The 72,089-nt window shown below is 46.3% G+C and overlaps 1 protein-coding gene across 1 annotated transcript; it reads right to left on the reverse strand.

Moving 5' to 3' along the window:
* Positions 1 to 699: 699 nt before the first annotated feature.
* Positions 700 to 27,593, reverse strand: S100A10 (S100 calcium binding protein A10). The gene is made up of 3 exons (XM_085638679.1): positions 27,410 to 27,593; positions 5,474 to 5,633; positions 700 to 1,055 (listed from the first exon to the last, which is right to left on the reverse strand). The coding sequence occupies exons 2-3, from the start codon at positions 5,609 to 5,611 to the stop codon at positions 894 to 896; spliced, it is 300 nt and encodes a 99-aa protein (XP_085494805.1). The 5' UTR covers positions 5,612 to 5,633; positions 27,410 to 27,593; the 3' UTR covers positions 700 to 893.
* Positions 27,594 to 72,089: the final 44,496 nt, after the last annotated feature.

Genomic DNA, 72,089 nt, shown 5'->3' on the forward strand with positions numbered 1-72,089 from the left:
GTCCAGGTCATTGCCTGGGGAATATTCGTACGGCAGAAATCTTCAGTTAGATTGAGTATCCACCAGAAAGATCGGTATCGAAGGTAAACACCTTGTTCATTATGAATATTGTGTAACAGGTAAATTGGAAATATTAATAATGCTGTGAGTCAATTCAATTGTGACTTTGTTCTGCGTGCATAGATAGCCACCTACAACCTCCCTCATCGTTTTATTGAGGTGCCACAGAAGAGGCTAAAGATAAAAAAAAACACGGCCACCAACACTATGTGCATATGGTGTCTAATAATAGTGGGCGCTCTACTCACTGTACTATCTAAGAGATAATATGAAAGCAGAACGGTGATTTAAACTTCTGTGACATAATATGCATGGTTTGTATTTACTGAAAGCAATCCCTCTTGATGGGAGTATAAAAGGGGACAGAAACAAATCCAGCCAGGGCACAAGACTCCCATGCCCACACCTCTCCTGGTGATTCTACTGCTAGCTGCATTTAGAAATATATATGCATTAGGAGAAATAGCATGTAGTGTTTTTTGTTTTCATGGCTGAAAAAGGCTGCGTGGGTTTAACCATACTCTAAAAAAAAGTTACGCCTCATCTTAAACATATGCGGGCAGAATGGGGTGCAGTGAAGAATAAGAAAGAAAAAACAGGTCAGCCTATATGGAACAAAGAGCAAGAAATACACCACCGTTTTTACCAAAACAGCCAAGGGTCTTTATTTTTTCAGCCAGGGGTATATGGTTTCAGCCAGGGGTGGAGGGTTGCAAGAGTTACATTAAGGAATATCACTCTGCTCTCCCTCTCGCAGGGAGAACATATAAGTTCATTGCTCCCTACTGTGTTCCCTGCATGGCAGCGCGGGGTTCCAGTGTTGGATAGCATTTCTAGCTTCTCGACTTGGGCTTCATGTGCGCGACGTAGTAGTCGTTGCAGGCGATGTTGAGCCCAGCAATGAGGGAGTAGAAACTCTGAAAGTTGATCTGTCCTTCCCGGCATTGGTCTAGGTCCTTCATGATCTTGTCCACTGCCAGAGGATCCCTCTGGTTCTGTTGGAAACAAACATAAAATCAAGGGAGGTTACAGAATGTTACAGTCCAGACAGAAAGGGAGCAGAAAGACAAAAAAGTCACTACATTAAAGAGTTTGGCTTCAAAATCTGCTAACTGCAAAGATGAATACGTTCTTCTCAGTTCCAGTTTTACATACAAATACAACAAATACTAGAATTCAGTAGTACAGGAAATGGGATAAACAGTGATGCAACTGCACAGATACATTTTAAAACGCTCATGTGGATAACTTCACATTATTTAATTACCACCAAAAATGTGAAAAGGCACAAAACCTTCTTGGAGCAAGAATAAGAATATAGATTGAACTATCAGGGCCAGAGCTAAATTGGAAAGGAAGTTGGATAAACGTGCATGAAAGGCTACTCAAGAAAAATGTATATAAACATAGGTTTTTAATGAGCCTGACATCTGATACCGCCTTCTCTATTATTATTATGGAATTTTGTAAAGCGCATGGTTACGCGCCCCGGCGTGTCCCCGCGCTGAGTGAGAAGTATGAAGTGGCCAGAACAGGGAGGTTACATCAGTACTGAGCGAAAGAGGTGAGTTTTTAGAGCTCTGCGGAACTTAGCCTCTGAAGGTTCGAGGCGCAGCTCCATCGGAAGCATATTCCAGCTCTTGGCTGCAAGAAGCCTGAAAGATCTGCCCCCCATTCGAGCTTTATGAATTTTGGGGACAACTACCAGTCCGGTGCCAGAAGATCTGAGCATCTGCTCCGGTCTGTAGGGGGTGATGAGGTTGTATAGGGGAACGGGCGCCCTGCCCCTGATAATGCGGTGACACATGCAAAGTGCTTTGAAGGTAATCCTCTCTCTGATCGGAAGCCAGTGTAGGGACTTCAAAGCAACTTTAGAGGCCGTTCTTCTAGGAAGCCTCAGCACCAGCCGGGCTGTGGCATTTTGAAGTACCTGGAGACGATTGAGGCTTCTAGCTGTTATTCCCAGATAGAGGAGGTTAGAGTAATCGAGTCTAGATGTGACCAAGGCATGCACAAGAGTCTGCCTGGCACTAACTGGAAGTAGGTCCAGGGTCTTCCTTAGACTCTTGAGCATACCGAAGCACATTCCGACAACCCGATTAATCTGGGGCGCAAATGACAGGTTGGAGTCAAACATCACCCCAAGATTTTTGGCCTGTTGACAAGGCACTGGAGTGGAGCCCAGGCATGCTGGCCACCATACCGAGGACCACACATTCGGTCCACCTCCTACCACGAGCACTTCAGTTTTGGACCCATTCAGCTTCAGGCAGTTGTCAGACATCCAGGATGCAAGCTCCTGCATGCAAGCACTGAAGCTGGATGCCGCAACATCAGGTGCCCGTGACAGCGAGATGACTAGCTGTGTGTCATCGGCATATGACACTAATTGGATACCATGACTTTCCACGATGGTGGCTACAGGGGAAGCATAAAGGTTAAACAGGGTGGGGCTCAGGGCGGAGCCCTGGGGCACCCCTTGATCAAGATTGAACACACGAGAGTAGTGTTCTCCCTGTCTGACCTGAAAACCCCTATCAGTCAGGAAAGATTGGATCCACCTCAGCGCTGACCCAGTGACTCCACCTTTGTTGAGACACTGTAGCAAGGTGAAATGTGCTACAGTGTCAAAGGCTGCACTTAGGTCAAGTAAAATGAGGGCCATAGTATGCCCCTCATCTACCCCTTGCCTGATGGTCTCAGTGGCCATGAGCAGCGCAGACTCCGTGGAGTTGACGTGCACGGAAGCCAAACTGAGTTGTATGGAGCAGGTTGGCTTTCTCCACAAATGCCATAAGTTGAAGATTTGCCACCTTTTCTGCTACTTTGGCCAGGTAGGGGAGGAGTGAAATAGTACGGAGATTGTCCAGCCTGTCCCAGATAAGATTCGGGTTTTTTTGAAGCGGGAGTACTACAGCCTGCTTCCAACTTTTGGGTACAGTGCTGGATCTGAAGGAAAGATCCAGAACATCCCTAATATAGGGTTCAAGGATCTCAATACTCTCTCCAAGAAGTTTCGATGATGCAGGATCACGGGGGGATCCTGACTTAATGGAGCGGCACATTTGCTGGAGCCCGTCAGGGGATGGGGTGAAAAAGTTGTCCAGGCTATTAACACCCACATCTACCAATATACTCTCACTGAACTCTGTTCCCTTTTTCTTCCCCCCCGAAAAAGTGGAATAGATGGTGGACACTTTATCAGAAAAGAAGGCAGCAATGCGGTTACAGGATTCCTCTGAGACCGAGGACGGGTCAACAGATGAGCCACAGAGAGAGATTTCCTTAAAAATTTTGAATAGCTCCTTGGTAGAGTTATTAGCTTCTCCTATCCTACCTGAGAAGTAAGTTGTTTTGGCACGCCTGATCAAGCTGTGATATTCTCTACGTTTGTCTATATACCTCTGTTTTGCTTGATCAAGGTAAGCCACCCTCCACTGTCTTTCTAGTTGTTTGCATTCCGCTTTAGCTAGGCGAAGTTCATCGCTGTACCAGGGGGCGGATCTCTGGGATCTACTACTGGGATTTTTATGACAAAGAGGGGCTATGTCATCTAAAGCATTATTAATGCGGCCTTCTAGTCTATCCGATGCAGTATCAGCAGTATCAGCATCCTCACCTCCTGGTCTGCCGCCTTTAGTCAGAGCAGTATCGAACTTTGCTTTGGAAAAAGCAGTCCATTTGCGGCTCATATATTTAGAGTTGGTACGCTTTTGGATATTGCTAGCAGGGATATTTATTATAAAAGGCACTAAGAAGTGGTCGGATCAAGGGACTGGAACGGGGGCCTTAACTTCAATGTCTTCCCAGTTGACAAAGATAGGGTCCAATAGATGGCCCTTTTGGTGGGTCGGGGCCTTAGATCTAATGTGTAATTGGAGGGAATGTAGTTGCTGACAGAAGTCAGTGGCTCCTTTGTCCTGTTGGTCATCCAAATGGATGTTAAGGTCACCTAAAAGCATAAGCTTGTCCCTACGCAAAGCGGCTTCCGTTATGCCTTCGATTAGGCTGGTAGTAAAGTGGGTAAAAGGACCAGGAGCGCGATAGACCAAGAAGCCCTTCACCGTGTTACCAGCGTTAACCTTAATGGAAAAAGCTCCTGTCTCACTGTCAGCGATAGCTAGAGGTTCAAGTTGACAACATAGTTGCTGCTTAGATATTATAGCTATCCCACCGCCTCTACCCACAGTTCTGTCCAGTCGTACTATGGTATAGCCAGCTGGAAGCTGGTACAAAGCACTATGGGGCAGATGTACAACCGTTTTTTGCGGTCGCAAATGGGAATTCGGACCGTAGGCGACCGCCAAAAAGGTCAGCCCCATGTACAAACCCTATTTTGCAAGTCGCTATCCTATTAGCGACTCGCAAAATATGGTTTATGACTCGCTATTAGGAAGGGGCGTGCCAAGGGCATCCCTTCCTAATAGCAAGTTCAAATGGCATGTACCATTGTTTTGAAACCGCATTTGCTGTCGCAAAACACTTGCAGTTTACCACCCTTTTCAAAAGGGTGGTAAACCATTCACAAACAGAAAGGGGTCCACAGGGGACCCCTTCCCCTTTGTGAATGGGTGTGAAAATATTTTGTAAGAGCAGGCAGTGGTCCAGGGACCACTGCCTGCCCTTAAAAAATGAAACTGAAAAGTTTCATATTACTTTTTTTAATGCAGCCCGTTTAAAACGTGCTATGTTGAAGATGACGTGCAGGGCCACTAAATCTTGGTAGCTTCGAGGAGTCTTAGGAAAGGGACAGGTAATGCATACACATTTGAACATCAATCAAAGTACAGTGATCTATATATGACTTTACTGTGGGCCGGGTAAACTCAGTTTTTTGCCTAAAATTGACATCCAGTCATCGTTTCTAAATTTGCAGTCAGTTTATCAAAACGTTGCCCAATATACACTGTGTTGCTAGGATTTCTGGGAATGACAGCAGTCCCAATTTTAAAAGTGTAACGATTAGATGACAACCCGCGACAGGAAGCATTGTGGCTTTGCTTTATGAATTAGTGTTCGTAGGTCTTTGAAGAAAACTGGATTGTATTTTATCTTCACTTGTAGCTGTCCAAACTTGTAGAATACCATGTGAAAGTGAGGTGCCTTGATAGGATCATACATATCTCTATCTAAGCAACAGGAGAGTTGTTAGCTCAAGCCCATCCTTATGTACCATGTGATACTTCATTGCCACAAATGAATCCACAGGACATTGGGCACCCATAGGTGAGTGCGCTCTACCCACAATTGCGAGTACTTTCCCATTATTCCTAAATTCTGTTACTTGAATTCCAGGGAAATGGGAAACAAAACCAATATTGAAGAAGTTCAGAAGTCTTACATATGATAGACTCATGTGTATCAGAAAAGGTTATTACTGGCTGGTGTTAACATCTCACTGGTTGCTACTTACCCTGATAAATTCAGTGAACTCCTTTTCCATGAAGTGTTTAAGATCATCTTTGTTCATGTAGCCTTTGTCTCCACCATATTTATGGAAAGTAAACATAATGGTTTCCATGGCTTGCTCCAGTTGAGTTGGTACCACCATCTTTGCAGGCTGTGTTGCTTATCTTTCAAGAAAAAGACAAATAAAGATTTATGAATTAATTCTATACACAAAACTAATGTAGAACATTTAATCTAGAACAAGGTTGGATGGAGAAATATAACTCGCAAGAAATTCTTTTCCGAAAGCATCCCATTTTATTACCAATTTACATCCAACATTCTATATATTAACCAAAGCTTGTGTGTTTGCTGGATAAAGTTAACTGGAATTCACATTCCACACGACACCAGAAATCCAAACCTCTAATTAGGTGGAAATATGTTTTTATGAAGAAAAAAAACCACTGGTATTAGATTGAATCCCCGGTCTGATATGGAGAAAAAAAATTGCCAATGTCTTACAATTCCAAATATTTTTTTGATTATAAGAGGTTTTTTTAAAGCATATGAATTGAGTTTGGAGTTTAGGAGCATGGACAAAATATATAAACAAAGACCCAGTTTGGAAGGAACATCAGATGCTGAACAGATAAAAGACGATGAAAATAAACCTTGAAATTCATAGAGAAAAGGAAAAAATATAAAAAGTTCAGTGGTGATGTGTAGAAACAGCAATATAACTTTTAAAAATAAGTAATGGAAAAAACTGATGGGATGAGGAACACGTAGGTGGAGAGAAAGGACATGAAGTATGGGATGTCGATGGAAATTGGGGGTTCTGATATCACCACCACCATTCAGATGTACCAAAAAAAGAAGAGGACAAGCAGTGGTGTGGAAGAGTGAATGGCCACGAAGAAAGCAGAAGGAGGATGAACGGGAAAATGTAGGGGCAGGGGAGGGGATTTGTAGGCTTCCACAAACGACAAAAAAAAGAAAGCAGCAGGAAGAGGACGTAGAGGTTTTGCAAGGGTAAAGAAGAAACAATATGAAAAATTTTAAACAACAATAGAGGGTAAAGTCATTGCATCATCACATCTAATCAATATGATCCCTGCCAAAAACAAAACGATCAAAGTATATTTTTAACATGAAAATCATGCACCGCAATGGATTCGATTTGACGTCTTGCTGAATGTCTTTTATTTAGAAAAGTACGAGGAACCAGGTTTGATGACGTTTCAGCAGAATGGGCTTCTTCAAATCTGGTATTTGTCTGGAGCACAAGGATCCATCATTCAATGGGATTCCTGGCTTGCGTGCAACACCCTTTTTTGGAATTCAGTGCAAAATGTCCACCATACTGCAACATGGAGCCCACTGTGTGAGCATGAATATCCAGGCACACTGGAAGAATGAAAACTACTGAATCTTCCAATCACACACACCCTGGAGTCTGAGAACAAGGAAAATTGTCAAGTATCCAATGCTTGCAAAGTGCGCTACAGCTGAATTGAAAATCTGATGCAAACCAATATTGCCATCTGGTTTTCCTCAAAATTATAGTGTTTTACACTCAAGAATCTGCAATTAATGTTCTACCACGATTCAGCCTGGCTTGTCCCCAGAAATCTAAATAGCAGCTCCAGCCCAAAGCTTTAATGAACATGTGTCTCTGGAAACTTTTGAAGCTATGCATTTCAAAACACCCGTTACGATTAAAGAAAGGCTAATCAAAAACAAATATAAATTTGTGAAATGTTTCAGCTTTGCTGGTTTATAGATCAACTTCTATATAATGTATAGAATACTGTTTGTCTTTGCCACAGTCATTCTCTGTGAAAGAACCAGTTTGTCATGTCCTGTTCTGCTCCCTTGCCTCAAGAGACACTCCTTTCTGGCCTGGGGGGACAGTCACGATTCCCAGTTCTAGGCGGCTCCCTCATTTTGCATAAATTCACACCATTGTTATGTTTAGATGATTGCAGCGTGATTTGTACACCATAAAGCGCTCCAGACTCCCCGGGAACATTGATGTCACAAGTACAAGGAGGGCCACTAGAATGATTTCCCAATGCTGTGGATTATTGAGGGGCCAGAAGTAGGACGCGGTATGAGGTTCTGAAATTTGCCGTTTCTCGATCGCACCCAGACTCCATCTTGTGTTTTACGCCATTTTAGGTTGCCCTCACTCAGGCAGCTGGTAAACGAGATGTTTTTGTCATTTCTGCCCTAGCGTGCCAGGTAACCTTTCGTCCCATGTTTATTAACTAGTGTCAGGGTCTGGCCGAATACACTAATTCATGTCTGAGCTGGATAACCCCCGCCAGAACTATCTGTTAGCTCACACCATTCTTTCCTCTCGCTTATCTTATCTACTGCCCTTCGCTACACATCTCATGCATTCTCTGGCTTCACGACTGTCCTTCTAGAACATACAACCATGTTTTCTCTCCTTGTAAACTGTATAATGTGGATTCTCTTTGCAATTTGCTTAAAGGGGCCAGCAACAAACATCACCTGGAACCCGAGTCAGTTTTTAGCTTAAACCATTGTTGGTGACATTTGTCGATGTCTCAAATTCTATATGTTTTTGGTTATCCATTGTATTTCACTGTATAAAAGCTTGTGCGCCACGGAGGTCGAGGGGCAGTCTCTTGTGAACCCATCCCTGTGTGACTTCACGGACAACTGTCCTAGCTGCAGCTAATAAATCTCGATCTTTTACGCCAGACGGAGTGTCCAGTGTCTCTGTAGTGCAAGGCAGGAGAACTAGAGGATTTCAGGCGTACTCTGCGCCGCTTGGCCCTTAATGGTCAGGTTCCTCAGGTATGGAGTAAAAGGTTTAAAACCATAAAGGCGAGAGGGAAAGAAAGATAGAGTGATAGAGTGAAGGAAGTGGGACGCGTCAGTGAGTGAGATCACAAAATAATCGTGAAAGTTGTAGAAGCGGGAAACGCGATTAATAAAAATGTGTAATTGGAGAAGGTAGCGAGCTTGACTTTTCACACTCAACTCACAGTAGATGTCTAGATATTTACAAGCCCTCCCAATTGTTCCATTCCTCTGCCTGTGGTAATACCACACACCCTCCTCAGCCTCTAACGTGGTCTTTACTTCCACACAACTTTTACTCCTGTGCGTCTGTCTGGCCCTTTTTGTAATGTTTACTGATTTTGCTCCCACAATTTCTCCTAGGACAGGATTCCATACATTTACCCCACTTTATTTGAAGAAGTTCTCCATGAGTCTCCATGGAATGGTCTGATGCGTACAGCCCGCCATCACTCTGCTCTCTTTCGAGCTGTATTTTCTTGAGACTTTGCACCATCTGCGATAGCCCTCCTCCGGACTGTCTCTCGGTTTATCATCTGAAGATATGGCTGCCGAAACAGGGCTGAGGACCCGTTAATGTGGTAAAAGCACAACTTCTGTCTGCCTACCCTGGCATTCCCCTGGCCATGCTCACCACCGTGTTTTGAAACTATGGGGCAGATTTACAAGCCCCTTGCGCCACTTTTGCGTCACATTTCCCATGTTAAAAGTGACGCAAAAGTGGCGCAAGGGGCTTGTAAATCTGCCCCTATGACTCTTAGCCAGCATAACCGCAACATCCTTCTACTGTGAAATGATCGCCTCTCCCATTTCTACCATTCGTCCTGCTCCAAACAGTTCTTCCTGCAAACTCGCGACTTTGTACTTCATTGCATTAAATCTTGGACCATGGTATTGGTTTCCTGCAACCCTTTTTGTTCTTTCTGTGGCATCTCCTCTATTTCAAATCTTAGTTTTGTCTACAAAGATGTGGACATTCTCTTCTAGTCATATGCCATGTAGGTAATGATTATGAAAGGTTCCTGGTTTTGACAGTACTCGTTATTGCAGGAATCATTGTCTCTCTCACCTTCCCAGCATACCTGCATCTCTCACCATGTCATATCCAAGGCTTATGCAAAGTAAGACCTAGAGCGTGCACACGCTCCTTAATTTGTATGAAATCCCCCCACTGAATCATGTCCATGGCCTGAGATCAAAGATGACCATGTGCGTTATTCTTCCAGTATTTATGTCCACAGGTAAACGGTCAAAGAAATGAGTTGACAAACACATCCATTGGTGCCAAAGCTGCTGTTATCCAGTGGCATGTGGGTTTTCTTTGAGGAGTTTTTCTGTGGATTTCTGTTTCGTTACACTTAATCTTGAAACCCCTACAGTGGACAGGCTCCTCTATGGCTCACATTTGCTCAGTGGGGCCTAGAACTGTCTGTGTGTGGTCCTGCAGTACCACTCCAGTAGTCAGCAGTTGGAAGAATACGATTGATTGTCAATTAATACGATTGATTGTCAGCAAGGACGCATCACATCTGTTCCCAGTACATTGAGAATTTTTGGTTGTGTTAGTTTGATGTGAGTTGATCTTAATTCTTCCATTATTAAATGTCTTATAGTCACTCCTTAATTGTATACTTCTGTCATGCATGGGTTTATATTCATGCTGTTATTCAACCATGAACATTCATCAATAGATTTCTATGTTAATACATTGCAGATGCAGATATTTAGCAATCCAACCTTTTTCACGGTCTTGCCTAGCATTTCCGCTTACTCACATAACTATATTTTACCACCCTTTTGATTGGGTGCCTTGTATCCTTCCACTGCATGCATTCAGCTTACGCTTATTTTTTTAAAACAATCACACTGTTACAACGCATGCGATTACAACGTGGTCATTACAACGACCTCGTTGTTACAACACAAGCCAATACATCGGAAGTGGTTCTACGACTTGCTGTAGGGGGTGCGCTAAACTGAGGAATAGTATAATTTACTATTTCAACACCTTCCCTACTGTGGCACACGCTGGAGTTAGAATAGTTAATTATACTATCACTAAGTCCAGCGCGCCCCCTATAGCAAGTCGTAGAAACGACTTACGATGTAATGGCTTGCGTTGTAACAATGTGGTTGTTGTAATGACCGCGTTGTAATCGCATGCGTTGTAGTGTATGCGATGTAACATCGCATATTCACTGCTGACGCTTGGTGGTGGTTTTTACTTTATGTGCTCCATCACCCTCTGTTGCTTTGCTGTCCCTTCCAGTTCCGTTTTTTTTAATTAAATTTCTTTTTTTACTTTTTAAGAGGGCAAGGCATCTGCATTTTGGTGCTGGTCTACTCTTTTGCCATAACATGCTTTCTTGCACATTCATTTTTCATTTAAAACTGAAAGATGGGCTGCCGTCATTTTAGAAGGATGTAATTTTTAAAAAAAGATGGCGGCCGCCTCATCATGCATGGTGATGCACGCATGCGTATACCTTATCATGCTGGGGGCTGCCATCACACACAGGACGCTTCAATGTGCAATGACGCGTGCAAGCTTATGCATCATCTTTTGTTGCCAATGCTGTTGAGCACCAGCAGGTCCCATTTTCTTTTTGTCAAGGCTGAACATCATCGCTATAAAGCATGAGCAAAGCCACTTGACCTGCTTCGGCAAAGCCAAAACGCTTTACCAGGGCTTGTTTTTAACTGTTGCTTAAGTCTTGTTTTCCTTCCTTTTGCACCTTTGAACTAATTCTGTTGGGATCATTTGGTTAGGCAAATAGACTTTTCTGATGTCCTCCTTCTGAAATCTCCTGTCCTACTAACCAGCTGAGCGGCGGCTGCATTGTCGGAACATTATAACAGCTTTATCGCTCAATGTACTTACTCCTGCAGAAAGGTCTGTCAACTAGTTGGATGATAATCTCAACTGCCGATATGGTTTCTATCAATTTATAGTATTTGTTATGTGGCATGACAAAACACTACATCAACTAAAAACAGTAGCGACTGGCAGGAAACGCGGGCGGCAGGGGGGACAAAATATAAATAATAAAAAAACACTTTCCTTCTCACGACCGCCGTCTCTCCTCAGCTTCGCTTCCTAACGAGTCCCGGAAGCACACAGCCTCCCAAAAACCAATCACAATGCTGCAATGCAGCGTTGTGATTGATCTGAGTGCCGTGGTTTGGCACTCAGGCGGGGACTATGAGCCTGTGCATGTTCCATTACATGTGCGTTACAGCCTGGTGGGGAACATGCAAAGTGTGCATGAACCACTCCTCCCCCTGTGGCACCAGTCCCACTCTGACAATTAAAATGATAATAACGATGTTTTCATTTTATTTTTTCCTGCTCTGAAGGCAGTAGGGCGACGCTCCTCCGCCTTAGTGGAGGGGCCGCCCCTGCACTTTATCGAATTAACCACCACGACTTCATGTGGTAAGTCTTGGTAAGTAGAGGTAAGAGTAATAATGATATGCTTACCTTGGCGATCACCTGCTTCAGGTGGAATGGGTCCATGGAAAAACCTGAGGGTGACTGCTTTGTCAAAAAACCTCTAATCTTGGTCCGGCCAGTAACTCCCTACAGGAGTAGAATCGGGAATCACTCCACACTAGTAATGAGCACCTTAGCCGGTCCTGCACCAGCCATCACTCAATACTGCGCTCAACTGTGCACGTGGCGGGCAGAGCAGAGGGGTACTTTTTGCACACCCATAAAGATGACTCAAGCTTTTTTCACCACACTTACAACATATAAACCACAGCCATCCGATCAGAACCAATTGCAGCCAATCCATCTGGAAACCAACATCCAGATACAAAGTCACGGACTGCGAAGACTCTGGTTGAAGGCGCTGTCACCCAACGCTGGTAAATCTGGTGTTTCCAATAGTTCACGAAGAGATGCGAATCCACATGCATATATTTGTTTCTACCTCCATCTGGCATGTTTTCATTTTACTTTTCATGTTTTGGAGTTCTATTCGCCCAGTTCTTTCCTTCAAGATAAATCACTCCGGAGATGCCATAGCCATCCTGCCCAGCTCCACTGCTGGTCCCCAAGAGTGGAAGAGTTCTTGCATGTCTATTTCCCTGTCCTCCCACGTCTCTCCAGAGTGGCAGGACCCCTCCGTAGGGCTGGCTCCATCACACAGCTCTGATGTTCTTTTGTGATTGGGAACGTAACCCAATTTCCAAATTTTGAGGTTTGGTCCTCCTCATAAACAAGTTGTGCTTTCGGAACCAGATCCAAAAATCACACATCAAGTGAACCTACAGGTGGGTTCACCGCAACAAGGCGATTGTTGTTGGCATCACCAACTTTTTTTATTTCAATCTGCTCTGGGGCATGTTTTTATAGGTTGTGGTGGAGTCTATTGATTCTGTGACCATTGGTAGGGTTTGACTTTCAGGCTGTTGTTTCTCGGTCCTTCTTCAGGGTGCTGGGAAACGCCGGCAATAGCGCTGGGCTCTGGGCACCATCCCCCCCCCCAAAAAAACTAGTGAAAAACCTGGGCGTCTGGATGGACGACTCACTCAACTTCCGGTCCCACACCAAGAAAGTGGCCGGCACCTGCATTGGCCTACTAAGAAGCCTCAGCCACATTCTAGGCTTTTTCAACGCCAAAACCCGACAACTAATTATTCAAGCTACCATCCTCTCGCGACTAGATTACGCCAATGTACTCCTTCTTGGTGCCAACAAATGTGAGATAGCACGTCTCCAACGTGTGCAGAACTCCGCGGCTAGAACTCTGGTCGGCCTCCCCCGCAGATGCTCAGCCAGAGCGACCATCAAAAGATTACACTGGCTACCCGTTGATTCTAGAATCAAATTCAAGACCCTTGTTATGTCCTTCAAAATTCTCAGACTCAACACCCCTCCCTTGCTTCAACCCCTCCTCACTCCCTACGTCCCGGCACGGACCCTCAGATCCTCCAACCGAAATCTTCTTTGCGTTCCTCGAATAAAACTCAGCCGCATGGGCGGCCGCTCCTTTAGGTTCCTCGGAGCCAAGCTGTGGAATGACCTGCCACAACATATCCGTTCTATAGACAGCCTACCAGCTTTCCGGAAAGCTGTGAAAACGTTTCTATTCCCTTGCCTGTAACCCCCCTAGTCCTACTCTCCTCTCAGACTTGGATCTGGGTTTCTAGCGCCGGGACGCCTCATTGCTGGGGCAGCTGTTGCGCTCTACCAAAACAATAGAATAGAATAGAATACGCTGGCAGACGTAACCATGCGCTTTACAAACTCGATTATTATTATCACCAAGGAAGGTGGAAAGACAAAAGCAGCTCCTCGAATCATACTTCCCTCGGACAGGCACCAGGAGAAGGTATGGCTGAGTTTCTGAGACAGCAAAGTGGGTTTACGTCCTATATCCGATACCCCTGGGAAATCAAAACATGCTGGAAAAAAAAATCAACCTAGAGGGTCGTGTGGCAGGCACTGTTGGGCTACTGGAGACTCTGAGACAAAGCCCCTGTTGAACAACCACGCTCTCACGCCCTCTTTGCAATGAGCAATCACTGTCCCAAGAACTGAAACCAAATCCCTAACTGGGTGGCCTGTGTCACGGGTTTCTAGAGAGGCAGCTACTTTCTGCTGACATTAACAGGATATTAGCCTTTGCTTATTATTTGCTTTAGCATTCATTAAGATTTTAGTTCAGAGCTTGTTGGCCTCCAGGTGCTTCCGGGCAGGAAGAAGAGGCGGAATGCTAGAAACAGCAGACAGAGATCATGAGCACACCGATAGCAGATTTCCTTAGTGGTGGTACGGCCTTAGCCAGTGCTCAATTTGTAAAATTATAAGTGCCAGGGCCCTGATCCCGAGGCCACTGCAGTTTGCACCACCCATCGCCCCTGTCATCGCTGCCAAAACAACTACTAACCATCTCTCTCGCATGTAAATGCGACAGTTCAGATTATTCCAGGGCCCAAAAGCTAAAGGAATAGCTGGGGATGCAGGTATTAACAATTTTAATCTATATTGTAGTCTTAAACTACCATTGTTCTGCTCATCTCTAAATTAGATGAACAGCGCCACCATGTGGCAGAGTGTCATAAGTGTGGTGATGACAAGTAAGTGCCGGCACCGAGCACCGGAAACCACTAGCTCAAATTTAGCACTGGCCTTAGCCAGATTTGAAAGGAAGTGTTTTATCTTGCATCTGACTCAAGTGATTTTTGGCCTCAGGTGGATGGAAAAGAGTTTTAAAAATAAACACTTTTGTTTCCAGAAATATCCCACTAATCCTTTTATACTTGACTGTTTAAATGACCAGTAGGTTATGGGATACATATTTGTAAGTAGTATATCTTTAGCGGACCAAGGCAAAATGCAGCAGAGCTGTACCTAGTCAAAACCATGCATGAAGCCAGCAAATGAGGAGACAAAGCTGGTATGTGGACTATTACCACATTATAATGTAGTGTGTCTTAAAGAGGTGCTTCTTTTTAACTTTTTCGCAAGTTGGATCAGTGTTGAGGGGGTGGTGATGCATATGGGGGATGTTGTTACAGATCCTGGGTGCATAGCAGAAAAAGGTTTGCTGATTTGTTTTGACTTTTCTACACACTTCTCAGTTTTTCATCTGATGGTGAGCCAACTGTGTGAGTGCTGAGAACCACCAGAAATGTTGAGCTTGTCTGCAAGATAAGCAGGGATGCTCTTTGTGAGGGCTTTGTAAATGATGCCGCTGATTTTGAAGATGATGTTGGCCAGCAAGGGGAGCCAATTAAGTTCCATCAGGATGTGGATGACATGACCATGATTTCAAGGCCTAAGGTGTGCTAATATGGAGACTGGGAGGCCATGAAGTAGGGCGTTACCACCATCTCGGTGCAAGAGTACGAAGGCTTGAACAGCAATTCTGAAGTCGATTTTTGGAAGGCACAGTCATACTTTCTTTAGAAGAAAGTGCTGGCACTAGGCCATATTTGCATTTTTTGGCAGTGTGTTTCGTGAGGGTAGGGTTTATGTCCACGGTTGGGACACCAAGTGGGAGGGTGATATAAGGTGTCTAGACAGACTCTAGCGTTGCAAAATGTCGTGAACAATAAGGAGAGTCTTAAACGCTTCCTTTCCCGCACCAGATGCCAATGTACGCCCTTCATAACCTCGGTAATGTGATTGTGTATCTATGACTGACTGTGCAGGCCTGTGATTCTGGGCCTACTTCTGCTTGTTCAGTGAGTAGCCCTGTTATGCCTTCATTGGCGTGACACTTTACTCGTTAACACATAGTCCACATGCTTAGAGCCAATATTGTATTTCCACGTTTGGCAGAATTAGACGCAGGCCTGTTGAGGAGGTGGATTCTAATTGGTAATTGATGCAGTCTGGATAAACACCGCAACTTTCAGATTTCGTTTGATTCTATTGATGAACAATTTTATTCTCACTAAAAGCTGAATTTTTGCTGGGGTTTGCGAATAATACGTACTATTAATAGGCTTGTAGGACTTATTTTGGAGATAGGGTTGGTGCCACTAGGATGAAAAGTGTGGCATGGAGCTCTCGAGAGGGGTGTATGTGTAGGGGCAGTGGAGTAGCGGGGGCTTGATAAGACCAGAAACCATTCTACAAACCTTTTTTTTTTTTTAAAGTGATTTTAAATAAAACTGCATGAGGTGTCTGTGGCACTGAATTATCTTACTGTGTTTTTTTGTCCACAGCACAGAGAGAATAACCCCAGTATGTGGTCCATTCCATTCCAGCTCACAGCCTGCACAACTCGGAGCCGAGTCCAATTCTGAGTTGAATCTAGTACACTGCCAGAGTTCAACTCTGCCAGTTTATATACAAGCCCAAGTGAGAATACGAGGTCCCAGACCAGCCCTGCACATAGCCTAACCCACTAACAAGCATAGCCCTGCCCAGCTAAACACAAGAGTAGACAAACTGGGCACTCAGCCCACCCACAGCAAACATAATCCTGCTCAGCAAATCCCAGCCCAACCCAAGAGAATCCCTGCTGGGGCCTCAGTCCACAGCCATGCAAACCCCTGTCCAGGCCCACACAAGAGGAGCACAGCCAGTTACTCAGCAAACATAAAAGAGCGACCCACCCCAGCTAAACACAGGAGTCGCCCTACCTATGGGTGGCACAGGAATTAACAGCCTGTCTGGCCTTGCTCCATGGCATGTAGATATTGTCGAACTTAACGCACCATGGTAAGCGTTGGCTGGCTACGGCCTTCGCAGTGGCAAAGGTGGAAAGTTTGTGCGATTGGAAATCAGCCATGCCACCATCTCACTGTACATGGCTGTCTGATATCCACGACATGACCACCTGCATAACGTTTGAGGAGGTCTGGGGTCCCGCCCTGCACGAGCAGCTATGGACACTGACACCAATCGGCTCAGTTCCATCCTGCGTCTCCTGGCTTTGGCTACGTCAGGGGTGGGAGTTGGCTTTTTGGGGGGCGGCCAGGGGGCAGGCTCCATGCCTTTTCTGCCCTGTTCTGTTGTCCCTTCCCCTATTCTCCTTAACTCTCCTCTGCTCATTTGGGGTTCTTCTTGGCCGCATCACTTCAATCTGGAGGGGTTATACTCTGTGTTGCTTTTCTTGTTATCAATGACTTCTCCGAAGTTCTTGTTTCTACAGTATCTTGGATTACACAGATTGACTAGCTTTTCTATCTGTTACAAGCTGATTGTATATGAAAAGCGATAAAATAATTGAGATACAAAAAAGGAGTAGCGCTACCGGGCGCTCATCCCACACCAAGCATAAGGCTGCCCAGCCAAGCAAATCTCATACGTGTGGCCTAGCCCTGACCTTAGCCCACACCAAGCATGAACCAGGTCACTACAAGTGTCCCGGTCAGGTGCTCAGCCCACACCAAGCATGAAACAGGTCAGTCCAAGTGTCCCGGTCAGGTGCTTAGCCCACACCAAGCATGAACCAGCCCTGCCAAGCCCAGATAAGTCCAAGAGTACTCCAACCAGGCGCTCAGTATACAACCTAACATTGTAGACTGGACTATTGCAATAGTCTATATCTGAGGATACATGAAGGATCCCTAAATAAACTATAGATTTTGCAGAATGCGGCAGCCAGACTGCTCACAGGCACGCCTAGGACTGGCTCCATTTCTGCTCAAATCAAAACTCTACATTGGTTGCCTGTGAGGCAACGCATTCAATTTAAGGCTTTGGCACTGGTCTTTAGACCCCTTCATGGAATGGGGCCTGAATTCCTTATACAACAACTCCACTGGTATTCCCCTACCAGAACCCTACGATCCTCGGACGCCAAATTGGCTATAGTTCGTAGGGTGAAGAAGGCCAATTGGGGTGGCAGAGGCTTTGTGGTCAACGCAGCCAGGGCATGGAATGCTCTTCCTTTTTCTCTGAGAAGTACGACTGATCTTCTTCCATTCCGAAAGACATTAAAAACATTTCTTTTCAACTATTGATCCTTCACATTACCTATTTTTAACTCGATCCCTCTTTAGGCCTTCTCTAAGCGCCAGGACACCTTTTTGGTAACAGTTGCGCTCTATAAATGCCCATAATTTTTTTTTTTTTTAAACATGATCTAGCCCAGAGCATCACACAACTAGCCCAGCACGGAACACTACTAAGCATTATCCAACCCAGCACAACTCAGCACGGCTCAAGGGTAGTCTACCACGGTGCCCACTGCCAAGCATAAACCAGCCCATCCCTGCCCAGCTTAAGAGAGGAGTAGCCTAGCCCTGCGCTCAGCCAACAAATGAGCATAAACCCTCCCAGCCAAGTGCTGCTGAGCCCAAGAGTAGCGCACCCAGGCTCTCAGCCCACAGGCAAGAACAAACCATCTCAGGCACACCCAGCTCAGCATAAGAGCGCTCTGTCAAAAAACAAAGCATAACCCACCCCATTTTGCCAACTTACGAGCAACCTAGCACAGGAACAGATTCAGTGTCCAGAATGACACTGGTGAAATTACTTCATCTGCCTGTGCCTCATTTCCCATATTGGTCAACATTGAGGGCTCTTTGAAAGGAACTAACTGCTGGGATTTAGAACTATAGAAAGAGTGACATGATGGCTTACACTTTTGCATTTGTTTTGTCTGCTGGGTCCTCCAGGTGTCGGCAGGGTGATAGTCATGCAGCACCCATTGTGATCAGGACACATCTTGACCCAAAATTGGTGGCCATGTCTCCAACTGGACATAATGGAGGAAAATACACTACATTTGGTTTAGCAGTGCTCTATTTTTCCCAAACTTTGCCTTGCTTACACGCAGTTTTGCAACGTGAAAGTCTTCCTATTTGTAGACCAGTTACAAGTAAGCTGCCATCCCCGGAATAGGACACGTTACAACGCATGCCTTTACAACACGGTTTTTACATCGCAACCGCCATTACAACGCATGATTTTACAACGCATTTTTAGAAACTACACTTACAACGCATTCCATTACAACGCATAATACTTTTAGGCCAGGGCAACAGTAGTGTAAGTGTTGGATAGTGTAGGAGTAAAAATTACTATTTCCACTCCAGTGAGTGCACCAGTAGGGTAAGTGTTGGATAGTGTAGGGGTAAAAATTACTATTCCTACTCCAGTGAGTGCAACAGTAGGGTAAGTGTTGGATAGTGTAGGGGTAAAAATTACTATTTCCCATTACTTACCATATAATTCGTTGTAATGGCATGCGTTGTAGTAGCATGCGTTGTAGTGACATGCGTTGTAGTGACATGCAATGTAAAGGATGTTGTGTTGTAATGACTGCATTGTAAAGGTAGTGCATTGTAATGACTGCGTTGTAATGGTTGTTTCCCCCATCCCCGACCTCATTAGGGTGGGGACTGCAGAGACGCTCCCCCCTCAAGCAAAGTTCAGAAGATACCGTATAACTTTTATTAATAGTGACAATCGTGCCTACTAAAACAATTTTTGCCTTGGCGGATTATCTGAGGACCGCAAGTCTGAGTCTGCCCAGGGGTGTAACTAGTGTGTAACTCTTCATGTCCTATCCGTAATCATTACCTGGATACACTAACAGAGAAAGTTGCTACACGCATCCACGTAGAACGTTTCAAGTAGAAAAGTCTTATTTTAAACACAATCTGGAAAGGAGGTGCGTGATGTGGGCCTTTTGAGGGATTGTGATCAATTAAGAAACCCACAAACCAGTTACAAAGTTGCTCTGGAATAAAGGATTCTTATAGCTTCAGTCAAAATACTATTTTGCAATTTTTACCTTCCCTTTCCCCCTCAAATACGGCCATTTCTCATTCCATCTCTTGTAATGCGGGACCTGCTGTGTCGATTGATGGACTCGGGTTGTACGTGGTTGTAGGAAGAAACTGACGGAAGAGGCTGAGGACAGGGAGTAAATGCAATTATCATTCCTCCGAGCATCTCTCTTCCAACTAGGCACATACTGATAACGGAAAAGAAAAAACGCAAGTCTGGAAAAGAGATGGTGGCTACAAGCCAGGACTTGCTCAAAGTTTACACTGAGCAGCTACGCTCAAACATACTCCTTTCATCCACATCGAAGTGGCGAGAGGCAGCGTCAGGCCTGGCTGTTTCCACGTCACCTTAGGGTACAAACATGCACCTCTTGCACTGACGCTGAGCCCACCGAGCTCCCTTACAGATCCACACCGGAGACGTCATTTCCGGGAGCTGGGCGGGCCCTATCTTTGTCTTTATCTCTGTACATCCGGCTGTGGGTGTGAGAGTACAGAACAGATAGTGCTCCGTGTCCTGCTGGAACTTGCGCTCGCGCTTCCCGAGCAGGCCGCGCCCGCAGCTCTTCCTCGCGCTGCCGCATGCGGAACCGACCGCACCCGTTGGACCTCGCCCAAGCCTTTCACGAGGCCGGAGTCCACTGCCAGCAGGCTCCCTGCTTCAGGAACTCCATGGAGGATGCACCCGCGAAAGCAGGAGGGCGCGGGCAGCCGCGTGGCTGACTGGAAGCGAAGGGGCGCTCAGTGGCACCTCTTGGAGGGAGGCACGGCTGGCACAGTGATCCTGGCAAGCGACCCAAACCCGGCCTTTTCAGGGCAACAATATCGCAGCTCTTCTATGAGTTCCGTTAGGGCACTCAGCTCCTGGGTCAGGCCTTCTCTACAAATTCAAAGTACAAAATTTAAATCTAGAGGGCCCAGTTCACGAAAAAGCTTAAAACAACGCATGCGAAGATGTTTTCGTCTAAACATTTTTTACTGTTTTTAGCTCCCACATATTTGAAGATATTCCGTTTTTGTTTTTTTGAAGATGTATATAGCGCGAACTCGACCCGGAGGTATTACGTTACACAAGGACACATTGGAAAGGTGCGCTAGAAGCAGGCTTCCAGGCTATGTCACGTGACCTCTCCGCAGGTCCCGGTTCTTCCTGTGCGTTAATCTACACAGCGTAAATTTAAACATGGGCAGGATAGAACCTGCTCTGCAAATGCACAGTTCTTTCTTTGTTTTTTTTAACTACCAGCGGAAAATATTTTTTCCTACACTCTCACCAGATGTGGGCGGAGTAAAATTTCAAGGCTTTTCAAGGTGGTCGATCTGAGTTTGTTGCCCACCAATGTGTAGGTCTGAGGTATCATGAAACTTACATGGCTGACCACGCCTTGAAGCATCCACTTTCCATGCTTCGTGTAATATTTATTCCCACATGCCTTGCAGATAAATCAGCAGCAATAAATCCGTGAACGCCTGGCAGGAATGATGCGAGGGGTAACTTGGATGTACTTTCAGCCTTAAATGTATATTGACAGCCGATAATGCCTTTATGAATTGGGCACATAGTTTCTGTATGCAACAATAGGTTACAAGATGGCTCTTTTTTTTTTTTTTTACCAGAGACATGTTCCAGTCCTGGTTTTCCATTTTACACGGCACTGTACTTTGATGCCACCGCTCTAGTAATATATAACATGCAAAGGTTTATCAGGCCAATGGTATATTATCTGTGCCAGTGTTAAGTTACAATGGAGAAACTTTGAGAAAATGAAAGGCCGCACTGCCCTTAAAGAAAGCAGAAACTATACGAGTTTGAATGGACAACACTGCTTTTTTTCGTATTGAAATATACCTGTTGAAAGAACTTTTTGAAACAAAACGGCCCAGACAGAGATTTGGAGCAACGTTCATTAAGGGCTAATGCTCGGGCAGGCTACACCTGGAAAATATGGAACAAACTCCCCTTTAAGGGTACTATCCGGTGCATGTGTATAAGTCTTAAAAAAAGGTGCGGGGGACTAACCAAGTTAGGCAATATGTAAGTGAGATAATTGCACGTGACATCACGCATGACAATATAGGGAGTGACATAACATGAAGCAACATCAGATCTTAATACCATACACATATGTTTTGCAGGTCTATGAGTACATTTGAGCGCATTTAACAAATTAGAATTTGTGTCAGAGTTGTGCCTAAAAAGTGGCGCACCCCGATGCAAAATCTGGTCCTCAACTTATATATATATATTTTTTTAACTCTGCCACATCGAAATTTGCAACAAGGAGAAACATGGCGGTAAATCTGTTTTGCTTAATTGGTTGCAAAGTCTGCGTTTTAAAATATTTTATGGGGTTAAGGCACCTGCTGCATAGATTTTTGTGCGCCCAGTAAATCTCAAGGAATAAAAATAATGGTAAGATAACTCTGGAGGTTAATGCACTTCCTGGAGAGATCTGTTTTCTCTAGACCCAGTTTGAATCAAAGTAGCATAAAGGGTTAATGTGTCTTCTGCAAAGCACATCATGTGACACGCAGAAGACAGATTTTTATTTTATGTAGATGGTTGAGTGGGTTACTGCTTTTAACACAGATCCTCTTTAGGCCGTTTGCTAAAGACCTCTTCAGGACATTCTGAAAGCTGACCTAAGAATGCATTCTGCTTGTTGCTTCCCATTGGATTTGTGGTTTGTAACTCACATTTTCTGGCTTTCTATTTACTTTATTCTTTTGCTTTAGGCTGTCCAGCTTGAGTTTGTCTGTCCCATTGCTCAAACCTTGATTACTATATTCTTCTGTGACCTCGCTTTCTGTAAATAGGCCTTTAAATCTTGTTCTTATCTTGTCCCATGTGCTGTGCATTTAAAGACAGAGGTCAAATGTCAAACACTTTCTTCAGAGGGAGCCTGGTGTTTACTTTTCTTTCTCTGACTTCAAAGTGAGAGAATTTATGGGATAATCCTGCTGAGTATCAATGTAAGAGAAGAAGGTGTCCATGTTTTTTTCGAGCATACAACAAATGAACTGTGCTGATGTTTCAGAATATATCAGAATTAAAACAAATGAAGCACATTTTTTGTAATTCTGAAATGTGGAAACAAATATTTGAATATTACCAAAATACATCAATACACTAGGTGATGACATTTGTCGTTTGTGTGCTGTAAAACCTTATTTCGGTGCAGATGTAATGGTCATTTCAATTGAAAATGTGCTGTCTGTAATGGCAGTGTGCTACCACATCATGCATATTCCACACTACACCACTACACGCCCTTCCACTCTATGCCACGCCACTCCATTCTACGGCACTTCACTCTACGACATGCCACTCCTCTCTATGCCTCTCTATAACGCACTCTTCAACATGGCACGCCTCTTGACTCCATGCCACTCCAATCTACGCCACTCTATGCCTCTGCACTCCACACCACTTAAACGAATCGAATCTACCCCACTCGTCTCCAGTCTACCCCACCCACCCCACTTTGCTACAATCTACTCCTCTCCAGTCTACCCCATTCCACTTCAACATACCCACCTCAATCTACCCCACCCCACTCTACACCACTTCAATCTACCTCACTAACTCAATCTACCCCACTCCACTCAATCTAACCCAATCAACCCCACCCACTCCAATCTACCCTACTCCACCCTTATCTTCTGCACTCCACTCAAATCTACCCATCTACCCCATTCCAATGTATCCCAATCCAACCCACTCAACTCCAATCAAACCCAATCCACTCTACTCCAATCTACCCCTATCCAATTTAGCCCACTCCATTCCAATTGACCTCACTCCACCGTAATCTAGCCTACCTCAATCTACCCCACTCCACTTTAATCTACCCCACTCCACTATACCCAAATCTACCCCACTCCAAACTACCCTATTCCAATCAACACCACTCCATTCTACTCCAATCTACCCTACCACAATCGACCCAATCTATCCCACTGCAATCTACGCCACTCCACTCTAGCCCACTCCACCCTAATCTACTCCATTCTACTCCTCTTCACACCTGTCTACTCCACTCTAACCCCTTCCACTCTAACCCATTCCAATCTACCCAAATAAACTGCACTCCGGTCTGCCCCAATCTACCCCACTCCACTCTACCCCAATATATCTCACTTCACCTCGATCTACCCCACTCCACCCAAATATATCCCACGCCACTCCACCTCGATGTAGACCACTCCAATCTACCCAATTTCAGTCTACCTCACTCCAATCTACGCCACTCCACCCCAATCTACCCTGATTCAATATACCCCACTCCCATTCCAATCTACTGCACTCCAATCTACCCCATTCTAATCCAATGTACCCCTCAACCTCACTCCAATCTACCTAACCCCATGCCAATCTACCCCACTCCAATCTACTCGCCTCCACTTCAGTCAACCTGTATCCACCCTTATCCACTCTTCCCCAATCTACCCCACTCTAATTTACCCCAATATTTATCCCACTCCACCCCAATCTACCTGTTCTACCCTACTCCTATCTACCCCACTTCAATCTACCACACTATTCTACGGAACGTCCCCACTCCAATCCATCCCACCCCATTCAACTGTACCCCAATCTACCCCACTCCAGTGTACCCCACTCCATTCCACTCACTTTTAGCCATGCTGAGCAGCAGCCAGGCTGTTGTACAAAATGGCTAAAACACATTGTCATGGCCAATAGCTCTTGCATAGAAGAAACCTATTGCCAATGCTTGTGTTTCTTGCAGTTCATAAATTGTAATCCTTCTAATATAGCGCAGTGAGCTATGAAGGACATGTGGCTCCTACACCTTGTTATCCTCACTGTCTTATATAATACATCCTGTACACTGATTTACACACACAACTTTTATTGTCATTGTATAATGTGTACGTGTGATGTAAAGTGCTCGACTCCCTGCATTTGGATAAGTAGCACAACGCACTATGAAAGAAATAAAACAAAATAGTGGGATTTAAAATGTTATTTGTGTAAATACTGGGAGAGACCAACATATCTGACATTCTGACAGTGGAGAAGTGTGGCTCAATGGTTAGAGCGGCAGACCTTGAGGCAGAGCACTGGTCCGGGACCAGGGTTCGATTCCCGTTGCGGCAGGGTCTCGGGCTATAAATTCCGCGGACCGGATATTCTCGCCTCAGAGCCTATTCTAATCATGGGTCCCACACTGCAACTCTGGGCAATAGCTTGCTTAATCTCCACAACGGCCCCACAGCGCTGGGATGCCTGGCTTCACCCTGGGGATGCCCAGGAGTGTACATTTCACAGGGAAAAAGCCAGGAAGGGTTCCCTAGCGGTATGAGTACAGCGCCGGGAGACCCCGGTCCGGGGTAGCTGTGCGCTATATAAGTACAAGCACATTTACATATGTCTTATGCACGGGAATGACCAAGTCCAAAGCATGCCTCTTTTAAGCACCTGTGAAGTGATAAGTGTGTTTGTTTCCCCTCCATTGCATTTAGGTGAGAGGCTCCAATAACTCCAGCCCAGAATACTCAGCCAAAAGGAGGCCCGATGGCCCCTTAACTTTGGTTTTTGTTTGAGGCTCAGCTGGAATTTAAAATAACAAGGCCACGTTGCTGCTCAGTTCCTTTGGGCCCAACTTCTTGGAAGGAGAGACGGCGTCCACCCTGTGAAAAGAGTGGGTAGACGCTGTCCGCGACTTGTGCCCTGGGTACTACTAACTGGCTAAAGAAAGCATCCTCTATCCACTCCGTCCCCCCAAAAATGATCAGACGAAATAATACTAATAAAAATAATGGTGAAAAAAACCTAGGAGTGACCTGGGATCGAATCTTAACCTGAAGATCCAACATTCTTATCGACGTTCCATCAAATAAGGTGTCTCTCATTCACCAAAGCCAGAAATCAGCCATTAGTGACTGGTGCACCAGTCAACTCCCACCCTAAATAACTGAGCACCGCTACCTTGGGCTCCCTCATTAAAATCTTGCACAGGGCCCAAAAAACTCTAGTCGGCCTGATTAAGGCTTCCAGTAAAACTGAAACCACTACTTTAAAACGCAGAAGACCGGTGCTCACCAGTCAACTCCAGAATCACATTCTACACCCAGTGCCCCCCTCTTCAAGTGCCTGGAAGGGCCGGTGTGTATTGCTGGGCAACAGCCACCAATATCCCCCCCCCTCCTTTCAAAGCCAGGCCTGCAGGACTCTGTGATTCATCTGCCCTTTGGTTGCTCTTCTCTCGTTAGCGCCTAGAAGCAGTTAGGTTTTACACTATGCACTCTTTGATTCTGCTCATGGTATCACTGTTCCCTTCAGACAGCTATCTTTACATTCACTTATGGACAAGTGAAGGCCCGGCAGATGCAACATTTCACTGCAGGACTCTCTTCTCCTCCCCTAGCTCATCAATCAGGCACGGCCGCCTCAGGTTCCCTCCCGGCCCCTGGTGTGACAGCGGAATGGATGCTTCAGCCATGATGACCGGTCGGCCCTTATCCCAGAGTTCTTCTGACCAGGGCGGGCGGCACATATTCCACCCAGAGCTTCCCACTGACCGGGCGGCGCCCATCCCAGAGTCCGTCACGAACGGGCGGCGCATATCCCATTGTTCCTGCGACCGGCGCGGCGGCACATATCCCAGGCCATAGTTCCTGACCGGTCGGCGCTTATCCAAGAGTTCCTCACTAACGGGCGGCGCATATCCCGGAGTTCCTGCTCACAGAGCAGAACTCGCCTCCCCCCTCCCCTGGGTGCGGCCTCTGCCTTCATCGCGACACAAGGTCTGCCGAAGGAACCTTTGTGCGGCCTGCGCTCTCCAAACAAACAATGAATAACTGTTCCCATCTGTTTGCCGTCCCTGATTAACAGTAAAGAAACGCAGGCAGAGCAGACACTGGCAGGCGGGCGGCCTCCATCTTCCCGTTCGGAGGCCCCGAAGAATCGAAGTACAGGGCGCAAAGCGCCGAGTTTGGAGTAAGACAACTTACCCACTCCCCCTGTGCAGTGCACAGAACGGTGTAGAGCTCAGGGGCATCCAAACCGCAATGTGCAGAGCTCCAGCTGCCTATGCTTAGTTCCTTGGTGTTATTCGGAGCTCCTCCCTATGCAGCTTCTGAATAACGTTCAGATCTCCCGCTGTCTATGCTTAGTTCCTTGGTGTTATTCTGAGCCCCTCCTCCTTATGCAGCTTCTGCATAATGTGCAGAGCTTTAGCTGTCTATGCTTAGTTCCTTGGTGTTATTCTGAGCCCCTCCTCCTTATGCAGCTTCTGCATAATGTGCAGAGCTCCATCTGCCTATGCTTAGTTTCTTGGTATTATCTTCCTACGTTCAGCCTCTGCATAGTGTGCAGAGTTCCCTCTGCCCAGGGCTGTCCCCTGGATAGAATGCAGAGTCCCGCCATATCCATTAAAAAGTCAATACTAAATGGTTTCACAACCCACCGTCTTCTTCGCTTTGCTGCCCTTCCGTCCCTTCCCGATGAACCCCCCAATAGGACTGTAAGCACTTTCCATTTTTACCTTCCCTATTCAAGCACTGGTCACAACCCCTTCCTTGTACCACCCAGAGGGATGCTCACTGGAGCGGGCACCGGACCCTGCAGGCTGTTTCTGTCCCCGGCAGCTTTGAGATGTCAGATCGCTCTACAATCCCCCCACTGGCCTAGCGCTATCACTGCACCCGACTTGGAACCTAGATTTCGCACGAATTTCAACTTCCGCTTCTTCCCTGCGTATATTCCAGGTCTATTTTTTCCTTTTCGGTTACGGTGTTTGCCTTTCATCACAGTGCCACGCGTTCACCTCGTCGCCGCGGGGGGCGGGGGGGGGGGGGCACGGATACGCGCACAACACAAGCCCATAACACCCTAAATCATATCAGGAGTGGGTAAGAAACACTTCCCCTGTAATGCAAGGGCTTCGGCACTCACCTTCAGGAGAGGAGAGAGAGGAAAGAAGCTGCGCGGCACCGCCCCAGGCCAGAGTGAGGAGGGAGGCTGCGGCCAGCGCCTATAGTGGGAGGAAGGGAACTCCCCGCCGGAGGTGGGCGGGAGGGCGCTCCCTGCCAAGTGCCCAGCCCCGTGAAATCTGAGGCCTGCGCCTCACTGACTCACCAGCGAATAGCTTACTAAAAGCACGTATTTATCGGCCCACTGGGCTAGGTTTCAACATCAACGCCTTCTTTTTTTTCCCCGACTAACCCTCCCTCTCGCTTTTTCCTTTCCTTCCCCTCATGCATAGCTGCCAAAGTTTCAGATTGCTTATGTGTGACATTTTCCATATTACAGTATTTTTTTTTTTTGTTGTTGCATATTTATATAGCGCGAACTCGACCCGAAGGTATTGGAGCGCTTTACATGAGCACCGTATTTACATTACACATCCAGGCACGGGGATGTAGTGTCGCGGTCTAGTTGACGCGCGCACTACGTAAGGACGGCGATGTGCGTAGCGGCCATACTGGACGCTACTGCGCATGCGCGGGAGTAGCGTGTTGCGAGAGACGGCGTTCGGAGCGTGTTGCCCGGCGCTCTCTCGGGAAGTAGATTTAAATGCGAATAAAGGCATCTACCTACCTACCAGAGCCTCCAGCAAGTTATTGGGGAATAGCAGCTAGCAGCCAGAGCACCTAGCATCATTACAGTGGCGACGAGACTGGGCTGGTGAGAACCCTGCGTGGAACAGGAGGAAGGTGCCCCCAACTTGCTTCAGAGAGGAGTGTCCACCAGGAGGGACGTCACCCCACGCGGTAAGAGGACCGAGGGGGTCGAGGACAGACGCCTACGCACCGGGAGAGCGCGGCAGAGGCAGATAGACGCCAGAAAGTGGCACGTGGGCAGTAAAGGAGCCGGCCACGAGGTAGAGGAACATCGCAGGCGGACCGCGGAACGACAGAGGAGACCCTGGCGGAATCGGGTGACGACGGCGCAGCCAGCTCGAACGCAGTCCCAGGTACCCGAAGAAGGGGAGCGGGGACAGACGCGCCAGGTAGCCCAAGGAAACAAGCGGAAGCCAAAATGAGTGCACAGTCATCAACTCTAACCACGCCGATCCCGTTCCTACCACGCCCGGGAGAACCCCTAATGAAGTGGGAAGACTGGAGGGAGTACTTCAAAAACTACCTAGAAGCGCTGGAAGATGAGAACGAGGAGGCGTTCTCCAGTGCCAGGCGGAAGAGGATACTCATACACAACCTGGGACCAGAAGGAATACGGGTGTTTCAAAACCTCACACCGGGCGTCAGACAGGTAGGGGACACAGACGTGTTCTCTCACGCCATAGAAGACTTGGACAACCACTATCGGCCTGCAGTGTGCACCTCTATTGACCGCTATAACTTCCAGCAGAGGAAGCAAGAAGCGGGGGAATCCATAGATGACTACGTGGCGGCGCTGCGTAAACTTGCGATGACGTGCAAGTATGGAGGGTTACAGGATGAATTCATCAAGGACCAGATCGTAATGCATACGACAAGCAAGTCGGTGCAAGATAAACTGTGGGCGAGTGGGGATGCGACGCTGAACGAGGTGATCGCCATAGTGAAACGAGCGGAACTGACCAAACGCTGCGCGGAGGCGGCAAAGAGAGACCCGGCCCCCAGACTCACAGTCAATAAGGTGGATGATGCGGACCAGCACGGACGGGGTAAAACAGCGACGGGGGAGTACAGAGGAGCGCCCAAAGGGAAGGCAAAACCTGGACAGACATGGAAGCAAGAAAAGAGTGAACCGATGAGATGCTACAGATGCGGAAGCTTGAGCCACGCAGCGCACGACAAACGGTGCCCCGCATTCAGAGCCAAGTGTGCATTCTGCGGCCTAGTAGGTCATTACGAGAAAGTATGCCGAAGGAAAGGGAGACAGCATGCGGTGAAATTTGTGGCGCAGGACGCGGGGGAAGAAGCAGAAGGCCGGGAAGAAGACGATGAAGTCCTGTGTGTAGAGGACCAGGTGCTGGGCATCGATGGGAGAAGAACGCGCAAACCCCAGTGCGACATGATCATTGGAGGAGTGAGCATCACCATCGTGGCGGATTCAGGGTCTCCCTACACGATTGTTCAAAGATCGGTGTGGAATGAGAGGTTCAGACCCACGTGGGGCGCACAGCTAGAACCCCCCGACATTCGACCGGTCACCTACACAGGGGATCCGATCCCGATGGTGGGGTTCAAGAAGCTGTTGTTCCGGTTCAAAGAGCGGAGCGCCCTCTGCAAACTGTACGTCGCGGAGAAGGGACCGTCAGTCCTGGGCTGGATGGACCAAGGAGAGTTGGGCGTACAGCTGAACCCAGGAGGGGACACCCAGGTGATGGTGACCCTGGACGGAGAAGAGTCGACGGCGGAGAAATGGCGGAGTGGACACCCGAAGGTTTTCGGCGGGAAGATCGGGAAACTAGAGAAGTTCTCCCACAAAATCGTCCTTAAAGAAAACGCCCGTCCGGTAGCGCACAAAGTAAGGAACATACCAATTGCGGTGAGAGAGGCGGTACAACAGGAACTCCACCGACTGGAAGACGGGGGAATCATCGAGCCCATCGACAGCGCGGAGTGGTTGGCGCCTCTGGTAGTGGCCATGAAACCGTCAGGCAAGGTGCGTCTATGTGTGGACCTCAGAGAGTTAAACAAGTGCATTGTGGTAGAAAAGTTCCCCTTACCACGCATAGAGGAAATGTTGGCCCGCACGAAAGGTGTAAAATGGTTCTCCACCATCGACCTGCAATCGGCATACCACCAGGTAGTGCTGCATTCGACAAGCAAAAAACTGACATCGTTCATCACGCCGTTTGGCTGCTACCAATTCTGCCGCATGCCCTTCGGTCTTGCCTCGGCAGCTGCGGTGTTCCAGAAGCTGATGGCCCGCCTATTCAAGGACATCGAGGGAGTGCAGTACTTCCAGGATGACATCCTAGTGATGGGGACAGAGCTGGAAGACCATGATAAGAAGCTGTCGGCGGTATTGAAGATCCTGGAGGAGAACGGCCTGACGGCAGAGTGGGAGAGATGTAGATGTCACTTCGGGATGACCTCAGTCACTTACCTGGGGCATGAGATAGGAGCGCAGGGGATAACACCGAAGAAAGGGAACGTGAAGGGCATCTGCGAAGCACCTCCGCCCACCTCCAAGGAAGAAGTACGGTCATTTCTAGGGATGGCGGAGTACTATAGCAAGTTCGTCCACCACTTCGCCACAAAAACCCACCACATGAGGCAACTCACGAGGGACAAGACGGCGTTTGTATGGACTGAAGAGACGCAGGAGGAGTTTGACAAAGTGAAACAGGAAATCAGTGGAGCGATCCCGCTGCAGGGGTACGATCCCCAGGGACGGTCCATATTGATGACGGACGCGAGTGAAAAAGGGCTAGGAGCGGTGCTCATGCAAGAAAGACCAGAAGGAGGGACGGAGACGATCAGCTTCGCGTCCAGGACGTTGACGGCGTCAGAACAAAAGTTCAGTGTGATCGAGAAAGAGATGCTGGCGGTGGTATGGGCCATGGCGAAGTACCGTCAGTTCCTGTGGGGCACTAGATTTCAAGTGAAGACGGATCACAAGCCCCTGGTGAAGGTGTTGACATCGGATGGTCATGCCAGCGCCACACCCCGGATTGCGAAAATGACGCTGAAACTCCTGGAGTACCGGTACGACGTGGAGTACATGCCGGGCTCAAGAAACAAGATGGCGGACTAAGAGTTTATACACAACGGAAGGTGCACTCAAATAACCAGGTCCAAATTGATATGTATTCCAAAAGATCTTCTCTCGATCTTCGTATTTATTAAGCAAACAAGGCAGCCAACGCGTTTCGTTCCTAACACACAGGAACTTCTTCAGGGCACAGAGTAGGTAACTTATGTATTTCTATTCCAAATTCATAGAGTCAGGGAAAACCCAGATCACAACGTCGAACCGAACAGTAGGTGTGTAATAGCACATCCACAGGTATAAAAACGAAGGCAAGATCTTATTACAAAAAAGTCACGTGTAGACACAGGATAGTAGGTCAGGTAGGTTATAAATCCATTGTTGGACCAATTAATCTCAGTGTTCGTAAATGAACCAGCGGCATGATAACCAGCAGCGGAACACTGAGATTAATTGGTCCAACAATGGATTTATAACCTACCTGACCTACTATCCTGTGTCTACACGTGACTTTTTTGTAATAAGATCTTGCCTTCGTTTTTATACCTGTGGATGTGCTATTACACACCTACTGTTCGGTTCGACGTTGTGATCTGGGTTTTCCCTGACTCTATGAATTTGGAATAGAAATACATAAGTTACCTACTCTGTGCCCTGAAGAAGTTCCTGTGTGTTAGGAACGAAACGCGTTGGCTGCCTTGTTTGCTTAATAAATACGAAGATCGAGAGAAGATCTTTTGGAATACATATCAATTTGGACCTGGTTATTTGAGTGCACCTTCCGTTGTGTATAAACTCTTGGTCTTGTCCTGCATCTAACAACGACGGGTGCTGGAAGTTGTTGCACCACGTACACAAACATAGTGTACCTTTGTAATAAGAAAAACAGTAGGAATACAAGTGCTTGACCTTGGTCCGTCGTTGTGTTTGCTTTGTTCTTGTACAAGATGGCGGACTACCTCAGCAGGGCGTCCGCGATGGACAGTGCCTCCAATGGCATGGAAGACGACGACGAGATGGTAGCCCTGACAGACGACCCGGAAAAAGCCATCAGCAGGCAGGAGTGGAAAAACGCGTATGAGGCGGATGACGATATGGACGACATCAAGTCGTACATTGTACGAGGGTGGCCAGAAAGGAGAAGACAAAGACCCAAAGTCCGGCAGCTCTACGAGGTCAGAGAAGAGCTGTCGGTGGGAAACGACGGGGTGTTTGTCTACAGAGGCGACAGAGTGGTACCACCGGAGAACATAGTACCGGCCCTGCTAGCCATACTACATGAGGGTCACCTGGGAATCGTGAAGACAAAGGCCAGGACTAAACAAACGTACTGGTGGCCAGGAATGGACATGCACGTAGAGAGGCACGTGAGAGACTGTGTGCAGTGCCAGGGTGCGGACAAGATACTGAAGCCAATGAGACCACCCTTAGGGAAGTTCACGAACCCCAGTAACCCATGGGAAGAGGTAGCAGTGGACATATTAGGGCCTATACTAGACGATCAGGGGATCCCCAAATACCTCTGTGCGTTAGTAGACAAGTACTCGAAATGGCCAGAAGTGCACATCAACAAGATCATGGACACGGATGAGATACTGCGCTTCCTCAAGGCGGTGTTCCTCAGGGAAGGCATACCCAGGATCATAATCAGCGACAATGGCCCCCAGTTCACCTCCGACAAGTGGGTCACGTTTGCAAACAGGAACGGCATACTACTTAGACACACCTCGATATATCACCCGACCAGCAATGGACAAGTAGAAAGGTTCAACAGGGTGCTTATGGGCTCCATACAGGCGGCCATCACGAGGGGCAAAGACTGGGAGAAAGAAGTGCAAAGCACGATATGGGCGTACCGTATCACCCCCACCGGTACGGGGTACAGTCCCTTCCAGATCTTACGAGGAAGACAACCCTTCACCAGAGACAATGTTGCGTGGCAGGAGAAGAACATCACCAGCAAATGGTCTCCGGCGGTGGTGCAACACAACCTGGAGAAGGCACAACGCATCTATACGGAACACTACAACCGCCACAAGAGGGTGAAGGAGACGGCGTTGGAAAAAGGGGAGTGGGTCAGAGTGAAGCTGGCAGTCCTGAAGCGGAAGGGAGAAAGCAAGTACTCCCCACCCCTAAGAGTAGAAGAAGTGTACGACCGGGCAGCGTTGCTCAGTGACGGAAACGTGTGGTCACATGATCGCATGGCCAAGTGCAACAAAATCATACAATGGCCCCGAGAGGACGTGGAGGGGGAAACCCCGACGGAAGGGCCGACAAGGGACACAGATACGTCCGAAAGAGAGCGCGGAGAGAACATGAGCGGAGAGCAGGAGAGAGAGAGAGACACACCAGGCGGATGGTCCCTGGGGGAAACGACCCGGGAAGATGGTGAGAAAAAAGAGAGAGAGGGCCAGGGCACTCCGAAAGGAACCGACGGAGGCCCGGTCGCAGTGGTGAGACCATCCAGGTTTAGAGACTATGAAATGGACTGACCACATGGTCGGGGATATTGTGTTGTGTGGTATGAAAAGGGGGAGATATGTAGTGTCGCGGTCTAGTTGACGCGCACACTACGTAAGGACGGCGATGTGCGTAGTGGCCATACTGGACGCTACTGCGCATGCGCGGGAGTAGCGTGTTGCGAGAGACGGCGTTCGGAGCGTGTTGCCCGGCGCTCTCTCGGGAAGTAGATTTAAATGCGAATAAAGGCATCTACCTACCTACCAGAGCCTCCAGCAAGTTATTGGGGAATAGCAGCTAGCAGCCAGAGCACCTAGCATCATTACAGGGGAGATTAAGTGATTTGCCCAGAAGTGGACGCGACCCCGAGGCTCGAACCCTGGTTTCCAGCACCAAAGTCGGCAGCGTAGCTGACGGACCGCATCCTCTCCCCTGTGCTGATGTGATTGACATTCAGCAACTATGAGTGACACTTTGTCACGAGCAAAATCAAGCCATGAAGACGAGGGAACACATAAGAAAATCCACTCATTGGAGCTGCGAGAAACAAATAAGATCTTACAACTATTGCACGTTTGCTGCCGGCAAAATGCCATTTCCGATGCATCAAACCCAAAACCCATTCGCAATATAAGGAATCGCAAGTTTTGCGATGACTAATTTGCGAATGCATTTAGTTAATCGCAAATTGTGATTCCCTATTTGAGATGCATCAAGCCTTTCCTAAATGCGACTTCGCATTTAGGAAACGCTAATTACCATCAAGTTGATGGTAATTTGCTAAAACTTTGAAAAATGCACAAAAGTGCATTTTTCAAAGTGCCACGTGGCACAAAGGCATATGTGTGCGCCACATAAGCACACCCCATCCCGTAGATCCATCAATGTACGCCTCTCCCATCTCAGTTCCACTGTGGGAGAAATGCATATGTCACCCCGATATTTATTTCACTTTCCCCATTTACTGTCCCACTTTTTGGGGCATCCTCGCCCCTTGAACACCGTCTTTTCAGCCACCATGGCATAGTCAATGTCGGTCGCCCATTCCATCAACCATGGCAGCACGTCAGATGCCCACTTCTGGGCAATATTACGTTTGGCTATGGTCCACCCCATAGTCGCCCATGATTGTTCCGTCTGGGTGAGGTCTGTTGCGTCCCAAATGTTAGAGAGGCACACCTTGGGGGAAGAATGAATGGGTTTGCCGCAGGCCCTGGTTAGTTGCCGAGTGACAGCCGTCCAATAAGTTTGAATGTGGGGGCAGTCCCAGAGTATGTGCGTGAAAGTACCAGTCTGGTTGCAGCGTCGTAGACAGAGTGAGTCCGTTCTCCTACCCAACCGAAACAACAGCGTTGCATCAAAATAAACCCTGTGGAGCACCTTAAGCTGAACCAGTCGGAGTCTCAGTGGAATCGCCACCTCCCTAGGGGAATCGAGCGCCTCCCGCCAGTCATCGTCCTCTACCTCCCCCAAGACGCGCTCCCAGCTCCCCCGTAGTTTCAGCATCGGGTCCGTCCGATTGTTTACTAATTTTTTGTACGTAAGTGATATAGCTTTGCGGTCCATGGTTTCTAACAACAGTCGATCTTCCAAGGTGGAGGAATCTGGAAGGGGAGCATCCCTGGGGAGGGCTGAGTCAATAGCGTGGCTTATTTGTAAGTATCTAAAGGTCTCCGAGGGGGCGAGGTGGTATTTCGCTATTAGGTCTGCAAACGTGGCCTTTTTCTCCTTGACTCAAAGGTCCCCAACCATGGAAATCCCAATCAAGTCCCACTTGTCAAACCCCGGGCAGGCACTAAGGTGACCTAAGATATCTGGTTCCCACAATGGAGTAACCTTAGTAAGACGGTTATGCCACCCCAGCTTATGCTGGACTGTGTGCCATACCTCCACCGTGTGAGCCGTGGGGGCCAGTCAACCGCAGTCTACGATGGTTCGTATAGAGTGCCCTGTTGTATCCCCCCTTCCCCTTCAGCCAGTGGTCCGCACGGAAATTAGGGTCGTCGTGTGGTCCAAATATCCATCTGTTGATGGCTGTCAGCTGCGACGCCTGGTAGTAAAGGCGTAAATCTGGCAATCCTATACCCCCGTCGTACCACCCCATGGTGAGTTTATTTATGGCGATCCTGGGGGGCCGACCGTCCCAGAGCAACCCCCGCACCACCCCTTCAATTTGCGTAAAGTAGGAGTCTGGGATCGGGCTAGGAGCGTTTTCCAGGGCGTAAAGAAAGCGCGGGAGAGCGAGCATTTTAAACAAGGAGGCGCGTCCCAACAGAGTCAGGGGCAATGACCTCCAATGCGTGACATCCGACCTCAGACATTGCAAGGGCTTCTTAAGATTCCGTTCATAAAAAAGATTCATGTCGGAAGTGAGAAAAATGCCCAAGTAAATAAAGCCCTGATCCACAACTGGGATGTCATAACCTCTAGGGTTAGATGCGCATACATTTGAGATTTGGAGCAGTTGAACCGATATCCCGAGTGTGCCCCAAATATGTGGAAAATATGAAGAACCCGACGCAGAGATCGTGCCGGTGAAGCCAAGTACAACAAGATATCGTCTGCATAGACGATATGCGGTCCTCGTGGTCGTGAGTCCATTTGAGGTCCCTGATTTCGGGGTCACCCCTCACCCAGATTGCCAAGGGTTCCAACACCATGGCAAAGAGGAGCGGCGATAGTGGGCAACCCTGTCTTGTGCCCCACTGGAGGGGAAAAGGGACAGAGCAGTGGTTATTAACCAGGACATGCGCCGTGGGTTGCTCGTATAACAACCTGATCCACTCTATCAGCTTGGGACCAAACCCCATACGGGCAAGGACCGCGAAGAGGTAGTCTCATTCTACCGTATCAAACGCCATAGCAGCATCAAGCGACAATAAGACTGCTTACTCCTCAATCGTGCCGATCCTCCCCAACACCCCGTGGACGCGACGGAGATTCCTAGCCGTATTCCTACCAGGCATAAAACCTGACTGATCCGGATGGATCAAATCAGGTAGGTATGAGAGCAACCGATTGGCCACAAGCTTGGCAAGGATTTTCGCTTCCACCGGCAACAGCGAGATAGGGTGGTACGATTTGCACTCCTCCGCCGGTTTGCCGGGTTTATGAATCACCACGATGGCTGCATTACGGATATCGATTGGTAGCAGACCCGATTCATAGCATTCGTTATATAATTTCAACAAGTGGGGCGCCAACTTCACAGCCATGGGTTTAAGAAGTTCGATGGGCATACCATTTGGACCCATCGCTTTACCCGACCTGACATCTGATATTGCTTTTTGGGCCTCCTCCACCGAGAGATCCGCAGCGAGGCTCTCCCTATCTTGAGGCGAGATGCTTGCCACTTCAATAGTGGCCAGAAGGTCTGCTGCCCACGAGGACTGCGAGTGCTATGGGACCTGATAGACATCTACGAAATGAGCAGCAAATGTGTCGGCAATCCCCTGGGGGACCGTGATCAACGTGCCATTTGGGCCCGTTATCGCTCTTACCCATCTGGCTGCCTGTTCCTTGCGTTCCAACCACGCCAGAAGCTTTCCCGTGCGTTCTCCCTGCTCATATATACAGTGCCGCATGGCCAGGGAACGCAAAGTAGTGTCCTACAGCAGAAGTTGTCTATAGTCCTGTCTCTTTATACCGATACGGTGTTGGGTATCAGGATTCGGGTCTTGGGCGAGGGCCCTCTCCAGGTGTAGAATGTCCATTTCCAATTCGACCACTCTCTTGTTGCGCTCGGTTTTGTGGCTCACCATTAACGACAATACCTCCCTTTAATTACCGCGCCATATACCCTCCAGAGTGTGACCGCCGATCCGACCAAACCCACGTTTTCTTCAAAGTAAAAGTCTGTGTCTTGCTGGAGACCTTCCCTGATGTGGGGTATCTTCAATGCCCATGGCTGTATTCTTATTGTACCAGGACGCCTGATTTGTCATACTCGAAAGACCGCCACCACAGAGGAGTGGTCAGATATACCACGTGCCAGAGTCGTAGGCTCCACGAAATCTCGTATGTCTTGTGCATGTGTGAATAAATAGTCAAGCCGGGATTGACTGCCATGAACTCCTGATTGATGTGTATAGTGCGTGTGCTGAGGGTGCGACCATCTCCAGACATCTACAACCCCCAGCGCGTCAGCAAACCCTTGCATCATGATTTGTTGATGGATTGTTTGTTGGCATGTGGGGTCCAGGGTAAAGCGTGGAAGCTTCTGAAATTCTTCCTAACCGACAGATCACAAATCGTGTAATTGGGCGAATTCTACTCCAAACCTTTTTCCCTGCCTTATGGAGTTCCGTAGGGGTCGTCTCTAAGCCCCACACTTTTTAATGTGTATGTATCGTCTTTGGCCTCCCTGATCAGCTCCTTTGGCTTCTGCCTTACCACATATGCAGAGGACACACAGATTGTTGTGTCTCTGCTGCCAGGACAGGAATTAGGAATAGGCAAAAGGTTCCATGACTGTATTCAAGCGGTCGGGAGGTGGATGTCAAAGATTTGCCTGAAGCTCAACTCTGGCAAAACCGAGGTCATCCTATTTGGAAATGATGCCAACTTCTGGACCCCAAATTTTTGGCTTAACAATAACTGTGGTGGGCTCTCATTTACACTTGCACATAACAAAACATCTATTGCATTTCTAGACCTCAATATAGTACACAAAGAAGGTCATCTAATCACCAGTCTTTTCAGAAAGCCTACTGAACGCAACACTCTGCTCACGTATAGTAGCCACCATCCCAGAGCATTGAGAGACTCCTTACCGCAGTCCCAGTTTTTACGCATACGACGTAATTGTACTCTCAAAGAAGACTACTTCATAGAAGCCAAAACGTTAAGCAACAAATTGGCCACTAGGGGTTACCCCAAAAGATTGATACGTACTGCCCTCAAAATAATAATAATAATAATAATACGGCATTTTCTAAAGCGCGAACAGCTACCTCACAAGGAGGTGTCCCGGCGCTAGGAGAGCAGGCATAGCCACAGGGACCCATTTTGAGCACTTAGCGCGGTTGGGTGAAGAGCCAAGTCTTCAACATCTGTTTAAAGCAGGATTCAGAGGGGGCCTGCTGAAGCGCTGGGGGCAGGGTATTCCATAGCGCTGCCACATTGGCCGAGAAGGTTCTTCCTCCCAGCCGAGCTCTTTTTGTTCGTGGAACTGCTAGCTGAACACGGCAGTTGGAGCGGAGGGAGCGGGCCTGGGTGTATCTCGGCAGCCGAGCTCTCAGGTAGTTTGGGCAGGTGCCATACAGAGATCTAAAGGCCAGCGTGAGTGTCTTAAATTTGATCCTGCTGGCTACTGGTAACCAGTGAAGTCAAAGAAGGTGCGGAGAGACTGAATGCTTGAATGGAATACGCATTAACTGTCTCGCAGCCGCATTCTGGACCATTTGCAACCGCTGAGTTAGATACTTTGGCAAGCCCAGATAGAGGCCGTTAGCGTAATCCAGCCTTGATGTCACTGTGGCATGGATTACTGTTTTTCGGCAACCCTCTGGTAGGAGTCGCAGAATCTTCCGTAGATTCCTCAACTTGCACAGACAGCACCCAACTACCTGCTGGATATGCGAGGCAAATGACAGGCTGTCTTCCCATCGCACCCCCAGATTTTTTGCCGTTTGGCTAGGCGAAGGGGCCCATCCCATCGCCGCCGGCCACCAAAGCTCCGAGGGTGGAGGGGAGCCTTTTCCAAAGAAAATCACTTCCGTCTTGTCTGCATTAAGTTTTAATTTGTTGGTGTTCATCCAGCACGCAACGTCTTGGAGACAGCCCTTGAAGCTCAAAAAGGCCGCCTCCGACACCTCCGAGTACGGAAACACCAGTTGGGTGTCATCGGCATATGAGATTGCCTTGACCCCCCAATTGGCAATCAACGTAAAAAGCGGAGGCAGGTAGATATTAAATAATAATGGGCTAAGTGCCGAACCCTGAGGGACGCCACAGCTGAGAACCTTAGGTGTTGAAGAGACGGTCCCCAGTGCCACCTTCTGGGTTCTCTGAGTCAGATACAACTGTATCCATCCCAGCGCCTGGTCCTGGAGGCCTACCTCTGCCAGTCGCTTTAACAGCCTCGCGTGGTCAACCGTATCAAAAGCAGCCGATAGATCCAGGAGCACCCAGCATGGCTGAGTCTCCCGAATCCATCGACCACCTCACTGACTCTACCTCCTCAATTAGTGCTGTCTCGGTACTAAAACCGGGTCTAAAGCCTGACTGCGTCTCGTGCAGTATCCTATTTTCCTCCGTAAATTTACTTAACTGCCGCTGGATTACTTTCTCAAGCATTTTGCCCGGCGCTGCCAGCAGGGAAATCGGACGAAGGTTACTAAGGTCCGTGGGATCCCCATTTGGTTTTTTCTTTAATGGGAGGAGGGTGGCGTGTTTAAATATCTCCGGGAGCACCCCGGAGGAGATGGACATATTCCAGATGTGCTGTAAAGTGGGAGCCACAAAGTCAGCTATTGTGCTCCAGAGCTTAGGTGAACAAGGGTCGTCAGGTGACCCTGACTTACAGCGTCTTAGTTCCTGCATGACCAAGGTCAGAACTAGAGGCTGAAATTGAGCCAGAGTTTCTTTGACAACCAGGTCCGTCTTCACGGTCCTCCTCTCAGGGCCGAAGGACTCATAAACTCTCTTAATTTTGCAGTCAAAGAATTCTGAAATGCTATCGCACAATGTGGTACCTCCCTCTCAATACACCTGGGTTTGAAAAAGGACTGTACCACCTTAAAGATTTCCTTGCTCGAGTGTCCTGCCTGCTGAATCGACGCCGCAAAGAACTGTTTTTTGGCCTTTCTAACAGCCTTCTGCAGTTTTTTGGAGGCTTCCTTGTATCGGGCTTTTTCCAGGGTCCCGTATTTTACCCTCCAGAGCCTCTCTAGCCTCTTACACGCTGCCTTCTCTACTCTAAGGTCCTGTGAAAACCAGGGAGCGGAAGGGGATTCCCTCTTGGACATTGCGCGTTTTGCCGGTGCAATAGACGACACCATGTTCCCAATCCAGTCATTAAACAGCTCTGCATCTGTATTGGCATTCGAGGTTAGAGTTGGTTTATTCTGAGCCAGAACTGGGCCCATATTGGCAGGGACTAGCTTCTTCCATTGTCTCCTCATAAAGGAGCACTTGCTTGTCGCAGGTCTCTCGGCTGCTAAATTTATTTTAAATGGAATAAGCGAATGGTCTGACCAAACTAACGGCAGTGCCGTCCTCCACCGCCATATTTGTAATGTTGGAGAAAATTAAATCAAACGTACGACCCGCTCTATGTGTGGGGCCATCGTTGATTAGTCTCAAGTTGGCTGCATTCAATGTTGCCCTTAGTGTCTCTGCAGGGACGCAGCCCTCCTTATCCACATGGATGTTAAAATCCCCTACTGTGAGGAAATGAGGATGAAGGAGGGAGCTCTGAACGATCACCTCCAACAGAGCTGTCAGGTTGGGGTCATTCCCACCAGGAGGGCGATATATAACTAGTCCCGCTAGGGATAGCTGAGGTCCCACCTGAAGGCAGAAGTGTAGTCCATCCAGTCCCGGAATCAGGGTTGGAGCGGAGGATGTTAGTGTAAACTGCTCCTTAAATATAACAGCCACACCCCCTCCTCTTCTAGCACCTGCCCGGTTAGAAAAACACGTTTTGTAACCTGGAGGTACCGCCAGCGCGATGGCGGTCACATTATCTTCATTGAGCCAGGTCTCTGTTAAGAAAAGAGCATCCCACTCATGACCTTCCAATAGCAGCCAAATGTCGTCTGCATGCTTGGCTAGGGATCTACAATTCAAAAGGCCAGCTCTGAAACCTCTGCTAATGAGCGGCTTGGGCTTGGTATCCCCCTCCGCCCCCACAACGCCCATCGCTCCGAGAGGTTTCCCGCAAGCCCCACATGCCTGAGGGAGGGCGACAGACCTTAGGTCTGTCCTATGAGCGCAACACTCAGCAGCCGTGTCAAGCGCCCACAGATCTTCCCGCGACCACACAATCCTCACCTCTGAAGCCCCCTCACTGACAACATGCCTGGCCGCGGCCGCAGTCTGGTCGCGGACGGGCGCAGACGGGCTTGCCTTAGGCGCGCCCATGCAAAAGAGCATGGTACTGCCCCAGAGATTGTCTTCTAGTGCCCAAACCTAAGAAAACGCAAAATCGCATTGTATGTGTCACTACTTTTTCCCTCTCTTCTAATAAACTACGTAAAAGTATCCTCAAGCATTGGAATGTGTTAAACGCTGGCATACTCAATCTGGAGAGACCTCTTTTTGCATTCAAAAAGAGCAAGAACATCAAAGATCATCTAGTAAGGGCTGAACTCCCTAGTCTGCCGAGTACTGGCACTCTTCATGACCACTGGGGTCTTCCACCCTTCACAGGACACACTAAATGTGGTAATTGCACTGCATGTAGATTCACTTCAGATTGTAAAGAATTTGTATTCGGTACTGTACATTATGTACACAGGGACTTTAGTAACTGTAACACAAGCAATGTCATCTATGCCATCTTTTGTCCATGTGATAAAATCTACATAGGTCAAACTACGCAAAAAATCCGAATCAGAATGTGCCAGCACAGGAGCCGACTTCGATGCAAAACACCAAATGCACCATTGGTCGAACATTTTGAAGCTCTAGGCCACATTGAAGATGACATACGTTGGACAGTGATTACCGTTGTCAAAATGCTACCAAGAGGTGCTGACCTCTCTCAATTGCTGAAAAAAGAAGAATTGAAATGGATTTTGAAGACCGGCAGCATTCACACAGGGCTTAATCGCCTTGAGGTGTTTGCCAGTAGCCCGGTGGCAGTGAGCTTGCTGGTTGACGCTTGGATTGCTGGTCGCGATCATCCTGCTCTCCGCCCCCGCTGATTACTAGCGCAGGCGATGTACATTTGTATTGTATTTTACTGCTTTTAACTCATCTTCAAAGTTTGTGCAGGTCTCTTACCTTTTGCGGTTTCAGAGGTGGGTTGCCAGGGCGGGTTGGTGCACTTGCGGGCTTCTAAGCAGCAACGGGCGCCATCTTAGATCGGGCTGCCTTCCTTCCTAGCCCTGCCCCTCCTCCACCGCTCCGCCCCTATTTAAGAGCCTTGACCTGTCCTTCTACTGTGTTTGCCAGTAGCCCGGTGGCAGTGGGCTTGCTGGTTGACGCTTGGATTGCTGGTCGCGATCATCCTGCTCTCCGCCCCCGCTGATTACTAGCGCAGGCGATGTACATTTGTATTGTATTTTACTGCTTTTAACTCATCTTCAAAGTTTGTGCAGGTCTCTTACCTTTTGCGGTTTCAGAGGTGGGTTGCCAGGGCGGGTTGGTGCACTTGCGGGCTTCTAAGCAGCAACGGGCGCCATCTTAGATCGGGCTGCCTTCCTTCCTAGCCCTGCCCCTCCTCCACCGCTCCGCCCCTATTTAAGAGCCTTGACCTGTCCTTCTACTGTGTTTGCCAGTAGCCCGGTGGCAGTGGGCTTGCTGGTTGACGCTTGGATTGCTGGTCGCGATCATCCTGCTCTCCGCCCCCGCTGATTACTAGCGCAGGCGATGTACATTTGTATTGTATTTTACTGCTTTTAACTCATCTTCAAAGTTTGTGCAGGTCTCTTACCTTTTGCGGTTTCAGAGGTGGGTTGCCAGGGCGGGTTAGTGCACTTGCGGGCTTCTAAGCAGCAACGGGCGCCATCTTAGATCGGGCTGCCTTCCTTCCTAGCCCTGCCCCTCCTCCACCGCTCCGCCCCTATTTAAGAGCCTTGACCTGTCCTTCTACTGTGTTTGCCAGTAGCCCGGTGGCAGTGGGCTTGCTGGCTGACGCTTGGATTGCTGGTCGCAATCATCCTGCTCTCCGCCCCCGCTGATTACTAGCGCAGGCGATGTACATTTGTATTGTATTTTACTGCTTTTAACTCATCTTCAAAGTTTGTGCAGGTCTCTTTCCTTTTGCGGTTTCAGAGGTGGGTTGCCAGGGCGGGTTGGTGCACTTGCGGGCTTCTAAGCAGCAACGGGCGCCATCTTAGATCGGGCTGCCTTCCTTCCTAGCCCTGCCCCTCCTCCACCGCTCCGCCCCTACTTAATCGTGCAGCATGTGTCAGCGCAGCGGACGAGCGCAGCGGGCGCGACGTAGGCACGCCGGAGTTGCGCCAGAGTTAAGCCCGTCTGCGCCCGTCCGCGGCCGACCGGGGCTAGGGGCACGAAAGGCTGCCCGTTTACTTACGTACTCACCTGCACTACTACTCTCATATTGGGTCCCTGGAACGGTTGACCCTTCGATCAGTACCCACCTGAGACAGCTTGATTTATGTTCTTCCCCACCTTACCGTCCTCCTAGTATCAGCCCACCTTTATTTCCTTTATCCAATACACCATCCTGCACCATCTTGCCCCCCCCAGCCCCCCCAGCACCAATTTGTAATACTTCAGCAATACTCTTAAACACCAGGTCTGCGGTTAGTCATCAATACGAGCTATTTGACTACATTGACACCCATAATCCAAACCTCATATTCTTAACGGAGACCTGGTTTAAGGCAGACTCCCTACCCAATGTATTAGCCGCATTGCCTCCATCATACTCTGCCATTCGAGCAGATCGGCCTGAGGGCAAGCGGGGTGGCGGAGTAGCCTTAATAGCCCGGACAGACTTCTGCTTCCAGATTCTCCCCTCCTTACCCATTCCTGAGGTAGATTATCTTGTAGCTCGTTCAACTCTCCACCAGGTACTATTCACCTTTGTCTTAATTTATCGTCCTCCCCAGCTAACCCCATCCTTTCTCCCTAGCATTCAGGCTCTTTTAGCCACCTTGGTGGTTAACAATTCATCGGTACTAGTGCTAGGGGACCTAAACTTTTGGCCCAATGAACCTGCTGAGAGCCCTCAATCCAAAGATTTTACAGACTTCATGATTTCCTTGAACTTCTCTCTGCTCACTCATGGCCCCACACATACCCACGGTCATATGTTGGATCAAATTTGGGCGCTAAATATTCCATCCACACCCCCCATAATTTCCCCGTGCTCCTGGTCCGACCATTCTATTATTTCTTTTTCCCTTGCACTGACCGCACTGGTCAAACCTCCTCTTCCTAAAAACATTTGGGTCAGGAAATGGGGTAAAACGGACATGCCCTCCTTCTGTTCAACTTTGGCCAAAACCGCTCCCGACCTTACAGATCTCACTGCTACGTCGCAACTGGCCGCCATTGATAATTGGCTGACTTTGGCAGGCGACGAATTCGCCCCCATGAGGCGACTCACTGTCAAGCGGGCCCATGCAGCCAATCGATGGTTCACCTTAGAGCTAAAAGAACAGAAACTAGCAGCTAGAAGAGCCGAGCGAGCCTGGAGGAAAGACTACAGCCCAGAGCTAAAGACTATATATCTGTCTGTTTTAAAAACTTATAAAGCGGGCATTCTAGCGGCTAAAACTGCATTCTATACCAGCAGGATTATGGCAGCTGAGTCTCGCTCAAAGGAAATCTTTACCGCGGTCCATGAATTAGCATTATCCAGTCGAACCACGACTACCATTCCCCCTTCTGTAACTCGCTCAATGAGTTTTTTATTGATAAAATACTCAAAATCAAACTTAACATTCCACCACCCTCCCTTGCATTTGTCAATTCTTCCCCTCCCCCCACTGTCCCCAAACTTAACCTTATTCCACCTTTAACTGAGGACACCTTCTTCTCATTACTTCACCGAGTCAAATCCGGTTCTCCCTTAGATTTTGCCCCCGCCCATATCCTCAGGGAAATCTATTTATCTTCCCCCACTCCCCCTTTGACCCTCCTCAATGACTCGCTAAAGAAGGGAAACGTTCCTGATATACACAAATCAGCGGTTGTCATACCTATTATTAAAAAACCTGACGCTGATCCTTCCTCCCCCTCCAACTACCGTCCCATTTCCCTACTGCCTTACCTAGCAAAAATTTTGGAAACTCACGTCACAACCACCTTAAGCACTCATGTTGAAATCAATCACTGTCTTTCCCCCCGTCAAGCCGGCTTTCGCCCATTGCACTCCACCGAGAAAGTGGTGATCTCGGTAATGGACGTGCTACGTAAAGGCATTGACACCAACCTTCCGCAAGCCTTGATTTTATTAGATCTGTCCGCCGCCTTTGACACGGTGGATCATTCCATTCTTCTCAGCCGTGTCAGGGCGGCGGGCATAGAAGGTTCTGCCTTCTCGTGGATTGAGTCCTTCCTCACAGGGAGGGCCCAAGCCGTCCATTTGGCCAATTTCACCGCTGACTTTCGCAAAGTGGAGTGCGGAGTCCCTCAAGGCTCATCACTTTCCCCACTTTTATTTAATTTGTACATCTATCCCCTCATTTTTTCGTTACAGCAGATGGAGGTCACGGTGTTTAACTACGCTGATGATCTCCAGCTAATCTTTAATCTCTCCAACTCCCCCTCATCTGCTTCCAATGTTCAGACCGTAATGACATTCATTCAGGACTGGATGAACTGCAACCACCTCAAACTCAATCCGGACAAGACTGAGTTAGTCCTGACCGGAGGTGGTTGCAGTCCATGGACCTCTGCCCACTGGCCCTTGTCACTTGGTGCTCCCCCTCTTCCTGTCTCTAAGGTCAAAACTCTTGGGATTTTTCTTAACACACGACTCTCTATTCACTCACATGTGGGTTCAGTGGTCTCTGCTTGTTTCTTTTCTTTAAGACTAATTAGGAAAGTATCCCGCTTTTTTTCCCTTCCTGCTTTAAAAATCATTGTGCTGGCCATGGTACTGTCGAGAGTTGACTATGGTAACATCATTTACAATGGAGCTCCAGCATATGCGTTCCATCGTTTGCAGCTCATTCAGAATCAAGCGGCTCGTTTGATCTATGGCTTACCCAAATACCATCGTGCCACTCCCCTGCTTAAAGCTTTGCATTGGCTCCCGGTGAGGGAGCGTGCCCTTTTTAAACTGGGTTGCCTTACCTTTCAGGCTAGATCAGGTACAGCCCCCGAGTTCATTTGCGCCGCCATAAAACCGTACCTCCCAGGTCGTGAACTCCGCTCTGCCCATAGGGCTTTCCTCATCATTCCTCGTTTCAAGAAAAAGAAATCTGGCGGAGCGAAATTTGCTGTTCTCGCCCCACTTTTCTGGAATTCTCTCCCTCCTGCTCTCCGATCTTCTCCGTCATACACACAGTTTCGGAAAGACCTTAAAACCCTGTTATTTGAGCAAGCTTATACTGTCTAGCCCTTCTGCTGACCGCTACTGCATCACTTAAAGCGCCATGAAACCGCATGGTATACGTGCGCTTAACAAATGCTTTTAAATTCAAAAAATTCAAATTCAAATTGAGGACTGGACTTCATTACTATAAATCCTTCATACTTTGACTCTGGTTCATCCTTCTCAGTTTTTCAATTTCACTTTTTCAGAGACTAGTCATGTTATGGGACTTTAACACACCTTTTACAGTCTCCCAATTTGTGAGATCACTACTGGATTGTTCTGGATCACAACTGACTATTTTCTTGCATTCTGGTTCAAAACACTTGTACTCATCATACGCTCCGAGTTAATTGTATTTCCCTACATTATTATTTCCATGCATTGTGGTTTTTAATACTTGTATTAAGCATACGCACTATGCTAACTATTTGCCATATCTTGTTATTTGACATTATTATGTTTACTCCTTCTGTCCTGTGCTTATTCTATTTCCCCATCGTTTGTTATATGTTTTCACCATTCTAAGATGGCGCCTGCGCTTAACCGTCGACTCTAACAGCCACACGCCTTAATTTGACCCTCCTCCTCCCCATTGGCTACACGGCCACTCTAGCCGTTCACGTGACCCTCCGATCACGTCATATGACATCAGTTTCACAACCCGAGCACTCCCCTTTCACTTTGCATTGATGCGGCCATGGACTACCCTCCTCTTCAATTTGCGAGGTAAGTGCTCACGATGCGGTTTTTAAGTCAATCCCTCCCCATGGCCCTCACTACCCATCCCTTGCTTAAGCCTTACTCTCACATGTCCTTACAGATGAATTCCTATCACGGACCGTGACCATCACCCCTGGAATTTCATAACCCGTAGGTAAGCCTCTTCCGCATGACACCATTTGGCGTTCCGCTATCACCTTCCCCTCATAGGCCTTTTACTCTTCACAGGCCCTGACTTCCTTCCCTCGAGTACCTCACTCGTCACCTTCAATCGGAAACCCTCCATGTCCTTGACGATGTTTATCCGTTAAACCTTTTTCACTCGAGGTAATCCTTTATTTCCATCCCTTGCATGGTCACGTACTCCGCCGTTTTACACGAACATCCGTTTATTTTTCTACCATGCGTTTTATTTCTAACATTCTGTTTCCTTCACCGCACCACTGTTTAATTGTATGACAGACTGCCTTCTTTTCATCTAGCAGATTACCTTGCATGGTCACGCACTCCGCCGTTCTATATGGACAACCGCCCAATTTTCTATCATGCGCTATCCTTCTATCATTCGCTTTCCTTCACCGCACCATTTTCTGTGTGACAGACTGTTTTCAATTAGCAAATTGTTTATTATTCAATTGACTAGTTATAACGCCACTCTTCTAGGAATAATTATGGGAACACCGCTCTTTCCACCTAGGCCGCTGTTTTGAAACGCCGCTTCTGTCGAACTGTTCATACAATTAGCAGACTTGCTATCGGACATTGATTTTATTGTTCCATCTCTATGTCACGGTTACCTTTACCTCTCCTAACAAGGCAACCTTCTTAGTGATTTATGTTTACTTGCGATGCTCACTGTCATTTAATTTGTTTGCTAACTTAACATGCAATTTACCACACCTACGCTATGTTATTGATGTGACTTTCTCTGCCATTCCTCATGGTTAGACAGTTCGCTCATCTTTGTTTCTAATTTGACCCCGGTCCCTTAAACAAGGTTAATTAATTGTGGTATCTTTTGTCTCCTTCTTCTTTCCCAATTTTTCGTCAATTTGGTTATTGTTGTTATTCTTCACTTATGTAACACACTTCAGGCTTTTGTGCATGGGCAATTTTTATTTAATTAGTCCTGATGATGATCCGATATCCCCCTGATAAGGATTGAAACGCCGTCGACATAGTTGTCTACCTTACACACTCTATTTATTGTATATAAATTATTGTGAAGGTGACTCTTTGTGTATCAGATGTTTCACTATCTGAAGTATTTACTGATTGAAACATCCATGAAATTGCCTGAACCCTCTTTCGCACTTTGTTTCCTATGTGATATGTGAGTTCTAGGATACAGGCTTGTATCCCACTGTGATTGAACTTACATCCCTTGAATTATTGGAATTAAAAATTTTGGGGCCTATGCATCAACAATGCCATTTGCGATTCCTTATTAGCGAAAAATAAGGAATCGCTAATAAGGAATAGCAAAAGGCTATGCATGTAGGAATCGCTATTCAAATAGCGATTCCTTAATATTCCTTATTACCGAATCGGTAATACCGAATCGGTAATAAGGAATAACTACCCATTCATTCCTATGGGCTTGGAGGCCCATAGGAATGAATGTAAAGCCAGTCTGTATTAGCGATTCGGTATTACTGAATCGCTAATAGCGAGAGCACTTTCAAGGGTGCCAGGGTGTCAAAAGGACACCCTGTTGCACCCCTGAAAATGATATGTGCACATATGTTGCACACACACATGCTCTAAGGGCATGTGTGTGCGCAACATGAAACTTTGAAAAATGCACAAAAGTGCATTTTTCAAAGTTTTTGCAAATTACCATGCAGTTCATCTTCATGGTAATTTGCTCCCCCTATTAGCGAAATCGCTAATTTTATTACTTTGATGCATTGCATTTAAGGAATCTCACTTTGGGATTCCTTAAATGCAATCGCTATTTAAGGAATCGGTATTTAAGGAATCCCTATTTAAAGAATCGCTATTTAAGGATTCCTTAAATAGCGATTTCTGCTTTTGGGTTGATGCATTGGGATTGGGTATTTTTTCCTTAATACCGGGAGCTATTACCGAATCGGTATTTTACCGACTGGATTTTGGGTTGATGCATGAGGCTGTTTATGTATTAAAAGTGCCTCTGTCCGGCTGGACACTGGCTGAAATATAGTACCGATTGTGGCTATATTTATTGTTCCATTGATCTCTCTGTTTTCAGGGACCGCTGTTTCCTGTAACATATAAGTTCCCAAGGTCCCTGACCAATCCCTTTGCCCAAGGTCCCTGACCAATCCCTTTGGGTGCCCTTGTGTTTTTTTCACACAGGAATTAGGAATAGGCAAAAGGTTCCATGACTGTATTCAAGCGGTCGGGAGGTGGATGTCACAGATTTGCCTGAAGCTCAACTCTGGCAAAACCGAGGGCATCCTATTTGGAAATGATGCCAACTTCTGGACCCAAAATTGGTGGCCAGATACACTGGGCACTCTTCCTACACCCACCAGGAAAATAAAAAACTTAGGAGTCATAGTTGATGATAAGCTCAACTTTGGTGACCAAGTTAATGCAGTGGCATCTGCCACCTCTTATGTTCTAAAAACGATCAAGAGAATACTGCCCTTTTTGCCAGCCGACAGTCAGCGGACAGTTGTTACAACACTTATCCTGTCAAGGCTGGAATACTGTAACAGTCTTTACCTGAATATTCCGGAACGTTTCCTGGACAAATTTCAACTGTTTCAAAACGCGGCAGCAAGACTGCTTACCGGCACATCAAAATTTGCATCAATTTCCATGGAAATCAAAAAACTGCACTGGTTACCTGTTAGGAAAGGGGTGCGTTTTAAATCTCTTTGCACCGTTTACAAGGCCCTACAAGGAACAGGACGTGGCCATCTGAAGCGGCAGTTTCAGTGGTATATTCCCAAAAGAACACTTTGCTCTCTAGGAGTCAAATTGGTGACAGTACCACCCACTAAAAAAGCTACGTGGGGAGGGAGAAGCTTTATTGCCTGCGCTGCAAAGGCCTGGAATGACCTTCCTTTCTATTTGAGAAACGCCACTGACATCCTGGCATTTAGGAAAGGATTAAAAACCTGGCGCTTTGATATGTAAACATGTCTACAACGCTCAGTGCTCAGAGGAGAGTAGATAGTGCCAGGACACCTTCGGGTAACCGCTGCGCTTTAGAAATGTCTATAACATAACAGTCAACATAGTGCTACGGTTGACATTCGAGGCAGAAGCTATGCCTATTATACCTGACTTTGCATTTCAGTGCGGTGATGCGGATCACAACACTAAAATGCTTTTAGTCTAATGCCTGATGCGTGGTTCTAGGCACGACTGTTCTATTTCCTTGCCCTTGTGCTTATCACCACCCCTCCATTTGTTTCCTCTCGCTACTCGTCTGCCCTGCCTCTCTTTTCCCTCTCCCGACTTAAGTTAAACTCTATCCTTATCAAGACATTCTTCATTTTTGCATTTCTGATTGGGAGCGCTGCTATCAATGTTACATTTACAGACAGAACATTTTCCAGTAAAATGGCTACTAAGTTAACACAGAATTGAAGTTTTACTGATATAGCACACACACAATTGATAAAGTGTGGCGTGTCAGTGAATATGTATCATTTGTATATCACCAAGTAAAGTGTATCTATTTATTTTTATCATATCAAAACCTTTGTTCCTTTCACACTTCAGAATTACAAAAAACTGTGCTTCATTTGTGATTTCCTAACTGCTGATAAAGTTTGAAATATTTGTAGAGTTTATCAACTGGTATTTAAATTTAGTTTAGTGTTAGGAAAAAATAGACATCCATGCATCCTTTCCTTGCATACTCCATGTACCTCAGCAAGATTGTCACAAAAGGCCTAATTCACAAGGGTAAATTTACACGTTTGTCTAAGTTTACTCCCTTATGGTATTCACACAACTATGATTTAATAGTAACTTTACGACAGTGGATTCACCGCAGTCGGGAAAGAGAACTCGGCACTTTAAAAGATTGGATAGGCCTATCTTTTAATGTGTGGAGTGCTCCGTCCTGACTGTTGATTCTCCACAGTCATAAAATTACTATTAAAAAACAATTTTGTGCATACTGAAAATGATGTGTTAATTTACCTTTGTGAATCGTTCACATAGTTCACTTTACAAAATCCTCTCACTTTGTAGAAAGAGAAAGAAAAACACCCTTCTCAATGGTAAAAGAACTAGCAGAAATTTGCCAGAAGACAGAGCCTGACATTTGACCTCTGTCTTTGAACCAAAGCAAATGTGATGAGATAAAATGTAACTTTAAATGCATCTTTACTGCTCATTTACCTTCTGAACTCCAGCATGGTTATGCTGTGGGGTGCCGCAGCACCCTTAGCACCCCTAATTCCAGTGCTTTTCCGCCCAACAAAGCCAATAGCAATAGCTCTTGCATAGTGCAATCGCACACAAGCAAACAGCGGGAAACATCCTTAACATCGCAGTCAGTACACCGCGATGCTGTTACATCGCGGTCGTTACAATGAACGCGATGTAACCACGCTATGCCATTACAACGCAAGTCTTTACATTGACTTGCGCTAGATGGCGTGCTAACATTACAAATAGTGTAGTTTACTATCCCAACACCTTCCCTACTGTTAAGTGGACTGGAGTTGGAATAGTAAATTACACTTTTCTAATGTTAGCACGCCATCTAGCGCAAGTCGGTGTAAAGACTTGCGTTGTAATGGCATAGCGTGGTAACATCGCAGTCGTTGTAACGACCGCGATGTAACTGCACGCGTTGTAATGACTCGCGTTGTTACGTCATACATCCGCAAACAGCATCAATCCACATTGATTAAAATCATTCACTTATGCATACTGACTCATGCATGCAACAGGCAGAACAACATGTATGCTGGCACAGAGGTAGGGGAGCCAACAAATGAACAGGGTGTGCAGAGCCAAGGGTTTGGCTTGCCTCTAAGAGCCCGCGCACGAGCCAAGCCTTGAAAATAGTTGGCATCTAAATCATGCAACAAGCATCATGTGAAAATATGTTGGTCTCTTTAAAATGTCAAAAAGTAATTTCTTTAGCATGTAGAAGAAGCTTTTCACCTTAACACAGATTATTTTTGCACAGCGCATACCCTGAACTCACATATTGGAAAGTGCTCTCATATGTGATGATGAAGAAAAGGGAGACTGTCAAATAAAATATTTACCTAGGATCACACAATTTATTTGTAGCTAAAAACCAGGTTTGGACTCAGATTTTCTGATTTCACCCACTAGATGGCTACCAATGTATTTCTTTCCTTTTCAAAACCAAAGATTTATGCTTGTTTCTAATTGCTGGTGCATGATGGTAGAGCCCGAGTGACAGGCAGAAGCCACAGTAAAGATCGTGCTGTTTTGGAATTGAGGGTCCAAGAGAACCTCAAGCTGAGCCAGTCAGGCCCCTGGCGCAAGATTGACTTCAGCTTTAAGTAGCTCGCCCACCCATGGCCGGCTTTAGGGCGGTGCGACCGGTGCCACCGCACCGGGTGCTGACTTCACATGGGGGCGCCTGTTTCCTTAAAAACACCTGCTGCTGCATTATTGGTCTCAAGCAATTTTCAGTCAACAATTAAAATGTCAAGAAAACTCCAGTGATTAATGTTCTTCCAGGCAAGATCGAAGTTTTGTCTTAGTAGAATTTTTGACTCGTGGAAGTTTTGAAGGTAGTGCAGAGGGTTAATATGCCTGCTGCAAATAACATGTACCATGCAGATAACAAAGTGAATATAATTTAAACAGGTCAGTAGGTTACTGCTTTTGACAGAGACTTCCTTTTGTTAGTTTCAGTTTACAGTGAGCTATTAACTGTCATCAAAGAACGGTGTGCAGACTTCAAGATAAAAATTAGAGCTATGGAATTTCCCCCCAGACTTTTATTATTGTAATGTTGCGAAAAGGGTTCATTTTGGGTACAGCTCAGTTCTTGCTATTAAAGAGAGCCCCAATCCATTGTGTTACATTTTAAATTGTGAGTTTGTGCTTCTCCAGACCAAGTACTTTTCAACAACATTTACTATACACTGATTTACAGACCTACGATTGATTGTCTCTGTGTAATGCGTGTGTTAATTAAAATGCTTTGACACCCTTCACTTTTATGAGTGACGCTATAAAATTAATTAAATGCATCTGAGAAAGAGGTTATGGAGACTGTTAAAGGGTGGTAGTGAGGGTATCCGTGACTGAGGTGGTCGCTGGGGGCGCCAAAAAACATTGTCGCACTGGGCGTCACCAGTGCTAAAGCCGGCCCTGCGCCCACCTCTATACTAACGTGCATACACACGGAATGATACTCCTACAGACTTACTTGCATACAGTCCAAGACAAGACACTGACTCGCACAGATGTGCAGGTATCCGTGCACACAAACCACCTGGCATACATTAATCCATTCACACACACCTACAAATGTAGAGATACCCAGACAAACCAACCAACAAATAGAGGCTCACACATACCCATGCACACAGTCCCTTAAAATACTCATGCAGCCACAATGCACCCTAGCAGGCATACATAGACTGCCAAAGTTGGGGCAGACACACAGACAGAGGGACAGACTGTTATAGGCTCTGGATACATTTAAACCATGATTACGAGTCTCTCTTTAAATCTGCGAAATTTACCACACCCGACAAATAGCGAATTTGTGGGGTGAAAGACAATCTCTTAAGAGTTTTTACAGCGGCTGTGGAATCAAAATATATCAGTTGTGGGAACTTTCTGGTACCGATAATTTCTGCACCGGAAACATTCACAGATGAGAATATTATTGGTGTAATAAATACTGATTGTAAGAAACTCGGATGTTAGTTCAGGGGTGACTACCCATCTTAAGCAACAACCCCAGTCCTTGTCAGGATGAACCTCTAAAGTGACTAAATTGACCTGAGTTCAAAAAGTGGTAGTTATGGCACAGAGCATATTGAGTTAACTTACAGACACTGAGGTAAGTATTTATGCACTACCAAAACAGTAATAAATCAAAATATAACCGAATAAAAATCCAAAACTTATTAAGAAAAATAGACTACATTCAAATAAATTAAATGTCACCAAAACAACAAATATTCAATATGGGGGACCAGAGATTTGAAGTTCTAAATTTAGAAATAAAAAAGCATTTAGCACCAACCAGAGTCAGATGGACGTGGTAGACTGGTACTTAGGCATGCTTTGAGGATTACTGCGATGGAACACGGGTCGGATACGAGGACCAGGTTTGAACTGGTCAGAAGTTATACACCGGTACATAATCTCAAAAATGGAAGGTCAGAATCTTCAACAGGGCAAGGCAGCAGGGTGTTGCTGAGAAGGCTCCAATAGGCCAAATAGCCATATGACGAAGACTCAAAGGAGTCACTGGTTTTTGGAGGGAAAACTCAGAGCAGGTGACATTTGAATGTTGTGCCCAGGAAATGTCCCTCCAGTGGGGCAAAGTTGCAGGCTGTAGCTGAGCAGACAGCCTGCTGGCATAGCTAGGCTCACAGCTAACTTCAGAAAGCCAGAGACCCCACCGAATTCCAGGGCAACCATTGCCAGAGGGTAATGGCTCCCCTGGTTGTCAGCTAACACTACTTAGTGGATTACATTAGGGATAATGTGCTTTGCAGACACCAGATGACACCTGCCAGCTGTCATGTTGGCTCCTGTGTCTCTTAGAGTTTCCACCCTCTGCCATTTGATGGTAAGCCACTGCCTGTATTTTTTAGTGTGCATGGGGGCTTTGCGTACCATCTCTTTGTCACTCCGGGTCACCAGGGTAACCTCTGCACGGTTCCCAAATATAACTACGGCAATCTCCTCCACTAACCAGCACTACACTAGCAATCCCTGGTGTGGACCCACCAATGGGGGGAGGGTTTATCTTGGGGCAAATGGCATATGCCTTCTTGTGCCCTGACTGTAAGCATTCCTACAGCCTGAACTGGTAAGGCCCCTGAGGCTTCTTCCTACTAAACTCTCCCTTCCAGTGGCCTGTCGAGGAATGGGACTATGTTCCCTGGAAACACTTTTGGGGACCTTTAAAGAACTCCCTTTGGTTATTTTTGCCTTCCCCTTGTTTTTTGCTGGTGAGATTCTGGTCCACCTTCCTTGTGGTAGCCCCAGCCAGATACCTTCTTTGACACTCTTGTGTTGATCATGAGGCGAGCTTCATTCCCAAGCTAACTGGGCACAGTAGCCTGGTGTCTATCAGGTACTGGCGCAACTCTGTAAATCAATTTCTTAAAATATGCTCTCTTATAATTAAATTGTACAACCTACCATAATCCTTTACTTTATTGCCCTTCATCCAACCATCCAGTACCTTAGTAGATGAACCCATGCTTCCGTGGGGTGGACTGCAGCAGGCATAATGCCTCTCAAGTTCTGAGGTCAACGTGGTAGTTCTCCTTCTTGGACTCCCTGCTCAGCTTAAACTCTCTTTCTTTGCACATCTTTGTCAGCTCTGCCATGCTAAGGGTTTCCATGCTGCTCTGGTCTACTCCCATGCTTGCAAAATCACAGGTGCAAAAATTGAGGACAGGAATAAACTTAGGGAATATCAAAAATGACAGCATTAAAGCTGAAATACAATGAACATTTTCAAAATAAAATATCTGGTGTGGATTTAAAGAAGGATTTTCAATTGCAACTTAAATCACTGAGTGTTACTTTAAAACACAAGTCCAGGATCCCACAGCTGAACACCACTGTAAGAAATTGTGTTTTTATTTAAGGTGGGTGACTAGCCACATTAAGCAACAAATCCAAACTGTGTCAGGGTGAACCACCAACGTCAGTATATCAACAAAAGCTCAACCCGTGGTAGCTATGGCACAGAGCAGACACACTTAAGTTAGAGACAATGTGTAAAGTTTTTATGCAGTACCAAAACAGTAATAACATAAAAACACAGCACAATAAAAATCCCAAAGCCATTTAGAAAAACAAAGTAAATTTTAATAAATAAAATGACACCAAAATGACAAAAACCCAATAAGGGTCAACAGAGATATGAATGTTTTGAATTTTAAATAAAAATATTGCCAAAAAGCATTACTTGCAACTTCCACCAACTGGTTATGGTAGACTAGGACCTAGATGTGAATTGAGGCCAACTACGATGGAGCACGGATCAGATATAGGAACGAAATTCGACCTGGTTGGAAGTTTTACCTAGGGACTCTGTCTAAAAAACAAAAGTCTAAAATCTTCAGCGGGACAATGCAGCAGACTGGTGCAGAGGAGGTCTCCACAAAGTTGGATAGCTGTTGGATGAAGTCTTGGTGAAGCCATTGGTTTTTGGTTGAAAAGCAGGAGAAGTCCCTCACCAGTCATATACTTTTGACACCTTTGCCTAGCCAAGATTCCTTCCTTCGTATGTAGTCACTTTTTGGGAGCTTAGATTCCTGTAGTGGGGCAAGGCTGCAGACTGTAGCCAAAGACCAAATACTTTCTCTGTGAGGGCCTGCAGAATTGGATTCACTGATGAAGAAAAGCTCAGAATGGGAGAAACCAGAATTTTCAACCAGCTGCAATGCGCCTGCGATGGATCAACGTAGCAGGTTTGTCTCGGTCCTCCATGTTTCTAAGGTCCAGAATTTTAGGGTTGGTTGGAGAACTTCACCCAGACCAATCCAAGGATTCCAGGACACATGGGGGTCAAAACTCACTCCAGGAGAGGTCAATTGCAGTTTCCAGGGCAGGTCCTGTTGAAACTGGTCATGTGGGCAGTTGCAGGGAAGGTCTCTTATGGCTTGTATCTCTGTAACTTAAACAGGAGGTCAGCCTTCTGACCCTTGGAGTCCACTTGTTTGTCCTGGATAAAGGAGAAAGCAGATCCAGTCCTCCAGGCCTCTTCTCAGGTTATAAACACAGATTCTGTCCACTTCTGCTTTTCCACATGTCCATTCGTGATCTGAGGAGAGTAATGAGGATGCCACATTTATGCCTGCCACCAGCTTGTGGGTGAGGGTGAATCCTGACTCCTCCCAAACCAATGGGGTAAGCATTTCTAGGGGTTACCCTATCCATTTTTGCAGCATTTCCTGTGTGCACTTCTGCAAATAATCCTACAGGTCCTCTCTCTGCCTAATCTTATATGTTGAGTCCCTTCTTTCCTTGTGTAGAGCCCGCGGGCCCACCCTAGAGGTATGTGCCAGGGAAGCGGCACCCCCTCCTCTCTGGCCATCTCAAACCAGGCCTTGGGGCAGTTCCCTTCCCCTTCCCACTGGGATTGGAGCCTTGCTTATTGATATAACAAAATAAGAGGTCTGTCCAGGTGTCATCTGACATCTGCCTTTGACAGGGGAAGCCCATTTGAAGTAAAGTAAGTTCCTGGGCCATACTCAAATGGTCATCCCACCAGAGGAATAGAAACACCTCCCCACACTCAGGCCTTTCTCTCTGCTCATGGAACAGTTTCACACCTCATTCAGGGCTTGAGCACTCAAGGGGCTGCAGCTAGAGGCTAATGCAATTAGCCTTCAGGGGCTTTAGGCAGGGAAAAGGTAACTTTCTAAATTTACCTTTTCTATAATATTTATTAACATCCAACTTCACTAGTGAATAGGACTTTTAACAAATGTTAAATAGAGTCCAAGAATAATATATCTAGATGTTTCGTAGCCGAAGAAAGCATTATTACATTTAATAATGCATCCAAGAGTTTCTTTATGGAGCAGCCAGACTTACTACAGTGAAAACAGCTTTTAGGGGCTAGTTACTGTAAGGGCATGTTTAACATCACATTTCTACAGATCATACTTTTAAATATATATACAAATTAGAGAGCCCTACTCTATAATGTGGACTGCCCATGCCTCTTTCTTAAAAAAAGCAAAATATGTTTTAAAAAAAATATTTAGGACCCTTACCCACCAGGATTTCTCCTTGGTGGCTCACTTCATGATTTTGTTCCTTCCTATTCCGCTGAGGAATGGAGAGTGCTGCAATCAATGAGCTACATGGGAACACTGAACAATGTCAAACTATTTCTAAGAGAATACGAGTTAGGAGGGGGTTCTGTTAAAAATACCTGGATGATGGCAACTGTTGCTTCAATAAATGTTCCAGTCGTTATGGTGAAAAAGTGGGAAAGAAAAAGTGGGAAGTTCCTAGGGGTGCTGTGGCCCTGAGTTCCTCCTTTGATCTGGTCTACTTGTTTCTGCCACCCTTCCCTGTGGCTTTCATCAGGACCGGAAATCTCACTCCCTGAGACCACTCCTTACACACTTATACCGATTTTGCAAGGTGCATTCCAGTCACACACCATGCATGCCAAAGATTTTCTCACCTACTTGGTGGCTGATCCACTGTATATGTAGTAACACTTAATAGTACTCCATAAGCCAACGGACGGAGGCAAGCCTGTAGGCACTTGGTCTTCAAGGTCCCTGCCTGGCCCATTAACCTGCAATACTGTCATCCATGCCTGAATGATGGATTTCATTTCAGTCCCATTTGAGAAAGTGTGTGTGTGTGGGCAGAGGTTATGTTAACATCTGATGGCCACTAACATGGCATTAATTTCTAAAGCATTTGCAGGAACCGCTTTCAAGGCAGTTCCTTTCTATGCTGTTTACATGTCAACATGACGGAGCCATTCACTAAACTGTTTTCTTGCTCCCCTCGCTATGGGAGTCCTCTCCCATGGCGAGGGGAGCGTTTAGCAGTTTTCACTGCCCCTTAATGCCAGAGTTTTCCTGGTGGTGACGGGCAGTGAACACTTACCTCCATTTGCGCCCATCTGAAAACAGGTGGGCAGAATTAGAGTTCTGCCTCCGATGAGCCTCAATCCATAGGGTCGTCAGAGGGGTTTAATCATGGCGGAGACTGAGTAGTCTCTGCCGTGATTAAACTTAAGGTCCGCTCGCATATAAATTTGACAGGCGGACCATTAGCTTGGTTGTATAGTTAATACCAAGATATAAATCAGCCCCTATGTCTCAGATGACTCACTACTTGCCACAAAGAGACAGCACAACACCATCTACCACACCCTTACCCACTACAACATCACCTTCCACCCAGACCTCATCCACAAGGGGTAGGAGAAGGTTTGCATGTACGGCCAAACTTCTGGTCACTCCAGGAGAGCCTTCATCCCCCAAAAATATACTAATAATAACGTTTGTCTTTACCTGTACAACTGCAGCCACAGAAGGTTTCTTGGTTGATTATTTTGTTTAGGTTACCATTGTTTGCTGATAAAATATATATGGTGTGCAATACCCCTAATAACTTTCTAAATACAACCCAATCTGTACACAGGGCCGGCTTTAGGGTGGTGCGACCGGTGCCACCGCACCGGGTGCTGGCTTCCTGGGGGCGCCGTGTTTGAAAGTTTATTATGCTTTTGAAGCACCTGCTGCAGGTTTCTTTCCACCGGCAATTACCAGGCCTCACAAAAATGTCAAGATAACTCCTGTGATTAATAATCTTCCTGGAGAGTGATCAGCGTTTTGTATAGTTGAGGTTTTGACTTATGTGAAGTTAGTGCAGAGGGTTAATACACCTGCTGCAAAGAACGTGTACCAAGTAGATTACAGAGTGCGTATGATGTAAACAGATCAGCAGGTTACTGCTTTTAAAAGAGACATCCTTTTGTTACTTGCAATGTATAACTTAAAGTCCTAATATAGGATAGTGAGCTATTAACTTTCATCCTAGAACTGCATACACACTGCAAAGTAAACATTATTAGAGCATTGATTAATGTTGCAAAAAGGGTTAATTTGGCTAGAAATCGATTCTTATTTTTAAAGAAAACTCCCAACTATGCTGTTTCGTTTTCGACTCTGAGTTTGTGCTTCTCCACTCCAAGCACTCTTAAACTATACTGCCTACCAGTATGGATGACATGTGACTCCTACACTTTTAGTCCTTTGGCTTATGTAACATTTCCTATACACTGATTTACACACGTCTGATTGATTGTCTCTGTGTAATGTGTGTGAGATGCAAAGTGCTCGGACACCCTACACTGGTATGAGTGGCGCTGTATAACTAATTCAAAGCATCTGAGAGGGTGCGGATATGGAGACTTGGTCACTGTTAAAGGGTGCTAGTGAGAGAATCCGTGGTGGAGGTGGTCATTGGGGGGGCGCCAACAAACATTGTCGCACAGGGCGCCACCAGCACTAAAGCCGGCCCTGTCTGGATATTGCATTGATGACATTCCTGCTCTGATTTTCACAGAAAAATCATGGGGTTGTCATTATTTTGTATGACTTCAAACTACAACAGCTCATTAAACATGATCTTGCCTGCTTTTCCAGTTTTTATATGAAAAACTAGATTTTCCTTCTTCTTGTGCATTTATAATGGTGTTGTACCTGGTTGTCTCTGGTGTATAATAGCTTTTCACAAACATCATGGCGCCATTCTGGTAAAGTATTGCTGAACTAATTCAATGCATAAATCATGTATACATTTAATTAATCTATGTGGCAAGTGATGCTACGTGTGTTTAGTGGCCAGGCACATTCATAAATCCTGCAATGATGTACAATGTGAGTTTGGTGGTATGTGAAGGAGTGTTGTGTGATAGATGTTTTATAATGTTAGATCTGATATCTACCAGATGGGAAACATCGTTTACAACACGGGGATTACATCGCGATGCTATTACATCGCGGTTTTTACAACGCAAGTCGTTACAACGACTTGCGCTAGATGGTGCTCTAGGACAAGGAATAGTATAATTTACTATCCAACACCTTCCCTACTGTACGTAGACTGGAGTTAGAATAGTAAATTATACTACTCCTAAGTCCTATTCCTTGTCCTAGAGCGCCATCTAGCACAAGTCGTTGTAACGACTTGCGTTGTCAAAACCGCGATGTAATGTACCACGATGTAAATGTATGCGTTGTAACGTCATACATCCGAACCAGATGCGCTCTGCTAGGTACTTGGGGGTTCCAGACCCACCCTTGCAAGCATTAATCCAAAACAAATGTCAGTGTGAAAGTGGTATTCATACTAGCAACGTGTGCATTTTGTAGCAATTGTGAGCTGTCAGCATTCGACGGGTTGATGATGTCAGTGGTGTCTATGGTTAGTGGCTGGAAAGTGTGTCAGTTGTGGGTTTGTACCAGGATGGAATATGTGGAATGTGGTGGGTGGTGAGTCGTCTAAACTAGGCCTGGGTGAAGTTCACGTAATTTACAAAAGGAAATTATGCAATACGTCCAAAGGAGTTCGTGAAATTAAGCAAAATAACAAGGTCATGACTCAAAATGGAATTTTTGGCGTCTTGCACCCTTTTGCCGTGCAAAATGCGTTATTGCATCAGCTTTTGGTACACATTTTGTGCTAACATTTATTTCAAAGTCCCCCTGATGCCAACAACAGTCACTCGCTTTTGGTTTGTTTGCAATCTTCCCTTGCTCGTGGGATAGTGTTTTTACCTGAACAACGTCTCAAATATGCTGCTTAGCATATTTTCAGGAATTTCGCATAACAGTGTAACATGAAATGCTGGAAATTAGGCAAGATTACGCAGGCATAAATTTAATTTCACCCAAGCCTCATCTGTACTTTGTCTGATGATGATGTGTTTGCCAATTAAATAGTGTTGTACCTTAATTCCCTCAAGTGCATTCTCTCTCCCAGTCCTGCACTATCTCCTCCATTGTGCGGTGTGTAGAAATGTAGTTGGGGTGTTAGACCTTTTGGTCTCCCTTTTCTCCAGCTTTCAGTTACGCTACCGCCTTGCACCTTTTACCTACTTTCTTTGTTCTGCCTTCTCTAACTTCTGTTATTATCTCCTTATATTCTGTTTTTCCTCTCTTTACTTTTATCACACTTGAATGTTTTACATGCAATGTTCTAACCTTTTCTATTGTTTTTTCCCAAGGGAAGGGGAAGTGCTATTTGTATCTTTTTGAACTTGAATCCTTGCAAACTATCACTCTTCCTTCATTCTAGTTGCTTTTTGCTATTTACTCACCTCTTACTTCTCTCTCACTGTATTTTCATTTTTACTCTTCATATTTATTGTGTGCGATGTTACATGCATGCTCATTCTTATTTTTTGCTGCAATGTCGCAATTATTGTTGTTTATTGTTGCCAAGGGAAGGGGATATGTTGTACCTTAATTCCCTCAAGTGCATTCTCTTCTTAGCTGCTCAACCAGAATGAATGTGATGACTGCGTGGAATGTTGGAATGCCTGATGAGAGAGAGAGTGGAATGTTTGTGTGCCTGCTTGCGTGGAGAGAGTGACAGTTGGAGAGAGTGGGCTGAGCAGCAACCATGCTGCTCCTGGTGGGGCCATTAACCAACTTATCTACTTGCAACTACCATCCTGTGACTTACCAATAAACATCTACTTTAACTTACCTCGTGACTACAATCCATCTTTTCAACAAATAGCAGTGGATATAAGTTAACATTTCCATAGAGAAAAGTATGGCGAGGATGCTGGTTGATCCTGTGTTCCACTTCCCGGAAGTGAACCTTGATCTTGATGCTGGCTTGTGTTTTGTGTTGCAACTTCATGCTCTGCAACGTTGTGTCAATTTGGTGAGACGTTTGGAAGTCTGTGATACAGGCCACTGTTTTCAAATGTCCAAACCTCCTCTTGCTCGTGTTTACTTCTTGTGTATTACAGAGTTCAGACGTCTAGTGTTTGAGGCTTTTGGTTCTAGTGGGGAGAAGTTTTCTTTAGTACTGTGAAGAGTTGAGGTGACTATGTCTAGCCTGATTTCACGTCATCTTTTCTGGCATTTGGTGCATCAACACTTGAGGGTCTGTTGTAGAGAGGTTTTGATGTCCTTCTTGAAGCATCTGTGAGGTTTTGTGTAGGCTGTGATCCACTTGCGTTGTGTTGTTATGTGTTATGTTCAATGAGGAGACATTATAGTCTGTCAGGCGAGCAGGCAAACAAGGGCAAGATAGAGGATGAGATTCAAAGTGTTGCCCTCGAAGTAGGTTTAAGTAGTTTTGCGCAGCGTGAGTTCTCTGTGTCGCTTTCATGATCTCAGTGCGAGCATCACCTGGTAGGTTGCCATCCCCACTGTCCATGTTTACTAGAAACCGGGGAAGAAATCCCACATTTGGCAAATTCGTTGTTGTAGTGTTCTGGGTGTTTGGGAGGTCTCTGAATTTGAAGTAAAGGACACGGGTAATGGGGTAGGAGTGTAAAATGGATTGCGCTTTGTTAAACCTATGTTTTAGCCATTGAGGTCAACAGCTAGGTGTGTTTATGGATAATCGTGATTCGGCCTCTGCTTGTGAGAAAGACTCTGGTGCTGATCTGAAGGGCCATCTCGGATGAACTGTTTAAAAATGGCAAAGACGTTGGCTATGTTTCCAGGCTTCTTGTGGTTCGGAGGGATGCTATGTTCAATGTATGGCCTAATGTGGAGTTTGCATTGATGACCATGAAAGAAGATGGCTGGCATTGGTGTGCAGAGTTATAAGTGGGTGGTTGTGTATGGTGATCTGCATGAGATTGTAGGTTCGATCCCCGGCGCTGGCACAGCTCAGCTTAGCATTATGTGACTCTGGGCAGTAGCTCACTTAATCTTTCAGACGGCCCGCAGCACCTTCAAACCCTTATTGGGTGATATGTTCACACTTTAGAAATATGAATTATTATAGGAGGGAAAGGGTTGCGTTCTGGGGGATATGGGCCATCAGTACTCAGTGATGTAACTGGGTTATGTGGGACATACAGCTTCCTTATTTCTACAGGCTCTGCCATAAGGAGTTACTGTTTGCTTTCATTGATAGTTGGCTCAGGACACCTGGGGTCAATCAATTTGGGAGGACTGAAGAAAAGAGAGTGGGGTCACATTAGCTCAAGGAATCAGGAGTAAGTAGGGACTGCGGAAAGACGTTCACCTGAGACTTTCAGATACTTGAATCGCGACCTGTTTGTTCTTTGAAGTCCTGCTCGCTGATGTAATGTCATTGTGATTGTGGAACCTCTTAGGTGGAAGTGGACCCTTCTTGTTGAGGTCTTCCCGCTTGCATTGAAGCTTTCAGCATTGAGTAAAGTCCTATTATTGATATGCACCACGTTCATGTAGAACCTCCATCACTGAAAGAGATCTTTCTCGACATCAAGAATTTTGTCACTGTCGCAGTAAAGTCTTTTTTTATCCTGTCCCTTCCTCATAACGCAAAAAGAATAGATGATGGACAGAATGCTGAACAAATCAAACATTCCCCCAAGTCACAGATCTGGGTTAAATCCATTTTTTTTTTCTTTGCAGAGTTTTATATAGCGCAAACTTGACCCAAATCCAATCAGGTATCAGAGCGCTTTACATAGCACCAGTTACGTTACATGAGGACACACATTAATTTTTTTTGTTAGGCACGGGGAGATTAAGTGATTTGTCCAGAATCACAGGATGTTCAGCGTCATTACCGTGACTTGAACCCAGTTCCCCAGGTCCTTGGTTGAGCGCCCTAGCCGTTAGGCCATTGTTTTTTTTGCCCACAATGCTATTCCAGTTTGGACCCAGCCATATGCGATTTGGTCTTGACCCTGCTCCCCAAGGGAACAGTACATAACAGCAGTGGCAGCCACCGCCAATTAAAACTGGTAGGGCGGCAGGGAGGGGGAGAGGAGAGGTTGAAAAAGAAAAAAATACCACTTACCTGCTGCTCTTCTCTGCTCCCCCTGCTGGCCGTCTTGTTCCTCCTGCTCCTTGCGTCACGGAAGTGGAAGGGCCTAAGGACACAGGCTCCCCACCCTATGCAGATGCTGCTCTCTAACACAAGCGCAACGCCAGGATTCGTCTGACCAGCCTCGTATGCCACTCAGACGGTGCCTGGGAGCCTGTGAGGTTTCTCCAACTGGGCTGTACAATACAGCTGGATTGGAGAAACATAATGTGTGTTTGGCCGGGCTGAGACGGCCGGCCAAACACATATGCGCATTTATAAGTTTGGAGTACTCCTCCCCTTACTTCTGATAAACTGGTATTATAACATATTTGACCAACATAACATTCTAGTCATAGAAAAACTACAGGAGGAAATTGTTGAGATAACAAATGAGGTTTTTCCCCTTTTTATTGTATGGATGGGCGATTTTAACTGCTTATTGTGCAAATTTAGTGGTACTAAAGCTTGTGGCTTGGTGGATAGTAACGACCAGCCCATGGCCCACTTTACCCATTCAAAGCAGGGGGATGCCTTGAATGGTATTATTATTAACAATGACCTATGTATTATGGAGATGTTGAGTTTTTCTGATCAGTTGGCCATCCCTACCTTCCATGGCTCAGGGGGTCGAGTAAGTACAATAGATTTTGTTATACTATCCATGGGTTATGCCCATTTTGTAAAGGATTTTAGTATCGTTGCAAACCCTGCCAGCGACCATAATCCTTTAATTGTGAACTTTTGCTCCCCCATTCGGAAATCTCAGCCCGCAGACCATGTGATAAAATATAATAAAAACCGGGGGGTTACGGTTAGGTGGGATAAGGTAAATGCGGGGCAATTGCAGGCAGATATTTTTAAGGAAAATAAGATAGGGATTGAAATATGTTTAACGCCCATGTCTGATCCTTTCCTCATTATTGATAATTTTAAGGCTCTTTTGGGTAACATTGCTTCTCACCTGATAAAAACAATAGGCGGGGGCCAAAAAAGGGGCCTCAAATGGTTTGATGCAGAATGCTCTGCTGCCCAAACAAGCTTAACTAAGGCCTTACAACAAGTGCCGCTTGATAGAGACCTGGTTAGAGCGGCCAGGACAAAATATAAAGTTGTAATCAAGAAGCGGAAAAACAAATTAAAGCCCAAGGCTTGGGAGGACCTTATTAAAGCTGTGGAACTGAGGGATACTAGCCTTTTCTGGAAGGTAATAAACCGACCTTTTTTTAAATCTGATGATAAGGAGGTAATACAAGTGCAAATAACTGAAGACTCCTGGGTAGCACATTATAGCAAAATTTTTAATCCAAAGGAGGTAAAATTATCTGCTATGGTGGATGTTGGTAATTTTAATAAGGAGACAGCCAAAGAGCTTAGTGCCTCACTGACTCTTGATGAGGTAAGGAGTACTCTATGCAAGGGTTCCGCTTTAAAGGCCCCAGGGCCAGATGCAGTGCCCTTAGACTTCTTTAAATATAATTTGGATGTATGGGTGCCACTCCTACTAAACGTATTTAGAGCAATAGTGGTTGGATTCATTCCAGCCTCTTGGAAAGATGCTGTAGTGGTTCCGATTTTTAAAAAGGGCAATAAATCCGACCCGTGCTGCTACAGGCCGATCTCACTATTAGATACGACCTGTAAATTAATGGGCAGGGTGATATTGGCACGTCTTGAAACCTGGGCGGATACAGCTGGTTTCATTGTAGACTCCCAATATGGGTTTAGAAAGGGCAAGGGAACCACCGAACAGTGCCTAAACTTGGCGCTAATTATGGGCAAGTACATGGGTGCCAAGCATAGATCCATCCACTTGGCATTCATGGACTTGTCTAGCGCCTTTGATACGGTATGTAGGGCCAAGTTGTGGCAGATGATGGAGACTATGGGGTTCGAAGAGGCATTGGTGTCTCTGCTCCGTAGACTACACGCTGCTACTACAGTTAGTATTTGTTATGGCCCGGGTGGGGAAAAACTAAACCCATTCCATCGACCGAGGGTGTGCGCCAGGGATGCATCTTGGCTCCCTTTTTAATCCTGGTCTATACTAACGGGCTGGAAAGTTTTTTGTTGGAGTCTGGTGCTGATTTTCCACAGGCCAATGGTAAAAGGTTACCAATGCTGTCATATGCAGATGACACGGTTTTAATGACACTTACTGCTAATGGCATGCAGCTCTGCTTGGATGCCTTTGAGAAGTTTATGGGGAGTTTAGACCTTAAAGTCAACTTTACTAAATCCTTCGCCATGACCTGCGGTCTGAAAAGTGTTAAAACACGTAGATACAGGGTGAGGGACTCTATTATATTGAAGGTTGACAATTTCAATTATTTGGGCAATATATTTAATAAGAAATTAAATTGGGACACTTTGATAATAGCTCGGGCCCAAAAACTTTCACAATCTGCCGAAGCCCTTTTTCGAAGTGCCAGTAAATTAGGACAAAAACCAGTACCTACCCTAATATCCCTATATAAAGCCAAGTGTGTCTCGGTCGCAACCTACGGTGCTGGAGTGTGGGGTTCTCATAATACTGGAAAGTTACAGGTTATGGAGAATACTTTTATTGAGCGTCTCCTAGCCGTTCCATTGGGAACCTCAAATAATTTTTGTCATGGGGAGGTGGGAATTGAGTATCTCAGCGACATCATACATGTGTCTCCCCTATTGTTATGGGCTAAAGTTTGGCAGTCTGAAGATTTAAAACTATCACAGGAACTTTTGCAGGACTGTCTTAAACTTGACCATTGTATGAAGATTCCTTGGCTTTTGTATGTTAGGGATACTTTTTATAAGATTGGGCTAAATAATATATTTGATAGCCCAGACCAGATTGGTAAGGACTTTAAGCCCCTGATAAAAAAATGCCTACCGTCATAACCTTGGCACCTTACATTCTAGCAAGCATCAACTGTACCTGAGGGGTAAGCTGTCTTGCCCATTTTATTTATCTTACATTACTCACTCGCAATGGCGTTTCTATCTGACAAGGTTTCGTATTAGCACTTTACATTTCTTACTTGCATTTCCAAAGCAAGGGGGGTGGTTCAAGAGTTTGCCTTTGTGCCCTTGTAATAACAGAGTTTCGCAAAGCACCATTCATTGTATTTTATTCTGTACATTGTATAATGCTCCAAGAAATAGATTTCTTAAACCAGTCTTGGTATCTTTTGGTTCCAGTTTTTACAGAGAGGCCTATGAACATTTATTATCCCTGTCCACCCCAAGTATTTGTAATGCTGTATTGAGTTTTATTAGATCGGCCCTTGCCATTAGAAACCGTTACTGAAGTTAGTGAGTGATAATTTTTTATAATGGTTTTACCTGTCAAATGTTATTTTTAACGCACTGTTTAAATTTTTTTTTTATTGTATTTTGGATCTTTGGGTTTCTCTTTTAATATGTGTGTACTGTTTTTATTATATGTGTATACTTTTATGACTCCTCTTTGGATTCGAAATAAAGTTATTTGATGATGATGATGATGATGAGTACTCCTCCCTGCCTTGGCCTTGCCCCTCCAATCAGATGTAAGTAACTCCGACAGAGATAAATAAAATGATAATAAAAACATATTATTATCATTTTATTTATCATCTGCTGGAAGTGGGGCAATGCTCTTCCACCATTACGGAGGAGCCGCCCCTGCATAACAGGCACCTTTGTCAGAGGCAAAATTTCAGTCACTGAGAAAACTCACAAGGAAAAGAGAAATGGAAATGAACAAAACGCGGAATAAGTATTTATGACTTATAGTCAACTTCCTGGTCCAGAACTCAACTACAAAAACAAGAGGCATACCGATCCGATAGTACTTATATCTGTCTTGTATGAGAATTGATGACGATTGCTCCAAGGAATATACAGAGCACCCACACCTATTACCTTCATTACAGACACGAAGGACCCTTTGCCGCCTCTTGAATCTCTTGATCCAGAAAATCAGTACCATGTGCCCATAAATTGGACTTTTATTTGAGTAATGATAATCCAGGAAAGGTTCATGGAATTAGTCTTTAGCACCTTTGTTGTGCCAGATTTCACACAAAAAAAGCATTGCCTATGATGCAAAACAAATAGATGTGCTTCTATGGAAGTCTCAGGACAGCGTTCGTTCACTTTATTCCAGATTATTGGATCAGAAGATATCGTCTATACCAGTTGCCATCGTGGATCTGTTTTAGGAGGTGGATTTGTTTTATTCTAGACCTCCTTGACTTCTTTATGGTTAGTGGTAGGTCAAAATATACAAGAGAGCAATATGATTCAACTACCCTGTGGACACAGTCATCACAACCCTGTCTGTCTGGAGGCTGATATCTCCAGAAACAGTTCACTTCACAGAGTCTTGCTTTTCTCTGTCCCTCCAGAAAAGAAAGACAGGAAGTGAAATATGTTAGAGAAGAACTAAGCTATTTGCCACTGCATTACTTGCTAAAAGTGCAATAAATGGGATAACTATTCTGGGAGGATATGTTAATGTGCTGCTCGAAATAAAATAGCAGATTCTTCAGTAAGCTGATATACAGATCAATTCAAAATATACACTTTTAAAAGGACAACAAAGAATGGACTTCGTAGCCTCAGGCCTCACACGTTTTTTTAGTGCGGTTGTTTCACGCAGACAGGTCTGGTTGGAATCAACAAATGTTGACACACAGGCCAGGATGACTTACATGCTTGTTAATGACTGTCTGCTCTTTGAAATTAAATGAAATACCAGAATTTGTAAATCGAACAGCTACCTCCGGAAACGTGTCCCGGCGCTGGGGGCCTTCGGGAAGATTAAGCGAGCTATTGCCAAGAGTCACATGGTGCTGGGCTAACCTGTCGCCGGCACCGAGGATCGAACCGTGAACCCCGTGGCCTGGAGTCAGGAACCCTGGCCGCTGCGCCACACCTCTTCCACTGTGTCACACCTCTTCCACTGCACCATTGAGACATAGGTAGATGGCGCTTTATAGTCTAGAAAGGTAAATACTGTATTTGCAAGGCCATAGGCACCATGCCACATAGAAACAATTTACCTGTTATCCATGCAGAGCAAGAGCAAGTTAACAAAAGCTCAATGATTCTCATATTTTTTGAACAGTGATCAATACCCAGAGGCATCTTCAGGATTCTACAACCAAAGATGACAGCCACACCATGCTTCACACAAAGGTAGAAGAGGCGTAAAGAAACAAAACGACCCCCAACTGAATACAAGCATGACTGAGTTGTCTCACCATGAGGATAACAGTGGTGGAAAGAATCCTTTGGTTTCCCCAACAATGGCAGGAAACATTGGAACAATGGATGCCCATCACCCTAACAAGGGTAGGGAGAAAAATGCTAACTGGAAAAAGGACAGTTGAGCCACCATTGCTTCTTTTTAGGTCTCGCCTGGCATTGCAGCACAAAGCGCTGCCCGCTCGGTGAGAGCTATTGTGAGAGAGCAGATTTCAGAAGGGGACTTGAAGCCCACCCATCATTTTCATTGGGTCACGTCAGTGTTTATGCTAAACACTTGCTTCCCATTGAAAATGAGGCTTTTTGGCCACTGCCCTTTCTCCCTTTCGTCCGGCCCATCCAGACTGGCTCGTCTGCTTCACGGCTGTCGTGAAGCACTTTCTTATCTTTAGGGGGGCCATCTGTTTCTAATTAGCATGGCCTTAGCGCGGCCATGCTACTTAGAAACAGATGGCCCCCCACAAAGATAAGAAAGTCTGCAGGCACTACCCTGCTCACTGAGGTCTCCTCGCTTTAGCCCAACCCCCCTACCCCCCCACACCTCTTTTATTCTGAGGCTGACGGCTGAATTTCTGCACATGCTACATTAGTTCTGTCAGTCCAAATTGAGGTGCTGCGCTTTGGTAGAACAAAAGAAAAAGCTTTCCCTGTCACAATAGCATCGAGGCTCTGTGTGGGCACAAGGTAGCCTGTCCTACGCCACCATGCTCTCTGCACCTCTAATTGGTGGGCATAGATCAGTCTGTGCTGTACAATGATTAGTCGCCACAATATGTTGCGTGAGAGGCTCCAGTCCAAGCTCGCCAATTTTTTTATCTTATTAGCCCACTGTGCGCCATGCCGTTCACATTCGAATGCCATAAAGCAGCAGTGAAGCAGCTCCCGAGGGCATGGGGGATATTGCTCCCGTCACCTTGAAATCCAGGGGGTGGTGAGGGGAGCTATTCCTCTTGTCTCGTTAATGCCTGAAATCAAACAGCGGTGGGGATTTATGCCGGCAGTGGGGGCGGGGGAGAGCTCTAACCGCCCCGGAGAGGGCTCCGGAGACCAGGCGAGAATAATCTGTATGTGTGTGTATAGATATACTATTCAAAGAAGCACACGGTAAAACGACAAAGTAATCTGCTTTAGACATTTTTTCAATTTTTTCATTTATAGGTGAGCCACCGGTTTCATTCACATTTTGCAGAATTGCGATTGTAGTGCTGTGTCCTTGCAGGTTTCCACAACTGCTGTCTTTGGTACACGGTTTGCATGCATGCGCGCATGCGCTGTAGTTTTGCGGATGAGGGGCTCTGTCCTTCTGTTATCAATAGTGTATATGTTCTGTTGATATGAGGAATAGTGGTTCGGCATGCCCCGGGGAAGCTTGTGTTCCTCGTGCGTTGCATGGCTGTGAGAGGGCTTGTGGTGCTGCTGCGGCCGCTGTACCTGTTCAGTGCGCAGGGAGCTCTGCACTGCTGCTGCAGGGACTGCTGGTAGGCACTAGGGCTCATCACAAGGGTGCCCTGGTTAACATCCATATTTCTAACCATCCTCTATGGGGAACATCTTCCTCCCAGGTAAAATTGACTTCCATTGAGTATGCGAAAAACAAATTAAAAACTGTCCGTTTCGGCCATTTGCTGTGGTTCTCCCTGTTACAGTGCGGTCTAGTGTGAATGTTGCAGATTGAAGAGCCCACTTCATGGGCAGTTTGTGTGC

The sequence above is a fragment of the Triturus cristatus genome, chromosome 12 (genome assembly GCF_964204655.1).
Source record: "Triturus cristatus chromosome 12, aTriCri1.1, whole genome shotgun sequence".
NCBI classification, from domain to species: domain Eukaryota; kingdom Metazoa; phylum Chordata; class Amphibia; order Caudata; family Salamandridae; genus Triturus; species Triturus cristatus.

Bases quoted from the DNA above. Each gene is read 5' to 3' on its own strand.
- S100A10 (XM_085638679.1), bottom strand. From the start codon at position 5,611: ATGGTGGTACCAACTCAACTGGAGCAAGCCATGGAAACCATTATGTTT. The intron at 1,056-5,473 runs GTAAGTAGCAAC...TGTTTCCAACAG, and splicing joins AGTTCACTGAATTTATCAGG to AACCAGAGGGATCCTCTGGC.